This window comes from Salmo trutta, chromosome 1 (genome assembly GCF_901001165.1).
Source record: "Salmo trutta chromosome 1, fSalTru1.1, whole genome shotgun sequence".
In the NCBI taxonomy this organism is placed as follows: Eukaryota; Metazoa; Chordata; class Actinopteri; order Salmoniformes; family Salmonidae; genus Salmo; species Salmo trutta.
This window is the reverse complement of record NC_042957.1, coordinates 46,226,803-46,298,891: the sequence shown is the minus strand read 5'-3', so window position 1 is coordinate 46,298,891 and position 72,089 is coordinate 46,226,803. Positions and strand designations below refer to the sequence as shown.

At 42.9% G+C, this 72,089-nt stretch overlaps 1 protein-coding gene across 2 annotated transcripts; it reads right to left on the bottom strand.

The window, feature by feature from the left end:
* Positions 1-13,672: 13,672 nt before the first annotated feature.
* On the bottom strand, positions 13,673-54,395 carry LOC115197303 (G protein-activated inward rectifier potassium channel 1). Of its 2 annotated transcripts, XM_029758695.1 has the most exons (3): positions 53,389-54,395; positions 21,998-22,214; positions 13,673-14,868 (listed from the first exon to the last, which is right to left on the bottom strand). In XM_029758695.1, the coding sequence occupies exons 1-3, from the start codon at positions 54,055-54,057 to the stop codon at positions 14,222-14,224; spliced, it is 1,533 nt and encodes a 510-aa protein (XP_029614555.1). In that variant the 5' UTR covers positions 54,058-54,395; the 3' UTR covers positions 13,673-14,221. The 2 variants fall into 2 exon arrangements, with proteins under 2 accessions (XP_029614555.1, XP_029614561.1); XM_029758701.1 differs by lacking the exon at positions 21,998-22,214 and having other exon boundaries at positions 14,731-14,868.
* Positions 54,396-72,089: the final 17,694 nt, after the last annotated feature.

Sequence of the window (72,089 nt, the reverse complement as noted above, 5' to 3'; positions counted from 1 at the left end):
ATAGTAGTTTTATTGGTCTGTAGGATTTTGAGACTGATTTGTAGAGTATTGGGACTAGAGGTCAATTTGATGTATAAAGTATTTTGAAGCTGCCATATCTTTTTATGGCTACTGTTTGTCACAAGTACCTTGAGGGCATTATTCAAATGTAACATTTACCTTGCTGGGAGTCTGTTGTGATGTGTTTATGTGTTGTGTTTATCTGTGCATTTGTGTTTGCTTGTGCTTGTGCGTGTGCGTATGCATGTGTTATAAACAAAGACAGTGTGCCCTGCAATCGATGTGAGGTGATCTGAGGCCATGGTCAACTCTACCTGACTCACATAAAAATTCTGCCAGAATCACATACACCCCTACCCTTCTCCGGTGGTGTTTCGTGCCGGTCAGGGTTTGAGGTGCGTCAGTAAGACAGGTATTGATTGGCCAGTTCGATCTGTGTTCTGGTTACACTGAGTGGATCTGTACATCCCCAGAGACCTGTGTGATATAGACAGATTGCATCCCAAATGGCACCCTATTCCCTATATAGTGCACTACTTTTGACCAAAAATCCGGGACACTCACGTTAGTGGTATATGTCATGTTTGGTATGGTATGTATTGTATAATTTGTGGATGTCCATCATCCATTTTGTATGATATGTTACGAATTACAATTCACATGTTATTTTACGAATTGTAATAAGTACAATTTTGTTACGATTTTGCAATACGAATTATATGTTACAAACTACTTTATTTATTTATTTTATTTTTTATTTTATTTCACCTTTATTTAACCAGGTAGGCAAGTTGAGAACAAGTTCTCATTTACAATTGCGACCTGGCCAAGATAAAGCAAAGCAGTTCGACAACATACAAAAACACAGAGTTACACATGGAGTAAAACAACATACAATCAATGATGCAGTAGAAAAAAAACAAGACTATATACAATGTGAGCAAATGATGTGAGATAATGGAGGTAAAGGCAAAAAAATGCCATGGTGGCAAAGTAAATAAAGTATGGCAAGAAAAAAACACTGGAATGGTAGATTTGTAGTTTGAAGAAAGTTAAAAGTTAAAATATAAATAATATGGTGCAAAGGAGCAAAATAAATAAAATAAATAAATACAGTAGGGGAAAAGGTAGTAGTTTGGGCTCAATTAAAGATGGGCTATGTACAGGTGCAGAGATCTGTGAGTTGCTCTGACAGCTGGTGCTTAAAGCTAGTGAGGGAGATAAGTGTTTCCAGTTTTAGAGATTTTTGTAGTTCGTTCCAATCATTGGCAGCTGAGAACTGGAAGGAGAGACGACCAAAGGAGGAGTTGGCTTTAGGGGTGACCAGAGAGATATACCTGCTGGAGCGCGTGCTACAGGTGGGTGCTGCTATGGTGACCAGTGAGCGGAGATAAGGGGGGACTTTACCTAGCAGGGTCTTGTAGATGACCTGGAGCCAATGTGTTTGGCGACGATGATGAAGTGAAGGCCAGCCAACGAGAGCATACAGGTCGCAGTGGTGGGTTGTATATGGGGCTTTGGTGACAAAACGGATGGCACTGTGATAGACTGCATCCAGCTTGTTGAGTAGGGTATTGGAGGCTATTTTGTAAATGACATCGCCGAAGTCGAGGATTGGTAGGATGGTCAGTTTTACGAGGGTATGTTTGGCAGCATGAGTGAAGGATGCTTTGTTGCGAAATAGGAAGCCAATTCTAGATTTCACTTTGGATTGGAGATGATTGATGTGAGTCTGGAAGGAGAGTTTACAGTCTAACCAGACACCTAGGTATTTGTAGTTGTCCACAAATTCTAAGTTAGAACCGTCCAGAGAAGTTATGCTGGATGGGCGGGCAGGTGCAGGCAGCGATCGGTTGAAGAGCATGCATTTAGTTTTACTTGTGTTTAGGAGCAGTTGGAGACCACGGAAGGAGAGTTGAATGGCATTGAAGCTCGTCTGGAGGGTTGTTAACACAGTGTCCAAAGAAGGGCCAGAAGTATACAGAATGGTGTCGTCTGCGTAGAGGTGGATCAGAGATTCACCAGCAGCAAGAGCGACATCATTTATGTATACAGAGAAAAGAGTTGGCCCAAGAATTGAACCCTGTGGTACCCCCATAGAGACTGCCAGAGGTCCAGACAGTAGGCCCTCCGATTTGACACACTGAACTCTGTCAGAGAAGTAGTTGGTGAACCAGGCGACGCAATCGTTTGAGAAACCAAGGCTACTAAGTCTGCCGATGAGGATGTGGTGATTAACAGAGTCAAAAGCTTTGGCCAGGTCAATGAATACGGCAGCACAGTAATGTTTCTTATCGATGGCGGTTACGATGTCGTTTAGGACCTTGAGCGTGGCTGAGGTGCACCCATGACCAGCTCTGAAACCAGATTGCATAGCGGAGAGGGTGCGGTGGGATTCAAAATAGTCGGTAATCTGTTTGTTGACTTGGCTTTCGAAGACCTTAGAAAGGCAGGGTAGGATGGATATAGGTCTGTAGCAACTTGGGTCAAGAGTGTCACCTCCTTTGAAGAGGGGGATGACAGCAGCTGCTTTCCAATCTATGGGAATCTCAGACGACACGAAAGAGAGGTTGAACAGGCTAGTAATAGGGGTTGCAATAATTTCGGCAGATAATTTTAGAAAGAAAGGGTCCAGATTGTCAAGCCCAGCTGATTTGTAGGGGTCCAGATTTTGCAGCTCTTTCAGAACATCAGCTGGATGGATTTGGGAGAAGGAGAAATGGGGGAGGCTTGGGCGAGTAGCTGTGGGGGGTGCAGTGCTGTTGAATGCAGTAGGGGTAGTTAGGTGGAAAGCATGGCCAGCCGTAGAAAAATGCTTATTGAAATTCTCAATTATAGTGGGCTTATCGGTGGTGACAGAGTTTCCTATCCTCAGTGCAGTGGGCAGTTGGGAGGAGGTGTTCTTATTCTCCATGGACTTTACAATGTCCCAGAACTTTTTAGAGTTGGAGTTGCACGAAGCAAATTTCTGTTTGAAAAAGCTAGCCTTGGCGTTTCTAACTGCCTGTGTGTATTGGTTTCTAACTTCCCTAAAAAGTTGCATATCGCGGGGGCAGTTCGATGCTAATGCAGAACGCCACAGGATATTTTTGTGTTGGTTAAGGGCAGTCAGGTCTGGGGAGAACCAAGGGCTATATCTGTTCCTGGTTCTAAATTTCTTGAAAGGGGCATGCTTATTTAAGATGGAGAGGAAGGCATTTTTAAAAAATAACCAGGCATCCTCTACTGACGGGATGAGGTCAATATCCTTCCAGGATACCAGGGCCAGGTCGATTAGAAAGGCTTGCTCGTTGAAATGTTTCAGGGAGCGTTTGACAGTGATGAGTGGAGGTCGTTTGACCGCTGACCCATTACGGGTGCAGGCAATGAGGCAGTGATTGCTGAGATCTTGGTTGAAAACAGCAGAGGTGTAATTAGAGGGCACATTGGTTAGGATGATATCTATGAGGGTGCCAGTGTTTGCGGCTTTGGGGTTGTACCTGGTGGGTTCATTAATAATTTGTGTGAGATTGAGGGCATCAAGCTTGGATTGTAGAATGGCTGGGGTGTTAAGCATGTCCCAGTTTAGGTCGCCTAGTAGCACGAGCTCTGAAGATAGATGGGGGGCAATCAGTTCACATATGGTGTCCAGAGCACAGCTAGGGGCCGAGGGGGGTCTATAGCAGGCGGCAACGGTGAGAGACTTGTTTTTGGAGAGGTGGATTTTTAAAAGTAGAAGTTCAAATTGTTTGGGTACAGACCTGGATAGCAGGACAGAACTCTGCAAGCTATCTCTGCAGTAGATTGCAACACCGCCCCCTTTGGTCGTTCTATCTTGTCTGAAAACGTTGTAGTTAGGGATGAAGATTTCACAGTTTTTGGTGGACTTCCTAAGCCAAGATTCAGACACAGCTAGGACATCCGGGTTGGCAGAGTGTGCTAAAGCGGTGAATAAAACAAACTTAGGGAGGAGGCTTCTAATGTTAACATGCATGAAACCAAGGCTATTACGGTTACAGAAGTCATCAAAAGAGAGCGCCTGGGGAGTAGGTGTGGAGCCAGGCACTGAAGGGCCTGGATTCACCTCTACATCCCCAGCGGAGCAGAGAAGGATAAGTATGAGGGTACGGCTAAAAGCTATAAGAATTGGTCGTCTGTGACGTCCAGAATAGAGAGAAAAAGGAGCAGGTATCTGGGGGCGATAAAATAGCTTCAAGGTATAATGTACAGACAAAGGTATGGTGGGATGTGAGTACAGAGGAGGTAAACCTAGGCATTTAGTGATTATGAGAGAGATATTGTCTCTAGAAATATCATTGAAACCAGAAGATGTCATAGCATGTGTGGGTGGAGGAACTGAGAGGTTGGATAAGGTATAATGAGCAGGGCTAGAGGCTCTACAGTGAAATAAGCCAATAAACACTAACCAGAACAGCAATGGACAAGGCATATTGACATTAAGGAGAGGCATGCTTAGCCGAGTGATCAGAGGGTCCAGTGAGAATCAGACAGCTAGCCGGGCCATAGGTAGCAAGCTGGTGGAAGATGGGAGGGAGGTCTGTTTTTAGCCGCCTCGTGCGTTTCCGTCTGTGGGTTAGTGGGGTTCCGTGTGGAAGGGGGGACCTGTCCAAGTTGGTAAAATAGTTAGTTATAGTGGCCCAAGAAAAGTGTCCGACAGACCTATTCAGATCGCAGCCGAAAAGACAGCTAACGATTAGCTGGCCGCAGATGGGCGATCAGGTTACGTCGCGACGGAGGGGCCAGTTGGACAACTCCCTCGGGCAGATAACGTCGGTGATCCAGTCGTGAAGACCCAATGGGGCTCCGCATCGGCAGTAAAACGGGTCAGGATAGGTGAGTTGTAGCCCAGGAGACACTTCAGCTGGCTAGCTCAGGAGTAGCCCACGAGTGGCTGACGGAATTCTTCAGCTGGCTAGCTAGCTAGCGCCGTAATAGTGTGTGTTAATTCCGAGACCGACGTTGCCAATAGTCACTCAGGTAGCAGCTAGTTAGCTGCAAGATCCAGGTGTAAATGTCCAGAGCCTGCGGTAGAAATCGAGGAAAGGAGAGAGAATAGGTCCGATATGCTCTGGTCTGAGTCGCGCTGTACAAAAACTGGCGATAGCTTTTCGAGCTAATGGATAGCTGAGGACAGCTAACCGTAGCTAGCTGAACTTCAACGTTAGCCAGTGAAAATGGCTAACCTCTGGCTAGCTTCTGTCGTGGAATTCAGATGAGGTAAATAATACTTTCTTTTTTTTTTAAATTGATGAGGCGGGTTGCAGGAGAGTGCTTTGAGGTTGAGTATTTAGAATAAAAAAATGTAAAAAGATAAGTGAAGAAAAAATATGTAAATATATATATATATATATACACGGGACACGACAGGACGTCTGAACTGCTACGCCATCTTGGACTACAATCTGTTGTGGCTAACGTTGGCTAGGTGGCAAACACTAACGTTAGCTAAGTGGCTAACATTAGCTAGGCTAGGGGTTAAGGTTAGGGTTAAGGTTAGTGTTAGGAGTTAGGTTAAAGGGTTAAAGTTAGGGTTAGGGGAAGGGTTAGCTAACATGCTAAGTAGTCGCAAAGTAGATTAAAAGTAATAAGTAGAGTAGTTGCAAAGTTTCTAATGAGCTAAAATGCTAAAGGTGTCCGTGGTAAGACTCAAACACGCAACCTTTGGGTTTCTAGACGTTAGCGTTTCTAGACGTTAGCATTATACAGCTACCCATTCACCTCGATCAACCACCCTCCTTTCATTTTTGCCTTAAGTAACCTTCTGTCTTATGTAACCATACCAAACGTAACATATTATGCTAATTAGAGTCTCCCAGATTTTCATTGACTATGTTACGCCTAATCAATGAGACCAGTAATGCTGTACTACTTTCTCTGTAAGAGTAGATTTGCATTGATCTGCTTTATGTGGGTTTTTTGTGATAATTTCTTGGCTGTTTCCATTGGGTTTGTTTTAACTTTAGGTTCTTCATCTAGCCCTAATCAGAGATGTATGGGAGGTTCAGTCACGTTCAAGCTCCAATTTAGAGGAGCAAGGGAAAGAAACTATCTTTACAACCATCCAGTCAATATGTTTGACCATGACAGTTTGCAATCTACCAAGTAATTTAGTCACCTCAACTTGTTCAACAGCCACACATTCATTACCAGATTCAGCTGAGGTCAGGAACTTAGGGAATGATTTGAACCAAATATGATGCTCTTAGTTTTAGAGATGTTCAGGACCAGTTTATTACTGGCCACCCATTCTAAAACTGACTGCAAAATTAGGGATAAGCCTCCATCACTGCAGGGAAGACATGCTCCCAGATTGCCGTGGTGACTGTCATGTTGTTGGAGGGAAGCTGTCGTTTCGTTTGTGTCCGCTTGAGGAATGTTGCAGCTAGAATTGTTGTGGTGAAGGTTGACATAATTGGCCCTATGTGTGCCTGCGTGTGTGTTTGTGTGTTTGTGTGTGTGTGTGTGTGTGTGTGTGTGAGAGAGAGAGAGAGAGAGAGAGAGGGAGAGAGGGAGAGAGAGAGAGAGGGAGAGAGAGAGAGGGAGAGAGAGAGAGAGAGAGACACTCAAAGAGAGAGCTCTTTTCCTTCCTACCCCCATATGGTGTGTGTGAAGTACTGGAGGTCGGTGCCATTTATGAGGGAGGATGATACATCTTATTTCTATTACAGCATATTGGATGACTGCCATTCATATTCCACTGACCCAGCTCAATGTAACGTTGATAGGTTTAGGCTACTACATGATACTCAAATGTTCGTGTATCCATCATGAGGTTACTACAACCTAGCCTATGAATGAGAGTTTACAACGTATGTGAACGGGGCGAGAGAATTTTGAGTAATCAAGGTGACAGACTGTGACACATTCAATACCGCCTTGCACAGTCTTGCCTGCATCTAGCTGATCTAGCGTGTAATCATTAGTCCAACAATTGCAAATGTGAGTTTGTATTGGATAAATTCAGGTATCTTTATCCCTGTTTCTTTCCGTTTGCTTCAGTTTAAGAAACGTTTTCAACAGAATCGGCGGAATGAATACACCCCTCATCAAACACAAACACAGTTCCCTTTCAAAGCAGCCACATAAAAACAGCAGGATCACTTTGCTCATTGTATATATAATTCCTTCTTGCAACTATCTACGTGCTCTCCTCCCCTCACATTTTCCCTTTGCTTGTGGACTTCAGTGCACAACACATCAGCTGTCTGTGACCACACCTTCATATCATGACCACTAACCGCTACACACAGCCTATATTGTTGTCATGTCAACATAGCTAGTAGGGCTAATGCGTTAGTAAACCCGCTACAATCATGCAGTACAGTGTACAGTCAGCAAGCAGTTTAGCAGTTGGTCCAGGTGGCAATAAATTAATAAAGCCTTGACATGGGAGAGTTCCAGTGTTGGATAGCCATAGCCAGCTAGCTAACATTGCATCCCTCTCTGTTTGAGCCGGGTGTTTGAGTAGGCAAAACTAGCTAGCTGTATTCGCTAGCTAAGTGAAAATGAAAGTTTAAAAAAATACAACCAACTATAGCCATCTCTCTCTCTCTCTCTCTCTCACTTCTCCTTAATTTTGGATGAAATTAATTTTGTCTTTCTCTCTCTCTTTGCGTCAACTACTCACCACATGTTATGCACTGCAGTGCTAGAGAGCTGTAGCTTATGCTTTCAGTACTAGATTCATTCTCTGAATGAGTGAACTCTGATAATTTGGAGTATCTCCTCTGGAAGTCTATGGAAGGGGGAGAACCATGAGCCACCTAGGTTTTGTATTGAAGTCAATGTACCCAGAGGAAGGCAGAAGCTAGCTGTACTCCGGCTACACCATGGTGCTACCCTACAGAGTGCAAGCTGAGGCTACTGCAGACCTTCATAGAAAAACAGTGTGTTTTTTATCAATGATTTGGTGACATTAATATATTTAGTATAGTTGTACCTTAGTATAGTTTTACCTTAACTTTTTTTACACTGAGGAGGATGGTCCTCCCCTTCCTCCTCTGAGAAGCCTCCGCTAGTGTGAAGTGTTTATGAGTGACATCTCTCCCTTCCTCCCACTTCTTCACACTCGTGATTCATTCAGACTCACACTGACAGGCTGTACACTTCAGCAAGCAATTGTTTAAAAAGGAACTAAACCGGAAAACCAAAAGCCTAGTTGAATACGGCCTATGCGGCATTGGTAGGGGTCAATTCTATTCTAGTCCCAAAATGTACTGAAAAGTGTAAATAGGATAACTTTGGTCATAAAGTGAGTATTTTACAATACGAGAATGTCTGAGATTTAGGGGATCGATGATGTCTCTGCTTTCCTTGGCATATTTGAGGGTTGGATTTGATTTCAAGTAATTCCCACTAACACGTGGGTGTTAGTTCGTAAATTCTCTCTCGGAACGCACACTGACCGTGGTAAAGGTAGTTCGATGTTGGATATCTCTATGTGGCTAGTTAGTGACCATCAATAAATGATACAATGTACATACAGTACCAGTAAAAAGTTTGGACACACCTACTCATTCAAGTTTTTTTTTTTACTACTTTCTACATTGTAGAATAATAGTGAAGACATCAAAACTATGAAATAACACATATGGAATAATGCAGTAACCAAAAAAGTGTTGAAGAAATCAAAATATTCTACATTTTAAATTCTTCAAAGTAACCATCCTTTGACTTAATGACAGCTTTGCACAATCTTGGCATTATCTTAACCAGCTTCACCTGGAATGCTTTTCCAACAGTCTTGAAGGAGTTCCCACATATGCTGAGCACTTGTTGGCTGCTTTTCCTTCACTCTGTGGTCCAACTCATCCCAAACCATCTCAATGGGGTTGAGGTTGGGTGATTGTGGAGGCCAGGTCATCTGATGCAGCACTCCATCCCTCTCCTTCTTGGTCAAATAGCCCTTACACAGCCTGGAGGTGTATTGGGTCATTGTCCTGTTGAAAAACAAATGATAGCCCCACTAAGCACAAACCAGATGAGATGGCGTATTGCTGCAGAATGCTTTGGTAGCCGTGCTGGTTAAGCGTGCCTTGAATTCTAAATAAATCCCTGGCAGTGTCACCAGCAAAGCACCCCCACACACCTCCTCCTCCATGCTTCAGGGTGGGAACCACACATGCGAAGATCATCCGTTCACCTGCTCTGCATCTCACAAATACACAGCAGTTGGAACCAAAATCAAACATTTGGACTCGTCAGACCCAAGGACAGATTTCCACCGGTCTAATGTCCATTGCTCGTGTTTCTTGGCCCAAGCAAGTCTCTTCTTCTTCTTAGTGTCCTTTAGTAGTGGTTTCTTTGCAGCAATTCGACCATGAAGGCCTGATTCACGCAGTCTCCTCTGAACAGTTGATGTTGAAATGTGTCTGTTACTTGAACTTTGTGAGAAAAAAAATTTGGGCTGCAATCTGAGGTGCAGTTAACTCTAATGAACTTATCCTCTGCAGCAGAAGTAACTCTGGATCTTCCTTTCCTGTGGCGGTCTTCATGAAAGCCAGTTTCATCATAGCGCTTGATGGTTTTTGCGACTGCCCTTGAAGAAACTTTCAAAGTTCTTGACATTTTCTGGATTGACTGACCTTCATGTCTTAAAGTAATGATGGACTGTCATTTCTATTTGCTTATTTGAGCTGTTCTTGCCATAATATGGACTTGGTCCTTTACCAAATAGGGCTATCTTCTGTATACCACCCCTATCTTGTAACAACACAACTGATTGGGTTAAACGCATTAAGAAGGAAAGAAATTCCACAAATGAACTTTTAACAAGGCACACCTGTTAATTGAAATGCATTCCAGGTGACTACCTCATGAAGCTGTTTGGGAGAATTCCAAAAGTGAGCAAAGCTGTCATCAAGGCACAGGATGGCTCATTTGAAGAATCTCAAATATAAAATATTTTTGGGGTTTGTTTAGCACTTTTATGGTTACTACATGATTCCATATGTGTTATTTCGTAGTTTTGATGTCTTCACTATTATTCGACAATTTAGAAAATAGTAAAAATAAAGAAAAACCCTTGAATGAGTTTTTGTGTCTGAACTTTTGACTGGCACTGTACATGGGACAATATTTTGACATTTCAATAGCTCCAAATTTCCATGGCTTAAAAACCTGAAACCAATTGTAAAAATGTATATATAAAAAATACTGAAAGCATTTAATGAGAAAACTAATAGGTTGTTAACATGAAAATATTGTCCCCTATACATTGTTTAATTTATTGACGGTGCCTAAATCCCCATAGAGATATCCAATATCGAACTTACTTTACCACGGTCGCACACTCGCTGAAGCTAATTCGCAAAAGTTTTACTGCTTGCTAATTATTTCCAGCCACAAAGTTGTCTCAACCTGGTCTCAGAGAATATCTAATTATTCTGTACGTCAATCCGGGACACTCCATTTAGTATGATTTGTTAGGTTTAGTATGGTATGTATTAATTTGTGGATGTCCATCATCCATTTTGTATGATATGGTACGAATTAAAATTCGTATTATATGTTACAAATTTGCAAAACATAGAGGTCTTGTGTTTGTGGTTGCTCGGCCAGGCACATATCCCTTTGTAGAAACACTAATGTGATGGCTGGTCAATCTTCTTCTCTGTGTGACAGCAACACATCAATCTACAGGAGAAATGGAATAACTCAACTCCTTCCCACCTCCACCAAAGTTGGTGACATTACACAAAAAGATGTAAGTGTGTGTCTGTATGTGTGTGTGTGTGTGTGTGTGTGTGTGTGTGTGTGTGTGTGTGTGTGTGTGTGTGTGTGTGTGTTTCTGTCTGTCTGTCTGTGTTTAGTGTATGGATGTGTTCAGAAGATGTTTAATTAATTTTTTTACTTTTTTATAATAATTCTTGTGATTAAAGTACATACAGTGCCTAGAGAAAGTCTACACATCCCTTTGACATTCTTCCCATTTTGCTGCCTTAAAATGTTGTGTAAGGTTGGTAGAATCTTATTCAACATTATTCACAGCTGTAATGCCTGCCAAAGGTGCTTCCACCAAGTATTAACTCTGGGGTGTGAAGATATTCGCATCCAATACATCATAATTTTATATTTCTTAGTAAATTGAAACATTTTCTAGAATTTAGAATTTTTCTTTCACTGAAAATGTGGAGTAGGTTGCGTAAATCAGTAGGAAATAAATAAAATGTAATCTCTTTTTAGATTACATTTTAAGGCAGCAAAATGTGAAGACTGTTCAAGGGGTGTGTAGACTTTCACTAACAACTGTATTCTCTCCATTATCAAAGCCAAGGACTGAAGCTGTGGGAGGAAGACAGTGATATTGACAGTGAGCCAGACAAACAGATTCGGGGGCAGAACAGAACAGACAATCTAAAGGGAGACTGTTCTTTAATCTCACTGTGCTGTACTTCACCATGCCAACTAAGCGTCCCAAATGGCACCCTATTCCCTATGGGCCCTGGTCAAAAGTAGTTTACTAAATAGGGAATAGGGTGCCATTTGGTACGCAAACCAATTATTCATGCTCCTGGTATTTTTACCCAGTGGAGATGTTATCTCTGAGACAGATCTTTACCTAAATAACCTCTGACACTCCTGAATAAGACATCAAAATATGGAGCAGGAAATGATGGAGCACAGGAAAGGTCTTCAATATCCTTATTTTTAGCATGTTGCGAGTTCCCGACAGACCTTTAAATCGGTCTTTTGAGAACTGATAAGAATGAGTAATGTCCATAGGTCCAGAGTATCTTCTAGCCTGATTTCCAGTCTGCTCACGCTATCACTGCCAACTCCATGTCACTCATTGTCATGCCAACCATGTATCTTCAGTCAGAGCGTTTACATCAGTCTCTAATAGTGACATTGACTAAGTGGTGTACAGATGAAGGGTCTTAATTTGAGCCAGTTTGCTACAGCAGGATAATAATCCTGCATCAACAGGAAATGTGAATCACAGTATTATGTGGATTATAATTAATCAACATTTTTGTAAGGGTTGATCATTTTTTCATAATGGAAAATTAAGTCTGAAACTTCAAAGTGAGAATTATTTCAGAAACCTTTTTAAATCTCAAATACACTACAAGTTAAATGTTTTCTTCATTGCAGGAAAGTTCTCTGTATATGAGAGTAATACGCTCTTGTGTGGTGCATCAATTCGTTCACACAGTATGACATCTTTGTTAAGAGTATACGGTCTGTGACCATGATATTAGAATGTATTGTAGTCATCTTCTGAAGAGGTGTAGATTGAGCTCCGTCCCGGTCACTCATCCCTTTCCTCTTACTGTAATGAGGCTATTTATATTCATTGTTGTAGTGTGATTGGGCGACTTATCCTCTGTTGAGCCAGTGGAAGGAGTGTAGTGTTTAATACACACACACACACACACACACACACACACACACACACACACACACACACACACACACACACACACACACACACACACACACACACTCTTACGGACTCTTTATGCTGCTAAATGAAAAGGTTGGAGCGTTGGGATCAGGTTAGGATCTGAGTGGGCGAACGCAGTGAGGAATTCATTACCAGAGGCTAGAGATCGCTCCACACAGGTCGTTTCAGGCGTGCACCTCAAGTAGGGAATATCCAATTCCCCTGATCGATTCTCCTCCTTTTGTGGCATTGGTGGAGAAATTAGAGCTTGGTGGGTGGGTGGGTGGGTGGGTGTAACTATCATACATCCGTTGGTCTGAACCCTCTACTCATAGGAGTGCTAAATCCCACTGAGGCCTGTATTGTCTGCGTGCCAAATAGCACCCCATTCCACTTTATAGTGCAATATTTTTAAACAGAGCCCTATGGGCCATTTGGGATGCAACCATGGACTAATCATCCCAAAGCCTACGCTGCTCTCTGTCCCTGAGCTCAGGTGACCCTCTCCACTCTTTCTTTTCTCTCAGTCCTCCATTGCTCTCTCCCTCTCCACTTCTTCCTCTCCATTTGTTCGGATGAGTAAAAGGTTGTGTCCATTTCAAAGCTTCTGTCCTTAAAGTCTGCCGTTGGACTTTATCATGAGGACTTCATTGTGAGAGAAGTCTTGTGACTAATGTATGTCCTATTCTATATAATAATCATAATTCATTTCAGCTACAATGGGCTACAAGTCAATTGAAAGAGTGTGTGTCTGTATGTCTGTTTGTCTGTTTAGCCATGCTGCTTGTCTCTGCCCGTCTGAAGGGGGTGGACACTTCCTCCACTGTTTCACTCCCCATCCTCCACTCCTAAACACCAGCCAATCACCACCAAGGACAAGCCTCTGTCGGCGTCTCAAATGAGACCCTATTGCTTATGGGCCCTGGTAAAAAGTAGTGCACTCCACTATCTAGGGAATAGAGTGCCATTTGGGACGAAGACAGTGTTTTCTCTCTGGTATCAGAAAAGTCCATTATCCACTCACTCTGTTCAAAGGAGTTAAAGGAACTGTTATGGAAAGTGTTTTCTCGCCAGCAGCTAAGATTAGGCCATCAACAGCCTGTTGAATGTAAAAACAAAGGTATTATGTAAACTAATGAGTAACAGATTACTATAAAATACTGCCCCAATTATGAATAATAACAAAATAGTGTGATTGCATTTTAACTGTATTCTTAGCTAAGTAGATGTTCCCTTTGATGGAAACTAGAATATAGACAAAGGAAGTTGCAGGTACACCACATATTATCATCTTAAATATATTTTATTTGTTTAAAACTAAGAGAGGGGGTATGTAGTGCATTCAGATGGATTGATTGTATACATGCACAATTCTTTAGAGTGTGTGTGTGTGTGATGATGGAAAGATGAACGTGTGTGTGTGTGTGTGTGTGTGTGTGTGTGTGTGTGTGTGTGTGTGTGTGTGTGTGTGTGTGTGTGTGTGTGTTTGACCAGTTTGAACACTGTTGCTATAAAACACCCTAAAATCACAGTAATTCCAGTAAAGATTGTGTTTGAAAAAACAGAAATAGTGACACACCGTCCATCATAGTTTTTTCCCATTCCATATCATTGTCTTTCAGTATATTCAGTCACATTTCATTTTCTGTCTCCATAGTTTGATGTGTGGTCAAAGAGAAGTTAGACTCTGGGGATGCGTCCCAAATGACACCCTATTCCCTACATAGTGCATTACTTTTGACCAGAGCCCCCTATGGGCCCTGGTCTATTGTAGTGCACTATATAGGGAATAGGGTTCCATTGGGATGCATGCAAAGTCTGGTCATGATGACCTCAGCGGTCAGCATTCATCCTGCGTAATTTGGCCGGCAGGTTGTCCTCTGGTCGGCCTCCTCCTGAGGGCAGAGGGGTGTGGATGCGTGCGGGGACAGGGACTGGGGTGGGGGGCAGCTGCAGGTCTCCAGTGGACTGGGTCATGGGTTCAAAGCCCACCTTCAAGGCCTTGAGCTGCAGCCGATCTGCAACCTCTGGGCCGGGGGAGGAGCTGAGACGCTGCAGCTTGAGAGGCAGGTCTCCAGTACTGCAGGCCTTCTCAGAGTGCTGGGAGCTCAGCATCAGAACCTTCCTCTGTAGGTCCTCCTTCCCAGACGAGCTCATCCTCTGAAGCTTACTGGGCAGCCTGGACTGCCCCGCCCGCTCTTCCCGGTCCGTAGTGTTAATGCAGTCCACAGAGAAGACCCGGGCACGTCGGGCGGCACCGTGGCTCTCGCCCAGTGTGGGGGTGGAGAGGGGTGAAGGCAGGGAGGACTTCTCGTCGTGCTCCTTGACGCTGTACGGTGGGGTGTTGACCTCGAAAGTGCTGTGGAACTGGGAGTAGTCCACCCTGAAGAATCCCTCCTCCAGAGACATGACGGGCAGGAAGCGGTGGCCCCACAACACCTCATCCTCTGTGTACGACGTCCGCGCCTGACACGTCATACCTGAGAGAGAGGTAGAAAGAGAGAGAGAATTAAAAAGTGAAACTCAGCCTCTAGCATTGACTAGGCAGCACAAACACAGGTGTTAAATAGCCCTGTAATAACTGTCATTTTTGATAAATATGATGAAAATACTGTGGAGTTCAGTTACCATCAAACAATAAGACGTAAAAGAAGGAGAAAATGAAGCAGCAAACAACCCCCTCCTGCTTATCTAATCCTCTGCTTCCATCCCCCTTGTTCTTTCTCTTCCACTCTCATCATGTGTGGAAACAATTCAGGCTTTGAATTGTTGTCTGACAGCATGAGAAAAGAGCAATTTTCCTGACACAGACCTGCTTTGGCACAGACCTCCCTCACTCTAGCCATAAAGGGGAGATTTAAATACTGATGCGTCCGTAAAATCTAGCCGGAAGACGTTTGCCGTTCCTCTGACGGCTTGTAGAAATGGCCACGGCACTGTTACTCATCGAACCATTTCCACTAATAGGTTTGGCTGAGGCTGTCCCTGAGACAAAACAGCAGAGATATTTCACTCACTGTTTACCTCCCTCTGCCTCTGCAGAGTGTGGGGCCATTGGCTCAAATAAGCTTGATGGAAACAGCTGACTAAAGGACATATTGGCTGCAATACTTTTATTTTCTATTTTTATATCTAGCTCTGTCTCAATGAAACCTCATCCTACCAGATTCTACAGCTGTTCTTTTGTATCCATGGCAATCACTAGAGGCCAAAGGTGACTCATCCCTTTGATCAGTCTTGTAATGCATTTAATGATAATTACCTGTTGTTTATTTCTGCTCAGGCTAATAAGGAATCTCCTAACATCACCTTTACCAGATCCATACCTTGATGCTGCAGGAGACATGGGTCCTCGCCTAACATCACTCCTATCAATGGTACTAATAGCCTTATTCATATAAATTACTTGAATCTAGTCTACCAAAAACAAAACATGATAATCCTAAGTAAAGAGCAGTAACATTGGAACAGAAATTGCAGCATCCATGCAGCAATAAAAAGAAAACATGTAGCACCTGTAGCCGAGGAAAGCTTAGTCTGGTATTTCTGTTTGCATGATGTCCTATAGTCCTATATGAAAAGGTCCCTATACCAGTGGTTGGTTACATTACATCCTGGTCCTATTTAAAAATGTCTCTAGGAGTCAGTCAGATAATGACCGAATCATCATCCTGAGCACAGCCTTCTCTGGGTGCCTCATTAATAAATGCATTGGCGACATCGTCCCAAAAATGACTGTACGTACATATCCCAACCAGAAGCCATGGTTTACAGACAACATCTGCCTGGAGCTTCCGCTTTCAAGGAGCAGGACATTAACCCAGACTCTAATAAAAAATCCCATTACGCCCTCCGACAAACCATTCACCAGGCGAATTATCAATACAAGACTAAAATCGCATCCTATTACATCGGCTCTGACGCTTGACGGATGTGACAGGGCTTGCAAACTATCACAGATTACGAAGGGAAACTCAGCCACGAGCTGCCCAGTGACACGAGCATACCAGACGAGCTAAATGTCTTCTATGCTCACTTCGAGGCAAGCAACACTGAACCATGCGTGAGAGAACCAGCTGTTCTGGAGGACTGTGTGATCAAACTCTCCTTAGCCGATGTGAGAAAGACCTTTAAAGACGTTAACATTCACAGGGCCAGATAGATTACCAGGACGCATACTCCGAGCATGCGCTGACCAGCTGGCAAGTGTCTTCACTGACATTTTCAACCTCTCCCTGACTCAGTCTGGAATACCTACATGTTTCAAGTAGATAACCATAGTCCCTGTGCCCAAGAACACCCAGGTAAACTTTAGAAATGACTACCGACCCGTAGCACTCACATCTGTAGCCATGAAATGCTTTGAAAGGCTGGTCAGGGCTCACGTCAACATCATCATCCCAGACACCCTGAACCCACTCCAATTCACATACTGTCCCAACAGATCCACAGATGATGCAATCTCTATTAAACTCCACACCACCCTTTCCCACTTGGACAAAAGGAACACCTACAGTTGAAGTCCAAAGTTTATATACATTAAGGTTGGAGTCATTAAAACTCATTTTTCAACCACTCCACAAATTTCTTGTAAACAAACTATAGTTGTGGCAAGTCGGTTAGGACATCTACTGTGTGCATGACACAAGTCATTTTTCCAACAATTGTTTACAGACAGATTATTTCACTTATAATTCACTGTATCGCAATTCCAGTGGGTCAGAAGTTGACATAACTAAGTTGACTGTGCCTTTAAACAGCTTGGCAAATTCCAGAAAATTATGTCATGGCTTTAGAAGCTTCTGATAGGCCAATTGACATTATTTGAGTCAATTGGAGGTGTACCTGTGGATGTATTTCAAGGCCTACCTTCAAGCTCAGTGCCTCTTTGCTTGACATCATGGGAAAATCAAAAGAAATCGGCCAAGACCTCAGAAATTAAATTGTAAACCTCCACAAGTCTGGTTCATTCTTGGGAGCAATTCCCAAACACATGAAGGTACCACGTTCATCTGTACAAACAATAGTATGCAAGTTTAAACACCATGGGACCAGCCGTCATACCGCTCAGGAATGAGACGAGTTCTGTCTCCTAGAGATGAACGTACTTTGGTGCGAAAAGTGCAAATCAATCACAGAACAACAGCAAAGGACCTTGTGAAGATGCTGGAGGAAACATGTACAAAAGTATCTATAGCCACAGTAAAATGAGTCCTATATCAACATAACCTGAAAGGCCGCTCAGCAAGGAAGAAGTCACTGCTCCAAAACCTCCATAAAAAAGCCAGACTCCAATTTGCAACTGCATATGGGGATAAAGATCGTTATTTTTGGAGAAATGTCCTCTGGTCTGATGAAACAAAAATAGAACTCTTTGGCCATAATGACAATCGTTATGTTTGGAGGAAAAAGGGGGAGTCCTGCAAGCCAAAGAACACCATCCCAACTGTGAAGCATGGGGGTGGCAGAATCATGTTGTGGGGGTGCTTTGCTGCAGGAGGGACTGGTGCAGTTCACAAAATAGATGGCATCATAAGGCAGGAAAATTATGTGGATATATTGAAGCAACATCTCAAGACATCAGTCAGGAAGTTAAAGCTTGGTCGCAAATAGGTCTTCCAAATGGACAATGACCCCAAGCATACTTCCAAAGTTGTGGCAAAATGGCTTAAGGACAACAAAGTCAAGGTCTTGGAGTAGCCATCACAAAGCCCTGACCTGAATCCTATAGAAAATGTATGTGCAGAACTGAAAAAGTGTGTGCGAGCAAGGAGGCCTACAAACCTTATTCAAATACTAATTGAGTATATGTAAACTTCTGACCCACTGGGAATGCGATGAAAGAAATAAATGGGAGAAACTCCCCAAATTCAGGTGTGCTAAGCTTGTAGCGTCATACCCAGGAAGACTGCCAAAGATGCTTCAACAAAGTGCTGACTAAAGTGTCTGAATACTTATGTAAATGTGATATTAATAAATTAGAAAACATTTCTAAAAACGTGCTTTTTGTTTTGTCATTATGTGGTATTCTGTGTAGAACAATTTAATCAATTTTAGAATAAGGCTGTAACCAAGCAAAATGTAGAAAAAGTCAAGCGGTCTGAATACTTTCCCAAGGCACTGTACGTGTACAGGACATAGCTATTACCTTGTACCCTTGCACATCGACTCGGTACTGGTACTCCCTGATCTTATCTTTAACTCTGCATTGTTGGAAAAGGACCCGTAAGTAAGCATTTCACTGTTAGTCTACACCTGTTATCTACGAAGCATGTGACAAATACAATTGTATTCGATTTTTTGATTTGATTTGACAGGCCAGGTTTTTATTTGACCTCAGCTCTTGTAAAATTATTTCCTTGACAATTATATCTGTATCGAAGGCCCTCACTTATCAATAAGCACCTATGAGCCCTGTATTACTCTATTAAACAGAGCTGGCTGACTGCAGAAAGAGAAGCTGATCCTCTCCCTGACATTTGACTGACACAGTAATATCACCACCAAGGGGTTACCACAACCTAAGCCTAAGGTTATACCCAAACCCTTGACTATCCTCAACCCAAAGCTGAAATTAATTAAAGTTATTTTATAACCCTGCATATAGAATTTGGTGATAATTAGCTCTAATTTGCCCATTGATGGTGGTGCAACAGGAAATGATGTGGCGTCAGGGCCCAGCGTTCCTGCTGGTTCGCCCCATCATCATCCAAGTGTCCTGAGTTACACTAACAGTCTGTTTTGTGGGTCTTGAATGAAAATAAAAGCGGCTGAGCAAGTGAGCAAACAGCTGGTGGACAGAGAGAGGGACGCGTCCCTGGAGAGAGCTTTATGTAAAGCCTCCTCTGGCACTACTCAAGTGGTGCATTTCCATAATACAATGCCTCTTCTTCTCCTAGCCTCTTTTTAATCCTACTACTGGCTCTCTTCATCTAACACACACACACCTGTCAGAAAGCTGTGACAACTAGGCCGACATAACATACATCTCTATTGGAACAGGAGCTGATGCACAATCATAGTGGTAGTAGAGAGACCTCATAACCATCCAATCAAACACCAGAAAGATGCAAAGGCTGTCAGTTGGTGACAGAAGGTTTCTCAAATGGCAGGACAATGCTCTGTCTGTCTCTCAGTGGATGATATGGATTTATTTCTCTGGGGAGTAAGGGATGTCTGTACACTGTGCACGGAACCACACAGGTGACTCCAAGGCCAACTCATTCATACAGAGCAGACCCCCTCATCTGCCCCCTGCTTTGCTCCTCAGCTCAGAGAACCACAGTCCTGCTGAGAGAGAGAGAGAGAGAGAGAGAGAGAGAGAGAGAGAGAGAAGGGGCTAAAAGGGGCTAAACGGTTGGCTGCAGCCTGCCTTAATGACATTATCAACAGAGTACAGACTGTGCTGCCTGCCTGCTCATCCCTCCCTCCTCCTCTAAGCCTATTCAGCTTCATGCTTCTGCCCAGGACAATGAGAAGGGAGGAGAGGAGAAGAACAGAGGAGAGATGAAAGGAAAAAGAAAAGGGAGCAGAGAAATAAATAAATAAATGATGCCAGAGAAGACAAAGACTTTGTTTGTTATTTATGTATGAGTATTAGGATGAGGAATCGTATTGTTCGATGTAGAAGACAGAAAATCACTTTTGTTGCCGTAGGCAACCCAGCACACCTGCAGCCTGCCTGTAGCTGTTGTGTTCAGCGTCTCTTACTGTTTCAGAATTATCCCAGAAATAACCCTGCATTCTGCCCAGTGAGAAATATAGAAAAACTTCAGCTGAACCCCCAGCTTATTTATCTAAGTGACATTCGCATCTATGACCCTATCTATTATACAAGGGGTAGGGATAAAAACCATCCCGCAGTAATAAAATGTGGTTCATAATTCAATCAGGAAGCCATTCCCTGGTGCTGTCCTCAGTACCCAACGTCCACCTCTCCACTGTTTACCACTGAACGCTTACTAAGATCTGCTACATTCTTACAGGGCTTTGGAGATTCAGAGATATGTGTTAGTCTGACTCTATCTCCAGAATCTGGATGGAAATATTGCATGGGGATATGTGACAGGTTGAAATTAAGAAGTAAGACTGATAAGCATATAAGAATACAGTTTAATTTGAGTTCAGATAATGGAGGAGAGAGAGAGGAATAACATAATTGCAAGCTAAAGGGTGGAGATAGGGAAAGAGCAACCCACCGAATGGAAAGAGATAACAGTTGGGGTGGAGAAGAAAAGGACTAATTAAAGGCCTAGTGTAGTCAAAATTCTGTTTTTTCCTGTGTTTTATATCATATTGTACAACAGCTGATGAAACTACCACTGTAAATACGTAAAACATTTTTATCAGTGTTATTTCCTGATAGTTGCTGGTTAACCCTCCTGTTGTGTTCGTTTCATGTTAATGAATTCTGTGTTCCCGGTCCAAAATTACCGCCATTATAGCTGATTATAAATCCATAATAATACATATATTATCACCTAATGTTGTGTTAGATCTTTTTGTCAACTTAAGTTCTATTGAACATTACATGTTTTGAACTTCTATTTGCTATTTATGGCCTGTAGGCCTCATTGACCTGAGCTCATACAACTCGTTTTTGAGTAAAAAAAGCATAATGTTATCACAGACTACTTTGTGTCAAAGTTTAACAAAGACTCTCTCCTCCTCACCAGTATCATGATCAAAGATATGATCAAGAGCCTCACATACATATATCATTTGTTCATTGTGCTGCCACAGAATGAATTGTGAGCAAGGCCTCAAAAAAGCTTTATATACCAGAGCTGCGAGAAAAGTTCTATATATTATTGAAACAATGTTGCGATTGTTTGTGAGAAGGCCAACAGGTGTGGTTCCCATGGGGGAAAGATTCTATTGGAGAAAGGTTCCCGTGGGGGTTGCCATGGAAGCCAAGAAAGGGAGTGAGGTGTGCGTGTGTGTGTGCGCAAACCCACACGCATGTGGGGGTCTGGGAGAGGAAGTGTGTCCATCTGATAAATGGGTATGTGCCTGAACTCAATATTATACACTAATTGTAGTCTCATCCATTAATTTCTAATGACCGGTCATTTTTGACCGGGAACACCACAGGTGTACATAAGTTAAATAACATTTTATGAAAATCATCCAAATGTATTTTGTGTGTTCAGATGCCCTGTGTGGACAAAGTCATGGAACCTTATGACAATCAGATTAAATTAACTACATTTTTCAGAGAGAAAACTTGTAAATCGGTCCAATTCGACCGGAACACAGCAGGAGGGTTAAAATACAATCTACACAGGACCTTCTAATCAGCAGGTTTGAATGGGCAGGAGTTTTGGCTTTCCATCGTGAAACTTGCTTGAGAAACAGTTTTTTGCCCACATTTTTTTTGTTGCCAATTTGAATAGAAATCTATTACAGGAAGGTACTTTATTGTTACCCAGAAATAAAATGGCAGCATTGGGCCTTCGAAAATGAGCAGCCTCTTTAGGAAGAAGAGAGTAAGAGGTTAAAAGGAGGAGAAAGGGTAGTGAAAGAATAATCAATTAATAATGAGGAGAGAAGGGTAGGAAGAAGAGATTAAAAGGGTTAACAGGAGGAGAGTGGGTAGTGGTTCTTCACCTGTGGTCTCAACAATGCCCTCCAGGATGACAACAATCTCAAACTGCTCATTCATGAGGGAGCGCTGGGACAGGTCAAAGAAAGGGCTCTTAGGATTGATCTCGTGGCAGATGGTGAGAGGTGACACTAGGAAGAGCTGGTCCGCACCCGTCCCAAAACCCACATCCAGCTCACACTGGTCCAAGGGTAGGAACTCTCCCTCCGGGGTCTGACGAGACTGGGACAGAGGGAGGGAGGGAGAGAGAGGGAAGGGGAGGAGAGAAAGGAGAAATAGGGGGGAGAGAGAGAGAGTTTTTTTTTACTTTAAATTGTAGACTTGCATTTTTCCACTCTACTATGGCCTCTGTTGGAGTCACTCTGCAGTGCTACCAAGATGATTGTAGATAACAGTGTGACTGGAGCAGAGTAGCCTGGAGTCTATCAATCTTCTCTACACCACCACATGCTGTTTGTCTTGTTGTTCATTTCCTATTTTCTTCCCTTCAGGAGGTGGGTGAGTGGACTGCACATAAACCAAAGCAAAGTAGGCAGGCAAAAGTAATATAGGAACATTTCAGGACATGGGGGTCCATATATCGATATATATGATAGAACATTCATGTTTCAGGTGCCATGGCCTTCAGCACAATGTACCTATTTTCTCTTATCGCCCAGCATACCATCCCATCCCCCTTACCTTATCTACAACCCAGGGAACCACTACACATCTGTGCAAGATGGCAACCGGCAAGTTCGGCATTGTGGCAGCACTTTTACTTTATGTGTTTGTTTTAAATGTTACTGGAAATAATTGCATCCACTATTTAGATGAAAGAATAGTAAATTCTCAGCAACTTCTCAGTCATGCAAACACTTTTGATGGCATCCAGCACTTCGGATTTGGAAGGAAAGTTATATACCAAACTTTCATAGCACCTTGGCACAAACCAAAATGATCATCAAAATCCAGTCTGAAATCGCAAATTAATGGTGGAGATCTTATAAAACTCTATGCCTTCTCTTATCGGGTGATATCCATCAATACCCTGGACATCACTTTATCACGAACCCCATCAAACGGCCTATGCACCCATGCTCCACTTGCGAACGGGGGATAAAGAGTAACAGCAAAGCTTTGGTATGTTTGGAATGCGTGCAGTGGATTAATTTAAAATGCAGCGATTCTAGCTTTGGGCAAGGGGTCAATGAAGCTTACCGTTGCTGTCGGTGTGCTGTACCCGCGGGGTGTGTGAGCATTGAAGGTGGAGTGGGACCAGAGGACTTACCGAGGGTGGAGAGTGCACCGGAGGAGGAGGGGAGGTCCACAGCAGAGCGGAGGCAACCAGAGGCGAGTGACGGGGGACACAGTGGTGAGGACGATGGAGTAGCACCTGGGGAGGGGTGCTCCATGGCGACAGAGAGGCCACCGGAGGCAGGGCAGTGGGAAGATGGCAGCGCAGTGGGAGGTGAGTTACAAGTGGATCAGGAATTCAATGAGGCCTTTGGGAAGAAGGGCTTACATTTTGTGCACTTAAACGTCCGAAGCCTACTACCGAAGATCGATAAGATACGCCTGTTGGTTTGCAAATCAGAGGTGGGTGTCTTATGTTTTACTGAGACATGGTTGGATTCATCTGTTTGTGACTCAGAAATTGAGATAGGTAATTACTCTGTTGTCAGGAAGGATCGGAATCGGAACGGTGGGGGAATATGTGCGTTTGTAAGATCAGACATTGCTTTTAACGTCAGATCGGATTTATAAGCTGATCTGGAGATTGTCTGGCTGGATATCTGCCTTCCCAAAACCAATCTGATGTAGTTGGGGGTGTGTTATAGGCCACCCAAGCAGAATGCATTCTATGAAGGTCTTGAAATTGTGTTGTCAAACTGTAATGTTTCCCCGTTGAAGGAAATCATTTTGTTAGGGGATTTCAATACTGATGTCTGCAAAAAGAATAGCCCAACCCACAATGTATTTATGCACTTTTGTAGATCACTTGCTCTGACCCAAATGATAAAAGATCCCACCAGGATATGTGAAACAGTGCAAAGTACAATTGACTTAATATTGGTGTCTGATAAATCTAAAATATCGCAGAGTGGAGAAATAGCCTATGGAATCAGTGATCATTGTATTACATTTTGCACAAGGAGGATTATTAAAGATATATTTAAGTGTCACAAAACCGTTAGAATCAGAGGACTCAAAAAATACTGTGTAGAAAAGTTTAGGGAGGAAGTGGGTAAAATTGACTGGTCACCTGTGCTAGATAGTGTAGGGGTAGACAGTGCCTGGGAAGTCTTTAAATGTAGATTCCTTGATGTGGTCAATCTGATGGCTCCCATTAGACGGGTCAGGGTAAAGCAGAGATCTGGCCCTTGGTTTAATCATGAGATTCTAGAATCTATCCAAGCAAGGAATAAGGCCTTTAAAAAATTTAAGAACTCTCAAGAGCAGCATGATTTTGTCCTATATAAACGTCACAGAAATGAAGCACAGAGCAGGATGGATGAAGCTAAGAGGGGTCACTTCGCTGAAAAAATAATTGAAAACAAAATTTACCCTAAAAAGCTTTGGAAATCATTTAAGGAACTAGGCTGTAGTAGTACTACCAAAAACAAATTAAACAGTATTGGACTGAACATCAAAGGGGAGATGGTATATGAAAAAGCAGAGGTTGCCAATGAATTCTACTTTTTTTACTTCTGTTGCCAGCAAGCTGGTTAGCAAGCTGCCCACCAGTTCTGGTTTGTGTGGAAGCAACCAAGTCAAGAAGTATTATGCAGAGTTAGGGGTTCAGCCAAACTCTTTTTCTTTTGCAAAGGTAGCAACAGCCAAAATAGTCAGTATGCTGGCAGAGCTTAAATGCTCCAAAGCCACAGGCCTGGATAATATTCCTGCAAGGTTTCTAATAGATTCTGCTGAGCAAATTGGCCCTTGTATTACACATATCGTTAATCTCTCTCTTGAACAACGCACCTTTCCCACGGACATGAAACAAGCTAAAGTTATACCTCTGTATAAGGGGATAAAGTCTGACCCTGGGAATTATGGGCCTGTATCTATCCTCTGTGTAACTTCAAAGATCCTGGAGAGAATTGTACATGAGCAAATGTATGAATATGTTAACTTCTTTGGGATAGGGGGCGGTATTTTGACATCCGGATGAAAAGCGTGCCCAAGGTAAACTGCCTGCTACTCAGGCCCAGAAGCTAGAATATGCATATAATTGGTAGATTTGGATTGAAAACACTCTAAGGTTTCTAACACCGTTACAATAATGTCTGTGAGTATAACAGAACTGAAATGGCAGGCAAAACTCCGAGGACAAACCATCCCAAAAATAAATAAATTCATCCTACCACTGATTTCAATGGCTGGCACATTTATAATAGGATGAAATTGTGCCCGATTGCAGTTCCTAGGGCTTCCACTAGATGTCAACAGTCTTTAGAAAGAGTTTCAGGCTGGTTTTTGGAAATATGACCCAGATATTGTAGTTTTTCTAGGTGGCTCTTGTCTGTAGTGTTTCCAAGCGTGTGACTGAGAGCGCGTTCTTTGGTATTTTTCTCCGGTAAAGACAATAACGATTCTCCATCGTTTCTTTGCATATTAGGGCACCTAAGGATTTGCATATTAGGGTACCTAAGGATTGATTATAAACGTTGATTGACTTGTTTGGATAAGTTTATTGGTAATGTTTGGGATTTATTGGTAATGTTTGGGATTCATTTTGTATGCATTTTGAAGGAGGGAAACCGAGTGGATTATTGACTGAAGCGCGCAAGCTAAACTGAGTTTTTATGGATATAAAGAAGGACATTATCAAACAAAAGGACCATTTGTAATGTAACTGAGACCTTTTGGAGTGCCAACAGAAGAAATCTTCAAAGGTAAGGCATTTTTTATATCGCTATTTCTGACTTTCGTGTCGCAACTCCCTGGTTGAAAATAATTTGTTATGCATTTGTGTGCTGGGCGCTGTCCTCAGATAATCGCATGGTTTGCTTTTGCCGTAAAGCCTTTTTGAAATCTGGCACCTTGGCTGGATTAACAACAAGTTAAGCTTTATTTTGATGTATTGCACTTGTGATTTCATGAAAGTTTAATATTTATAGTAATTTCATTTGAATTTGGCGCTCTGCAATTTCACCGGAAATTGTCGGTAGCGTCCCACTAATCCGCAAGAAGTTAACAAACAGGATCTAATGAATGATTTTCAGTTGGGTTTTAGAAAAACATACTCCACTGATTCATGTCTATTTTACTTGACTGACTTCATCAGGAAATGCTTGACCTACAGAAGGCCTTTGATACAGTTAACCACTGTCTCCTAATCTCCAAACTGGAGGCACTGGGGTTAAGCAGTATCCCTCTAGGCTGTGTAAAGTCCTATTTATCAGGAAGGGAGCAAGTAGTAGAGGTTAATGGTTCACTGTCTCAGGCAAAACCAATGAGTTGTGCCGTTCCGCAGGGGAGCGTGCTTGGGCCTCTGCTGTTTTTATTGTATATTAACGATATGAAAGATGCTTGTTCTTGCCGTCTAAGCATACTTAGCACAGAGCTTACTAACATTAGAAAATGGCTTGGAGATAATAAGCTATCTCTGCACTTAGGGAAAACTGAAGCAATTATTTTTGGATCCAGACCTAAATTGTGTAGGTCGTCTGAAATCAGAGTGGAGTTAGGGGGTGAGGTGCTGACTACTAAAACCTCTGTTAGCTACTTGGGATGTATCCTTGATGGAAGCTTGAGAGGTGTGAGCATGGCCAATAAGGTGCTAGGGAAGGTTAATGCCAGGACTAAGTTTTTGGCTAGAAAGTCCAAGCTGCTTGATAAGGACTCCATGAAAGTGCTAGCTACTGCCCTCATTCAGTGCCATTTTGACTATGCTAGTACTTCCTGGTTTGGGGGCTTATCTAAACTTATGAAGGGGAAGCTCCAGATAGCCCAGAATAAGCTGATCAGGGTAGTATTGAAGGTGAGTCCACGTACTCACATAGGCAGGAGCTGCTTTCAGGAACTAAACTGGCTGCCTGTTGAGGCTAGGGTGTCCCAGATTAGACTAGGTTTGGTTTACAGGTGTATTTATGGTCCTGTGCACAGATATCTGAGTGATTACTTTCCTCGTGTTAGGGATGCACACAATCACAGCACCAGATCAGGTGTTGCTGATGTGTGCTTATACAGGAGTAATGTTGTTGTTCAGGAGTAATGCTGGGAAAGGTACTTTCTTGTATACTGGAGCCTCAGAATGGAATGAGTTGCCTCTGCCTATAAAAACAACGTCCTCTCTGGACAGCTTTAAAAATAAAGTAAAAATATTTTTGATGTCCTCTGTGCCCATATGAATAACCCCTATGATGTAACTTGAATGATGAGATAGATGTTCTTCTTCTCTGTTTTTGTTTTATTACTTCACCGCCATACGTTTTTTGATCTTATCTAGCCATCTTGTCTCATGAGGACCACAATGGAAATAAGTCCCAGACTTTATTGTGTGTTATCCTCAATGATTTTATTCATGTGCATGTATGGCTTTTAAGTTTTATGTGTGCTTGTTTTTTAAAATGGTCGAATTGATAAACTAAACTAAACAAGGAAACAGCCACCGCTCTCCAAGGTGAGACACACACACACATACACACACACACACACATGCACACACTCTGTCTCTCTCTCTCCTGCCCCGTACCACGTGGGAATGCCTTACGTGGGAACGCCAGAAGGCATTCCTTCATCTGAATATTCAAGGCTGAAGGTCGAGAGAGGCAAAGGTCGAGTTATGCGTCCTTCCGAAACATGACCCGCCAAACTCCGCTTCTTAACACCCGCCCACTTAACCCACAAGCCAGCTGCACCAATGTGTCAGAGGAAACACCGTTCAAATGACAACCAAAGTCAGCCTGCAGGCGCCTGGCCCGCCACAAGGAGTTGCTAGAGCACGATGAGTCAAGTAAAGCCCCCCCGGGCCAAACCCTCCCCTAACCCGGACAACGCTGGGCCAGTTGTGCGCCGCCCTATGGGACTCCCAGTCACGGCTGGCTGTGACACAGCCTGAGATAGAACCCGGGTCGGTAGCAAGCCTAGTCCGTCATATTCATTTGCAGTGGGCCTGTCGAGGGTTAGATGAGGAGGTGGTGAGAAAACCCTGTTTAGACAGACCCAGCCTACGGCTTGCTAACTGGTGCGGAAGCATTTCATTGCCCAGCTGGGTTCTCAGCTGTCTGAGCTAAGCTGAACTGGGCTCTTCTCTTTAACTCTCTCTGTCTCTTTCGTTCTCTCTCACTCGTTCTGAAACCCTCTCTAATAGTTCTCTCTCTGTGTCTCCCTCCGACCTTTCCTCTCTCTTTTCCTTATACTCCTCTCTGTATCTCTCTGTAAGTCTGTGCACAATGCACCTGCTGGGATTTTCCGTGAGGAAAATAAGAGGGTTAATGAACATGAATGGGCCAATCAGCAGAAACAATAACAAAGCCGGCTCCCCACCACCGTTTCTGTAAAAACTGAGGGATTGGGCTAGATTCACTGTCAAATTCATAGACAGAGCAATTGATGCAGGGACTGACCATCCATGATATTAAAATTATAGTTCAAGGGAATATATAATTAATTTATGTCCAAAAATGGATGTAGCAACTGCTGATTGGCCATTTAAGACAGGCTTTTTGTCAGAAATGGAGGTTTTGTGGTTCAAATTGAAGGACAACTGAGTGTGGAGTTGCAGAATTGTTTTTATTCCCACTGTTTTGGAGTGTTGAAGAACACAATCTTCATTTTCTTTTATGTTTTTCATTTTTTTAAACTTTTTTTCTCTCTCTGTACAGTAAGTCTCCAAAACGGAGGGAAAGATTCTTACTGCAGTTTTCTCATCTCTGTTTCTTATCTCTTCCTGATAATTGGGATGATGTGTCAGCCTCACCGCCTACACACACCTCACCTCTAACTCTTTTTTACCGCACACACACACACACACACACACACACACACACACACACACACACACACACACACACACACACACACACACAGAGTCCCACTCCTCCACTCAATACACTGCTGTTGCTGTTTTAGGATCCTCTTATCCTGCCTCCTACCTGCTATATGAAACTCAAGAGCATTTCCAGTACTTCCAGACCAAACCATAGAACCTGTAGTGGGCAGTAATATTTGACATGTACAGTATATTATATATACCTCACTTCTAGTCCTTGGGCTCATGACATCAGGAGTGTCTTACATGGGAGCATTGACAATGTGCTTTGACATGCCAATATCCCTAAGTACAAATTCATTCAACTAAGCTCAATAAAACATAATTATTTGTTAATGGCAGAAAGATTAGCAGTGGGTTAACTGCCTGTTCAGGGGCAGAACGACAGATTTGTACCTTGTCAGCTCAGGGACTTGAACTTACAAGCTTGCGGTTACTAGTCAAACACTCTAACCACTAGGCTACCCTGCCGCCCATTGACAGGCTACCCCGGCCAAACCCTAACCCGGACGACGCTGGACCAATCGTGCGCCAGCCTATGGGACTCTCAATCACGGCCGGTTGTGATACAGCCTGGAATCAAACCAGGATCTGAAATGATGCCTCTAGCACTGAGATGCAGTGCCTTAGACCACTGTGCCACTCGGGAGCCCCAATCAGTTCTCAACATTTGATGAAACATTAATACAGTCAAGAGTTACTAGTCACATTTTGGCTTTGCATGTTGTCAGATTGGTTGGTCTGGTCAATGGTATCCTCGAAGTTTATCAAGCATGAATCAGATGGATATAAAAAGGAATGAAAGGCCATTAAATGCATACAGTGCATTTGGAAAGTATTCAGACCCCTTGACCATTTCCCCATTTTGTTATGTTACAGGCTTATTTTAAAATGCATTAAATAACATTTTTACTCATGAATCTCCCAACAATACCCCACAATTACATAACGAAAACAGGTTTTTAGAATTCCCCAAGAACACAGTGGCCTCCATCATTCTTAAATGGAAGAAGTTTGGAACCACCAAGCCTTTTCCTAGAGCTGGCCGCCCTTCCAAACTGAGTAATTGGGGGAGAAGGGCCTTGATCAGGGAGGTGACCAAGAACCTGATGGTCACTTTGACAGAGCTCCAGTGTTCTTCTGTGGAGATGAGAGAACCTTCCAGAAGGACCTCCATCTCTGCAGCATTCCACCAATCAGGCCTTTATGCTAGAGTGGCCAGATGGAAGCCACTCTTCAGTAAAAGGCACATGACAGCCCACTTGGAGTTTGCGAAAGGGCACCTAAAGGACTCTCAGACCATGAGAAACAAGATTCTCTGATCTGATGAAACCAAGATTGAACTTTTTGGCCTTAATGCCAAGTGTCACGTCTGGAGGAAACATGGCACCATCCCTACGGTGGAGCATGGTGGTGGCAGCATCATGCTGTGGGGATGTTTTTCAGCGGCAGGGAGAGGGAGACTAGTCAGGATCGAGGGAAAGATTAATGGAGCAAAGTACAGAGAGATCCTTGATGAAAACCTTCTTTAGAGCAGTCAGGACCTCAGATTTGGGCAAAGGTTTACCTTCCAACAGGACAACGACCCTAAGCAAACAGCCAAGACAACGCAGGAGTGGCTTCGGGACAAGTCTCTGAATGTCCTTGAGTGGCCCAGCCAGAGCCCAGACTTGAAACCGATCCAGACGTGACTCTCAGTGTTTTATTTTTTATACATTTGCAACATTTCTAAAAACCTGTTTTTGCTTTGTCATTATGGGGTATTGTGTGTAGATTGATGAGGGGGAAAAATATTTAATCCTTTAGAATATGGCTGTAACGTAACAAAATGTGGAAAGAGTCAATGGGTCTGAGTACTTTCCGAATGCACTGTAATTAAAGTTACACTATTATAAGTGTCAAATTGTACTTTTCTTTGAGAAAGACAGAACAATCAATTGAAAAAGCTTCTCCCCCGGACCTCCCGCTGCGGTCTAAGGCATTGCATCGCAGTGCTTGAGGCGTCACTACCGACCCGGGTTCTATCCCAAGCTGTGTCACAACCGGCCGTGACTGGGAGTCCCATAGGGCGGCGCACAATTAGCCCAGTGTCATCCGGGTTAGGGGAGGGTTTGGCAGGGGGGGCTTTACTTGGCTCATCGCACTCTAGCGACTCCTTGTGGCAGGCTGGGCGCCTGCAGGCTGACTTCGGTTGTCAGTTGAACGGTGTTTACTCCGACATATTGGTGCAGCTGGCTTGTGGGTTAAGAAGCGGAGTGTTTCATGTTTTCGGAGGATGCATGACTCGATCTTTGCCACTCCCGAGCCCGTTGGGGAGATGCAGCGATGAGACAAGATCGTAATTGTTTTTGGCGAAATTGGGGAGAAAAAGGGCGGTTAAAATAAATAAAAAACTCTCCCCTCTTGGAGGAAGTTTGCCATAAAAATATGAAAACCATTTACCTGCATCTTTAAACATTGATTAAATGGTATGTGACTAACTTAGTGTTCTGTCTCTGGAGACAGAGCTGTCGTATGTAACAAAATGTATTTCCTATCTGACAAAATCACATTCAAATATTAATTTAAAAACTATGCTATCTTTAGCAAGTCACCTATCAAGTCACCTATCAAATTCAAAATACAACTTGGGAGATCCAAAGCTCACCCACTGCTTGTGCAAATCAAATATGAATAATTTTATTTGTAAACCCAATCTTGAACGGTCAACAGGAAGATTTGACCATGCGCCTACATCAACATTAATCTGATCCCTTGCAAAACCACATAAACCATTTTGTCTTGCATTATGTGTGACAACAAAGGGAGAACAGTTAAATGTAATGTGGTCACCACACAAGGTTCGAATTGTTTCAGGATAACCTAAAACAAGACATGTTAGCTGGGTGTTAGTAAGCCTGTCAGTATAATTCTTGAGCAAAACATTGGGTTATTCTCCAGACAGGACAGAAACAGTAAGACATGGAACATACACGGAACATACAGTTGAAGTCAGAAGTTTACATACACTTAGGTAGCAGTCATTAAAACTCGTTTTTCAACCACTCCACAAATTTCTTGTTAATAAACTATAGTTTTGGCAAGTCGGTTAGGACATCTACTGTGTGCATGACACAAGTAATTTTCCAACAATTGTTTACAGAGAGATTATTTCACTTATAATTCACTGTATCACAATTCCAGTGGGTCAGAAGTGTACATACACTAAGTTGACTGTGCCTTTTAACAGCTTGGAAAATTCCAGAAAATTATGTCATGGCTTTAGAAGATTCTGATAGGCTAATTGACATCATTTGAGTCCATTGGAGGTGTACATGTGGATGTATTTCAAGGCCTACCTTCAAACTCAGTGCCTCTTTGCTTGACATCATGGGAAAATCAAAAGAAATCAGCCAAAAAATGTTTAGACAAGCCTGGTTCATCCTTGGGAGCAATTTCCAAATGCCTGAAGGTGCCATGTTCATCTGTACCAACAATAGTACGCAAATAGAAACACCATGGGACCACGCAGCCGTCATACCGCTCAGGAATGAGACGCATTCTGTCTCCTAGAGATGAACGTACTTTGGTGAGAAAAGTGCAAATCAATCCCAGAACCACAGCAAAGGACCTTGTGAAGATGCTGGAGGAAACAGGTTCAAAAGTATCTATATCCACAGTAAAACGAGTCCTATATTAACATAACCTGAAAGGCCTCTCAGCAAGGATGAAGCCACTGCTCCAAAATCGCCATAAAAAAGCCAGACCACGGTTTGCAACTGCACATGGGGATAAAGATCGTACTTTTTGGAGAAATGTCCTCTGGTCTGATGAAACAAAAATAGAACTGTTTGGCCATAATGACCATCGTTATGTTTGGAGGAAAAAGGGGGATGCTTGCAAGCCGAAGAACACCATCCCAACCGTGAAGCACGAGGGTGGCAGCATCATGTTGTGGGGGTGCTTTGCTGCAGGAGGGACTGGTGCACTTCACAAAATAGATGGCATCGTGAAGGAGGAAAATTATGTGGATATATTGAAGCAACATCTCAAGACACAAGTCAGGAAGTTAAAGCTTGGTCGCAAATGGGTCTTCCAAATGGACAATGACCCCAAGCATACTTCCAAAGTTGTGGCAAAATGGCTTAAGGACAACAAAGTCAAGGTATTGGAGTGGCCATCACAAAGCCCTGACCTCAATCCTATAGAAAATGTGTGTGCAGAACTGGAAAAGCGTGTGCGAGCAAGGAGGCCTACAAACCTGACTCAGTTACACCAGCTCTGTCAGGAGGAATGGGCCAAAATTCACCCAACATATTGTGGGAAGCTTGTGGAAGGCTACCCGAAACGTTTGACCCAAGTTAAACAATGTAAAGGCAATGCTACCAAATACTAATTGAGTGTATGTAAACTTCTGACCCACTGGGAATGTGATGAAAGAAATAAAAGCTGAAATAAATAATTCTCTCTACTATTATTCTTTCATTTCACATTCTTAAAATAAAGTGGTGATCCTAACTGACCTAAACCAGGGAATTTTTACTAGGATTAAATGTCAGGAATTGTGGAAAACTGAGTTTAAATGTATTTGGCTAAGGATTATGTAAACTTCCGACTTCAACTGTATAATGTAGACAAACGTAGGCCTATATGGAACAAAGTGAAGGAGTCGCCTGGGCCAAGGACTATCAGAGTCAGTTAAAAAGTGGGATAATCATAATCTGCCATTAAAAATGCAATAAAATCCACTGTTTCACATTGAGAGCTGAGTATGTTATGGAAAACCAACCAGCCGAACGTGATTCCCTTTTATCGTGCACATAAAAGGGACGTCGAGCCGAAGCTAAGAAATTCATCCAAGTAATCAGCTTTCCATAATGTCAGTGATTAGCTAAAATGATAGAAAAAGAATCAACATCCACATAATCATAAAAAATTCAAATCTGAAATCTAATCAGTCGGACATGTTGTATTTACTGTGTAAGGGGAAAGAGTCAATCATCATTGTAACACGCAGATAATGTAAACATAGGAAACATAGGAAACTCCTATCCAATACCTTAGACCATCCTGTGTAGCCTATCAGCAAACAACCACCCAGCCAGCCACTGGCTATTGGAGGGGTGGGACAAACTCATCGTCACATATCAGATGGACTTGGCCATATGCACAATACACATATGAATAGAAATCCCACTCAGAACTGACTACCATACAAGATTTAAAGGGTTAAATACTATAAACATATGTTTGAGACTACATTGTAGCAGTCTACCGGCTATGTTAGAATTACAGTTAGTCTGAGCATCTGAGCTCCAGGCAACTGCATTTTGAGTTTAAAACGTTGGGGTAGAGTCTGCAGCCGTTTCTCAAACAAGTCAGGATATTTATAAAAGAGGGTTTGCTGAATAATTTGCTCTATAATTACATGCTCACACCATACATTGAGAGAATGTCTATACCTTGTAATTTACTAAAGTTGAAACCTGTCCTATGCGCAACCAAGACAATCGCACCATAATAAACTTCCACGTTTCCAAAAAACACTGCGGTCTGTCCAATGATCAGGTTGTTGGTTAAAACGTGCTATTCATGTTCAAAAACAAGGAACGTTTAACGAATTAGAGTTTCAATTAATCGGAAAAATGTCTGAGCTCTGTAGCTTGACCTGTCTGGTTGTTTTAGAGAGGCTGGGATTTGGCCACCACTAGGTAGGCTACAGACAAGTGCTATTCAAGTCTGAAACATTTGCTCTGTGTCTAGTTTAAGCCGCATAAAGAAAGGGGGATTCCCAATTCCAAGGTTCCAACACCTCGATGCTAGATAACCCATCCTATACCTTGGTTGAAATGCCTGGGGGGATCCCTCCCCAGATCCCAACAAGTTTTCACAACATCTCCTGTTAGTATGCTGTTTATATATAACATAGTTAGATGCAACGGAACATGCCTGGTTAGGACATCCTGTCCTAGATTAAATATTAGTGGCCCATGTAATAATTCCCCCCCCCCTAATGCTTGACTCAGGTGAGTTGCATGTTAGCATTGTCCGTAGTATGTCATTTTCACATGATGGGGTTTCATGGCCAGAATATATATATATTTTTTCACCTTTATTTAACCAGGTAGGCTAGTTGAGAACAAGTTCTCATTTGCAACTGCGACCTGGCCAAGATAAAGCAAAGCAGTTCGACACAAACAACAACACAGAGTTACACATGGAATAAACAAACATACAATCAATAATACAGTACAAAAATCTATATACAGCATGTGCAAATGAGATAGGATAAGAGAGGCAAGGCAATAAATAGGCCGTGGTGGCATAGTAATTAGCAATTAAACACTGGAATGCTCTACTGGGGTGCAAAGGAGCAAGATAAATAAATAAATACAGTATGGGGATGAGGTAGATTGGATGGGCTATTTACAGATGAGCTATGTACAGGTACAGTGATCTGTGAGCTGCTCTGACAGCTGGTGCTTAAAGCTAGTGAGGGAGGTAAGAGTCTCCAGCTTTAGTGATTTTTGCAGTTCATTCCAGTCATTGGCAGCAGAGAACTGGAAGGAGAGGCGGCCAAAGGAAGAATTGGCTTTGGGAGTGACCAGCGAGATATACCTGCTGGAGCGCGTGCTACGGGTGGGTGCTGCTATGGTGACCAGTGAGCTGAGATAAGGCGGGGCTTTACCTAGCAGAGACTTGAAGATGATCTGGAGCCAGTGGGTTTGGCGACGAGTATGAAGCGAGGGCCAGCCAATGAGAGCGTACAGGTCGCAGTGGTGGGTAGTATATGGGGCTTTGGTGACAAAACGGATGGCACTGTGGTAGACTGCATCCAATTTGTTGAGTAGAGTGTTGGAGGCTATTTTGTAAATGACATCGCCAAAGTCGAGGATCGGTAGTCAGTTTTACGAGGGTATGTTTGGCAGCATGAGTGAAGGATGCTTTGTTGCGGAATAGGAAGCCGATTCTAGATTTAATTTTGGATTGGAGATGTTTGATGTGAGTCTGGAAGGAGAGTTTACAGTCTAACCAGACACCTAGGTATTTGTAGTTGTCCACATATTCTAAGTCAGAACCGTCCAGAGTAGTGATGGTGGATGGGTGGTCGGGTGCAGGCAGTGATCGGTTGAAGAGCATGCATTTAGTTTTACTTGCATTTAAGAGCAGTTGGAGGCCACAGAAGGAGAGTTGTATGGCATTGAAGCTCATCTGGAGCTTAGTTAACACAGTGTCCAAGGAAGGGCCAGGGGTATACAGAATGGTGTCTATATGAATAGACAATATGAATAGAAATGTTTCCACAGTCGCGCTGCATACTGTTCAAAAGGTTATCTTGTGCCCTGCCTACAAGCCATGAACCTAGTCCAGTTTGCATGAGATGGACCCCGAAGAGCGAGCAAGTTTGCTTTTCACTTGGAGTTGAGAGCAAAAGTAATTGCCATACATCGCACATTTCAAGAATATACGTGTTTTACTGAGTCTTCACCCGTTCTCACCATGGTGGGAATGGTCCAATATCGTTTAAGTGAGAGATGGCCTCACTGCATGTTAACCTGCACAAAATGACACTATGCGTCTGCATTGTTTGTAAATGTCCTAATGACTGAAATATGAGCTGCTACTGCCTTAAATGGACTTGCTAGTCTATGAGGAGAGCGCCATCAGCTAGGAGTTTGAATATGCCGGCAGTATAACGTGCGTTTTGGAGTGTGGCTGCACTCTCCACAGTCATCGGTAAAGCCAACACCACTATCGGTATCTGAAACGTCACAAGTGCCTGAATGCTCCAGTGTCTTGACACTCTTTTTCTAGCACTTTACATTTCGGCTTCAAACGCATCAGCTCTCACTCTAACTAATGTTTTTACGCATCTCGTCGAAAAATTATTCCAAAATGCCTATTTTTCAATTCAATTTCCTATTTTGGTGTTTGCTAAGCAAATGCTCACTAACTTCTAGAATTAGGCTGCTTTTTTATGCATGCCAATTGCTTGCCAATCATCAAGTATTTAATCGCTTGTCAAAATAACATTAAGATGATTCTTATCTTTCTTGATCAGCTTTCGAGCCAACTCATGAATACGAGATTCCCTTAACTCAAAAAGGTCTATAGCTTGCACTTTATCCATTGCGTAGGCTACGTGTTCATAATATACTGAACAAAAATATAAACTCAACATGTAAAGTGTTGGTCCCATGCTGAAATAAAAGATCCCAGAAATGTTCCATACTCACAAAAAGCATATTTCTCTCAAATTGTGTGCACAAATTTGTTTACAGCCCTGTTAGTGAGCATTTCTACTTTGCCAAGATAATCCATCCACCTGACAGGTGTGGCATATAAAGAAGCGGATTAAACAGAATGATCATTCCACAGGTGCACCTTTGCTGGGGACAATAAAAGACCACTCTAAAAAGTTACAGTTTTGTCACACAACACAATGCCACAGATGTCTCATGTTTTGAGGGAGCTTCCAATTGGCATGCTGACAGCAGGAATGTCTAACAGAGCTGTTGTCTGAGAAGATCAAGACCATATTATGGCAAGAACAGCTCAAATAAATCAAGAGTAATGACAGTCCATCATTACTTTCTATCATTACAGTCCATCATTACTTTAAGACAACAAGTGCTCAGTCAATCCGGGAAAATTTCAAGAACTTTCAAAGTTTCTACAAGTGCTGTCACAAAAACCATCGAGCGCTCTCATGAGGACCGCCACAGGAAAGGAAGACCCAGAGTTACATCTGCTGCAGATGATAAGTTCATTAGAGTTACCATTCTCAGAAATTGCAGCCCAAATAAATGCTTCACAGAGTTCAAGTAACAGACACATCTCAACATCAACTGTTCAGAGGAGACTGCGTGAATCAAGCCTTCATGGTCAAATTTCTGCAAAGAAACCACTACTAAAGGACAGCAATAAGAAGAAGAGACTTGCTTGGGCCAAGAAACACGAGCAATGGACATTAGACTGGTGGAAATCTGTCCCTTCGTCTAATGAGTGCAAATTTGAGATTTTTGGTTCCAACCGCTGTGTCTTTGTGAGACGCAGAGTAGGTGAATGGATGATCTCTGCATGTGTGAGAGGCACACTTAACCAGCATGGCTACCAAAGCATTCTGCAGCGATACGCCATCCCATCTGATTTGCACTTAGTGGGACTGTCATTTGTTTTTCAACAGGACAATGACGCAACACACCTCCAGACTGTGTTAGGGCTATTTGACCAAGAATGAGAGTGATGGAGTGCTGCATCAGATGACCTAACACCCACAATCATCCGACCTCAACTGAATTGAGATGGTTTGGGATGAGTTGGACCGCAGAGTGAAGGAAAAGCAGCCAACAAGTGCTCAGCATATGTGGGAACTCCTGCAAGACTGTTAGAAAAGCATTCCAGGTGAAGCTGGTTGAGAGAATTCCAAAAGTGTGCAAAGCTGTCATCAAGGTAAAGGGTTTGAAGAATCTCAAATATGAAATATATTTTGGATTTGTTTAACCATTTTTTGGTTACTACATGATTATATATGTGTTATTTCTTTATTTTGATGTCTTCACTATTATTCTACAATGTAGAATAATAGTAAAAATAAAGAAAAACCCAAAATGAGTGGGTGTGTCCAAACTTCTGACTGGTACTGCATGAACAAAGATATGCCCATTAGGCCAGATACCTAAAAACCTAGGAAATGAGAATTGATCATACAATCCTTCCTCCATGGACGGGATAGAGGATAAGAGAAGAAAGGCATTTAATTCCATTTATAACATCTGAAGATGTAACCTTCTCAACCCAAAACCAAGCACCATTGGCCAATGAAACGATACCAAGTTAGCCATGTAATCTGACCACTAAGTACCAATCTCCACAGGATGTCACAGCAGCTTGTGTGGGGGGTGAGACCAATGTAAGTAAGACAGAATTCATGAGAAGACCAAAAAATTCCCTTTGCATAAGAGTAATTCAGGGTTCACCCTGTACAGATACAAGAATCCACAAAGATCATACATCCATATAGATAGAGGAGGCTTCTCAATCCTGTGTGTAAAGGTAGCCTAGCGATTAAGGGCGTTGGACCAGTAACCAAGAGGTCGTTGGCTCGAAACCCAGAGCCGATTAAATAACAAAAATCTGTTGATGTGCCCTTGAGCAAGGCACTTAACCCTAATTTCTCCTGTAAGTTGCTCTGTATAAGACTGTCTGCTAAATGACAAAAATGCCAAGCCTGGTCTGATACTGACCTCCCCATGACATTGGCCTGTGGTCTAGTCCTCTGAGGTGCCAAACAGGGAATGATGCATCAGTTAACATCCTCTGGGATGCCAGGAAATATCACCACTGTCTTACTACACACTGAATCTCAATGAGCGGCACAGTGGGGTTTGTGTTATGATAAACTCATCTCTCTCTGTGTTTAGAGGGGATATTGTTCATGTCTATTGTTAGGTGTTTACAGCCCAGTGAATACAGGACATGTGTTGGCCATTGTCCTTCTGTGTGTGGTTTAGCCCAAATTGGTTCTGGGCACTACTGCTTTTACTTGCTGTCTGTGTCGGTTAACATTAAAAAGACGGATGACTGTATCGCAAACGTTGACAAGCAAATCTTCCTGTGCCTGTGGCACTCTCCTCCACTCTCTTTGTAAAGTGGAAGAATCAGAGATAGCTGTTGGTGCACAGTCTTTCTCTCTACATCTCTGTCTCTGTTCAAACAAACACGCTAACCTTCCCACTGACATAACCAGACAGACAGGTCATTTTAACTTATCAATTCTAGATGCTTTTGAGAAGAAGGCAGCACCAAACTGCTGGTATGATACATAACGTTCTGAGAACCATATGTTTCGTAGAGCTTGGTGAGGGCCTGGTTGTCCTAGAGTGTATGGTTATTTTGCATACAACTTTCCCCCAACTTTCTGGGAATGGTGCACGATAGTTGTTTGGCTTGGAACATTCTCAGCACATTTAAAGAACTTGACCAAAAAACATTATTTTCTTGGTATTTCATTACTTTAATAGAACGTTTCCTAAAAGTTCAAACATGGTTACATTTCATTTCAATTTTGAAATGTTATAGCATTGTTCTTCAACTGGTTTAACATTGGACATGTTCTCAAATAGTTCAGATAACATTAAGGAAAAACATTCTTCTGTGGGAATTTCAGTACTTCAGTATAATGTTTCCTACATGTTTCCTCGTGGTTCTATTTAAAGTCATGTTCTCAAATTATTCCGAGAATGTTAAGAAAGAGGGAGCACCCCTCTATCCACATCAACGAAACAGTAGTGGAAAGGTGGAAAGTTTTAAGTTCCTCGGTGCACACATCACAGACAAACTGAAATGGTCCACCCACACAGACAGCGTGGTGAAGAAGGCGCCACAGCGCCTCTTCAACCTCAAGAGGCTGAAGAAATTTGGCTTGTCACCGAAAACACTCACAATCTTTTACAGATACACAATCGAGAGCATCCTGTCGGGCTGTATCACCGCCTGGTATGGCAACTGCTCCGCCCACAACCGTAAGGCTCTGCAGAGGGTAGTGAGGTCTGCACAACGCATCACCGGGGGCAAACTACCTGCCCTCCAGGACACCTACACCACCTGATGTCACAGGATGGCCAAATTGATCATCAAGGACAACAACCACCCGAGCCACTGCCTGTTCACCCTGTTATCATCCAGAAGGCGAGGTCAGTACAGGTGCATCAAAGCTGGGACCGAGAGACAGCTTCTATCTCTTGGCCATCAGACTGTTAAACAGCCATCACTAACATTGAGTGGCTGCTGCCAACATACTGACTCAAATTTCTAGCCACTTTAATAATTAAAAATTAGATGTAATAAATGTATCACTAGTCACTTTAAACAATGCCATTTTATATAACGTTTACATACCCTACATTACTCTTCTCACATGTACAGTGAGGGAAAAAAGTATTTGATCCCCTGCTGATTTTGTACGTTTGCCCACTGACAAAGAAATGATCAGTCTATAATTTTAACGGTAGGTTTATTTGAACAGTGAGAGACAGAATAACAACAAAAAAAAACAGAAAAACGCATGTCAAAAATTGTATAAATTGATTTGCATTTTAATGAGGGAAATAAGTATTTGACCCCCTCTCAATCAGAAAGATTTCTGGCTCCCAGGTGTCTTTTATACAGGTAACGAGCTGAGATTAGGAACACACTCTTAAAGGGAGTGCTCCTAATCTCAGCTTGTTACCTGTATAAAAGACACCTGTCCACAGAAGCAATCAATCAATCAGATTCCAAACTCTCCACCATGGCCAAGAACAAAGAGCTCAAGGTTGTCAGGGACAAGATTGTAGACCTACACAAGGCTGTAATGGGCTACAAGACCATCGGCAAGCAGCTTGGTGAGAAGATGACAACAGTTGGTGCGATTATTCGCAAATGGAAGAAACACAAAAGAACTGTCAATCTCCCTCGGCCTGGGGCTCCATGCAAGATCTCACCTCGTGGAGTTGCAATGATCATGAGAAAGGTGAGGAATCAGCCCAGAACTACACGGGAGGATCTTGTCAATGATCTCAAGGCAGCTGAGACCATAGTCACCAAGAAAACAATTGGTAACACACTACGCCGTGAAGGACTGAAATCCTGCAGCACCCGCAAGGTCCCCCTGCTCAAGAAAGCACATATACATGCCCATCTGAAGTTTGGTAATGAACATCTGAACGATTCAGAGGACAACTGGGTGAAAGTGTTGTGGTCAGATGATACCAAAATGGAGCTCTTTGGCATCATTCCTCCGCCATGTTTGGAGGCGGAGGAATGCTGCCTATGACCCCAAGAACAACATCCCCACCATCAAACATGGAGGTGGAAACATTATGCTTTGGGGGTGTTTTTCTGCTAAGGGGACAGGACAACTTCACCGCATCAAAGGGACGATGGACGGGGCCATGTACCGTCAAATCTTGGGTGAGAACCTCCTTCCCTCAGCCAGGGTATTGAAAATGGGTAATGGATGGGTATTCCAGCATGAAAATTACCCAAAACACATGGCCAAGGCAACAAAGGAGTGGTTCAAGAAGATGCACATTAAGGTCCTGGAGTGGCCTAGCCAGTCTCCAGACCTTAATCCCATAGAAAATCTGTGGAGGGAGCTGAAGGTTCGAGTTGCCAAACGTCAGCCTCGAAACCTTAATGACTTGGAGAAGATCTGCAAAGAGGAGTGGGACAAAATCCCTCCTGAGATGTGTGCAAACCTGGTGGCCAACTACAAGAAACGTTTGACCTCTGTGATTGCCAACAAGGGTTTTGGCACCAAGTACTAAGTCATGTTTTGCAGAGGGGTCAAATACTTATTTCCCTCATTAAAATGCAAATCATTTTACAACATTTTTGACATGCGTTTTTCTGGATTTTTTTTGTTTGCTATTCTGTCTCTCACTGTTCAAATAAACCTACCATTAAAATTATAGACTGATAATTTCTTTGTCAGTGGGCAAACGTACAAAATCAGCAGGGGTTGAAATACTTTTTCCCCTCACTGTATATACTGTACTCTATACCATCTACTGCATCTTGCCTATGCCGCACGGCCATCGCTCATCCATATATTTATATGTACATATTCTTATTCATTCCTTTACACTTGTGTGTATAAGCTAGTTCTTTTGAAATTGTTAGATTACTTGTTAGATATTACTGCACGGTCGGAACTAGAAGCACAAGCATTTCGCTAGACTCGCATTAGCATCTGCTAACCATGTGTATGTGACCAATAAAATTTGATTTGAATTGATTTAGAGAGTTTTCATCTGTATTTTTCGTAGCTGTCTACATACCACCACAGACCGATTCTGGCACTAAGACCACACTCAATGAGCTGTATAAAGCCATAAGCAAACAGGAAAAAGCTCATCCAGAGGCGACGCTCCTAGTGGCCGGGGACTCTAATGCAGGGAAACTTAAATCAGTTTTACCTCAATTTTATCAGCATGATAAATGTGCAACCAGAGGCAAAAAATATATAGAACACCTTTACTCCACACACAGAGACGTGTACAAAGCTCTCGCTCGCCCTCCATTTGGCAAATCTAACCATAATTCTATCCTCCTGATTCCTGCTTACAAGCCAAAATTAAAGCAGGAAGCACCAGTGACTCAGTCAATAAAAAAGTGGTCAGATGAAGCAGTTTTGCTAGCACAGACTGGAATATGTTCCGGGATTCTTCCGATGGCATTGATGAGTACACCACATCAGTCACTGGCTTCATCAATAAGTGTGTCAATGACGTCGTCCCCACAGTGACTGTACATACATGTACATACATACTCCAACCAGAAGCCATGGATTACAGGCAACATCCGCACTGAGCTAAAGGGTAGAGCTGCCGCTTTCAAGGAGCAGGACTCTAACCTGGAAGCTTATAAGAAATCCGAACCATCAAACAGGCAACGTGTCAATACGCGTGGCAGGGCTTGTAAACTATTACAGACTACAAAGGGAAGCACAGCCGCGAGCTGCCCAGTGACACGAGCCTACTAGATGAGCTAAATTACTTCTATGCTCGTTTCGAGGCAAGTAACACTGAAACATGCATGAGAGCACCAGCTGTTCCGGAAGACTGTGTGATCACGCTCTCCACAGCCGATATGAGTAAGACCTTTAAACAGGTCATCATTCACAAGGGCGCAGGGCCAGACGGACAACCAGGACGTGTACACCCGAGCATGCACTGACCAACTGGCAAGTGTCTTCACTGACATATTCAACCTCTCCCTGTCTGAGTCTGTAATACCAACATGTTTCAAGACCACCATAGTCCCTGTGCCCAAGAACACTAAAGTAACCTGCGTAAATGACTACTAACTCGTAGCACTGACGTCTGTAGCCATGAAGTGCTTTGAAAGGCTGGTCATGGCTCACATCAACACCATTATGCCAGAAACCCTAGACCCACTCCCATTTGTATACCACCCAACAGATCCACAGATGATGCAATCTATATTGCACTCCACACTGCCCTTTCACACCTGGACAAAAGGAAACACCTATGTGAGAATGCTATTAATTTACTACAGCTCAGTGTTTAACACCATAGTGCCCTCAAAGCTCATCACACCCCAGGTGGTAAGGGTAGGGAACAACAGATCCGCCACACTAATCCTCAACATGGGGGCCCCTCAGGGGTGCGTGCTCAGTCCCCTCCTGTACTCCCTGTTCACTCATGACTGCACGGCCAGGCACGACTCCAACACCATCATTAAGTTTGCTGATGACACAACACTGGCAGGCCTGATCACCAACAACGACAAGAAAGCCTATAGTGAGGAGGTCAGAGACCTGACCGTGTGGTGCAAGGACAACAACCTCTCCCTCAACGTGATCAACACAAAGGAGAAGATTGTGGACTACAGGAAAAGGAGGACCGAGCACACCACCAATCTCATCGACGGGGCTGTAGTGGAGCAGGTTGAGAGCTTCAAGTTCCTTGGCGTCCACATCACCAACAAACTAACATGGTCCAAGCACACCAAGAAAGTTGTGAAGAGGGCACTTCAAAACCTATTCCCCCTCAGGAGACTGAAAAGATTTGGCATGGGTCCTCAGATCCTCAAAAGGTTCTACAGCTGCACCATCGAGAGCATCCTGACGGGTTGCATCACTGCCTGGTATGGCAACTGCTCGGCCTCCGACTACAAGGCACTACAGTGAGTAGTGCGTATGGCCCAGTTCATCACTGGGGCCAAGCTTCCTGCCATCCAGGACATCTATACCAGGCGGTGTCAGAGGAAGGCCCTGAAAATTGTCAATGACTCCAGCCACCCTAGTCATAGACTGTTCTTTCTTCTACTGCGGCAAGCGATACTGGAGTGCCAAGTCTAGGTCCAAGAGGCTTCTAAACAGCTTCTATCCCCAAGCCATAAGATTCCTGAACATCTAATCAAATGGCTACCCAGACTATTTGCATTACCCCCCCCTTCTACGCTGCTGCTACTCTCTGTTATTATCTATGCATAGTCACTTTAATAACTCTACCAACATGTACATATTACCTCAATTACCTCGACTAACCAGTGCCCCCGCACATTGACTCTGTACCGGTACCCCCTGTATATAGCCTCGCTATTGTTATTTTACTGCTGCTCTTTCATTATTTGTTACTTTTATTTCTGACTTTTTTAGGTATTTTCTTAAAACTGCATTGTTGGTTAAGGGCTGGTAAGTAAGCATTTCACTGTAAGGTCTACACCTGTTGTATTCGGCGCATGTGACAAATACAATTTAATTTAGTTTGATTTGATTTTGCCGATCCGCACAAGGAAAAAGGCTATTTTAAGTGTAGTGTTTAGGTTTAGGGTAACAATTAGGGTTACAATTAGGGTTAGAGGTTAGGTTTAGCATTAGGGTTAGGGGTTAGGTTAAGGGGTTAGAGGTTAGGTTAAGGGGTTAAGGTTAGTGTTAGGTTAAGAGTAAGAGTTAAGGAAAATAGGATTTTGAATGGGAATCAATTGTTTGGTTCCGAAAAGGACAGTAAAACAAACGTGAGTGTGTGTGCGTATGTATGTTTTTCCCGTAACTACTCTAAACAACCACCCATTTATAAACATTTCAAACAGCCTTTCAGTCCTTTTTTGTCCACCCAGAGATTTTCCTCTTTGGAGCCATGTGTTCTGAGTCTTATCTCTGTAGTGAGTGACTCATGGCTGAGGACAGGCACTACATGAAATTGATTGGGCCTAAAGAGGCCTGGTCATCCGAGGCATCTCCACACTCCATGCCTGGGCCTCTCCAAAGCCCTCATTAATCAGGGGCAGGCCGAACGGCAGGCAGGCGATGGTGAATGTGTTGTGGTCCCTAGTTCACTGGCTGCTGAGGAAATTAAAGAGGTTGGTTGGAAGCGCTTCACACAAGGAGGAGACGTAGGGGAAATGGAAATCACTGTTTTCTTGGAAATTCAAATAGGCTGTTCTGTAATGCTAAACTGGAGGTTAGTTAGCTCTCTCTGACTCTTGTCTTTAACCGTGTTTTAATGTGCAGTGTAATGCTCATAGATTGTCACAGGAGCGGTTGAAAACGACTCCGGTCACAACTTCCATGGCCAAAATAGGGCTTAATGTAACAGCCCACCCACTAGTTCAATTTAAAACCTGAGAGGGATTCATATTGGAGCACCAGGAATAAGATCCTAGTCTAATGTGGCTCTGTGAGTACACTGTACTATAACCAACAGTTGTTGAGTAACATAATGGTTTACAGTCAAATGCTCTTGCTTTATTTTTGTCTCCAGGGTATGTCCGCCGACAAACCGTGTCCATCTGCGTTCCGCGTTCCACATTCCACTTATATATCACTCACGGGTCACATGGTCTCTGGCAGTGATATAAGAAATAAAACATACTCCGCCACACACCTCAAACATACACTTCACGCGTGGCTTCCTTTATTGCCTCGGATAATGTGGGATGAGAGGCCAGGTGGTAGTGTTAACCCTTCCACTGCCTTGGATCGGATGATTTGGTTGTGTGTGTGTGTGTGTGTGTGTGTGTGTGTGTGTGTGTGTGTGTGTGTGTGTGTGTGTGTGTGTCTGCGCACCCACATAAATATGTACTCTCCAGAGCCCCAGCAACCCTGAAGAAGCTAACAAGTATTATTAAATGGCGCCGGAGAAGAAGGCTGACTTTTAAGTGTTCCTGTCCAATTGTGTTTTTTTGTTCGTTTATTTGCGTTATTTGTAACTTATTTTTGTACTTATTTTGTACATAATGTTGCTGCTACCCTCTCTTATGACCGAAAATAACTTCTGGACATCAGAACTGCGATTACCCACCACAAACTGCCAGAATCCTTTTTTTGCTTTAACGAGTCTGACGAGCCCGACGTGAAAGACAAACTGCTTTCCCGGGAACAGGCCCAGATCCCCATCATTTGCGTCATTTGCGTGAAGAGAAGGCAGAGAAAAAGGGTCTGGAGGGCGGGCTGCCTTCTGAGAATGAGTAGGCGATCGAATAAACCCCCACTGCCTTCCATTCTGCTAGCAAACATGCAATCTTTGGAAAATAAAATTGATGACCTACGAGGAATATTAAACTACCAACGGGACATTTAAAACTGTAATATCTTATGCGTCACAGAGTCTAGGCTGAACATTACCAACATACAGCTGGCTGGTTATACGCTGTATCGGCAGGATAGAACAGCGGCGTCTGGTAAGACAAGGGGAGGCGGACTATGTATTTTTGTAAATAACAGCTGGTGCACGATATCTAAGGAAGTCTCAAGGTTTTGCTCGCCTGAGGTAGAGTATCTCATGATAAGCTGTAGACCACACTATCTACCTAGAGAGTTTTCATCTGTATTTTTCGTAGCTGTCTACATACCACCACAGACTGATGCTGGCATTAAGACCGCACTCAATGAGCTGTATTTCGCCATAAGCAAACAGGAAAACGCTCACCCAAAGGCAGCGCTCCTAGTGGCTGGAGACTTTAATGCAGGGAAACATAAATCGGTCTTACCAAACTTCTATCAGCATGTTCAATGTGCAACCAGAGGGGAAAAAAACTCTGAACCACCTTTACTCCACACACAGAGACGCATACAAAGCTCTCGCTCGCCCTCCATTTGGCAAATCTGACCATAATTCTATCATCCTGATTCCTGCTTAAAAGCAAAAATGAAAGCAGGAAGCACCAGTGACTCGATCTATAAAAAAGTGGTCAGATGAAGCAGATGCTAAGCTACAGGACTGTTTTGCTAGCACAGACTGGAAAATGTTCCGGGATTCCTCCGATGGCATTGAGGAGTACATCATATCAGTCACTGGCTTCATCAATAAGTGCATCGATGATGTCGTCCCCACAGTGACCGTACATCCGGTTTACCAGAACGTGTACTGCGAGCATGCACTGACCAACTGGCAAGTGTCTTCAATGACATTTTAAACCTCTCCCTGTCTGAGTCTGTAATAACAACATGCTTTAAGCAGACCACCATAGTCCCTGTGCTCAAGAACACTAAGGTAACCTGCCTAAATGAATTCCGACCCGTAGCACCGACGTCTGTAGCCATGAAGTGCTTTGAAAGGCTGTTTATGGCTCACATCAACACCATTATCCCAGAAACCCTAGACGCACTCCAATTTGAAAACCGCACCAACTGATCCACAGATGATGCAAGCTCTATTGCACTCCACACTGCCCTTTCCCACCTGGACAAAAGGAACACCTATGTGAGAATGTTATTCATTGACTACAGCTCAGCGTTCAACACCATAGTGCCCTCAAAGCTCATCACTAGGCTAAGGACCCTGGGACTAAATACATGTCTCTGCAACTGATACCTGGACTTCCTGACGGGCCGCCCCCAGGTGGTAAGGGTAGGTAACAACACATCCGCCACCTGATCCTGAACACAGGGGCCCCTCAGGGGTGCGTGCTCAGTCCCCTCCTGTACTCCCTGTTCACTCATGACTGCACGGCCAGGCACGACTCCAACACCATCATTACGTTTGCCTATGACACAACAGTGGTAGGCCTGATCACCGACAACGATGAGGCAGCCTATAGGGAGGAGGTCAGAGACCTGGCCGTGTGGTGCCAGGACAACAACCTTTCCCTCAACGTGATCAACACAAAAGAGATGATTGCGGACCACAGGAAAACGAAGACCGAGCACGTCCCCATTCTCATCGACGGGCCTGTAGTGGAGCAGGTTGAGAGCTTCAAGTTCCTTGGTGTCCACATCACCAACAGACTAACATGGTCCAAGCACACCAAGACAGTCGTGAAGAGGGCGCGACGAAACCGACGAAACCTAACCTACCTCAGATCCTCAAAAGGTTCTACAGCTGCACCATCGAGAGCATCCTGACTGGTTGCATCACTGCCTGGTATGGCAATTTCTCAGCCTCCGACCACAAGGCACTACAGTGAGTAGTGCGTATTTCCCAGTACATCACTGGGGCAAAGCTTCCTGCCATCCAGGACCTCTATACCAGGCGGTGTCAGAGAAAGGCCTAAAAATTGTCAAAGGCTCCAGCCACCCTAGTCATAGACTGTTCTCTCTGCTACCGCAGCAAGCTGTACCGGAACGCAAAGTCTAGGTCCAAGAGGCTTCTGAACAGCTTCTACCCCCAAGCCATAAGACTCCTGAATATCTAATCAAATGGCTACCCAGACTATTTGTATTGCCCCCCCCCCCTCTTTTTCACCGCGTTTACTCTCTGTTGTTATCATCTGTGCATAGTCACTTTAATAACTCCACCTACATATGCATATTACCTCAATTACCTCGACTAACCAGTGCCCCCGCACTTTAACTCTGTACCGGTACCCAATTGTATGTAGTCTCGCTATTGTTATTTTACTGCTGCTCTTTAATTACTTGTTACTTTCTTTCTTATTCTTATTTGTTTTTTTGTTTTTTTTACTGCATTGTTGGTTAGGGGCTTGTAAGTAAAATGGAAATCAATCCCAGTGCTAGTAGCTGCCTGCCTGTCTAGTCTATACCACATCTCCCACCTTGAAACAGTTTGCTACAACAGGAACATTATGCTGCAGCAACAAGAAATGTGGATTATGATGTGGATTATGATGTGGATTATAATTCATGGACATTTTTGTATCATTTCTTTGTAAAAGAAAATAAATTCTGAAATATCAAAGTGGAAATTACAAATGCCTTTTTAAACCTCAAATACACTACAAATGAAGATCCTACATCTGTATACCTGTCACCCTCTCTCTCTCTCTCTCTCTCTCTCTCTCTCTCTCTCTCTCTCTCTCTCTCTCTCTCTCTCTCTCTCTCTCTCTCTCTCTCTCTCTCTCTCTCTCTCTCTCTCTCTCTCTCTCTCTCTCTCTCTCTCTCTCTCTCTCTCTCTCTCTCTCTCTCTCTCTCTCTCTCTCTCTCTCTCTCTCTCTCGCTCTGTCTGTATTTTCTATTACAGACTTTTCTCTTCTCTTTCTCCATTCTGCTGCGCCTCTCTCATATTTTGGTGTGAGAGTGAGGAGCGTTCCAGCAAGATGCACTCAGAGGCTTACTGAGTCTGCCTGGCCCTGCCAACACCAGCTCTGGGTTTGGACGGCTGTCGGCCCTGATTAGTCTGTTTCTGTGCCCTGCGAGATGGAGCTGGGCCCTTCTGCTGTCTGCTCCCCTCTAGTAATCAGCCACGCCACTTCAGCAGTGCTGCATTACGCGAGGCTACACCAAGCTAGCCAACACAACACTTTCCCCCAAACAACAAACAAGCAGCCAAGCTACCAGCAATCAGGCCCGCATTCGACAAGGACTGGACTGTCGCTTGGCTCAGCCAGCTCACAGTGCCAGTCAAATCTTCCAGCAAATGTCTTATGAAAGAAATCTTTGCATAGATCTATATTCACGGTTACTGCCTGCAGAATTGGCCCCGCTGCTTTTTGGATGTGGGTTCTGTGGTTGGCTGTGCAATTGGTGGGTTTGATTGAAGTGAGCGGTCCTGGCTAGAATGAGATGTGGACTGTGACTGACAGACATGGTCACAAGGAGCAGATGCCTTAACTACACCTTGTTGTAAACCCAAACAGGTGTCATGCCAATACTGCCTTCCCATCCTCTCCTCTGTCTTTTATGAGCCTCTGAATGAGCAGCTGTCACTGCCACACACACTCACATATGTACACGCATTCTGTACAGTCATACAGTATGTATGTATGTATGTATGTATGTATGTATGTATGTATGTATGTATGTATGTATGTATGTATGTATGTATGTATGTATGTATGTATGTATGTATGTATGTATGTATGTATGTATGTATGTATGTATGAATGATGGGACTTAACTGAAGAATGAATACAGGAGTTCATCAGGACTTTGCTTTTCTCCAACCGATATGTTCTCTATTTGTTTGATTGGTGTTAAGTGGTTCTAGCACATTATGAAATATGCCAGGTCATGTTACAGTGTATATTTATGAACATATGGCAAGTCAATACCTAAATGGAAGGTGGAGAGGACTATTTAAAAACCTGTACAGATTTGTGAGTAACAGTGGGTCTTGGGGGAACAGGTGGAAGAGGGGTATGATTCAACAGCACCACCATCATCCCTCTACCAGTACTGCACTGACAAAATATACACATTCATTTACAAAATAGCATGATTCCTGTGAAGAAATGTTTAATTTTTCATGACTATAATTCATGTTAACTTTTACAACTGTTTTAATATGGTTCATCTCTGAGTAATTTGTTTTCAGATATGTTTTCCCGACACTAGGAGGCATGTTAGTACATTTTTTTGTGCCGGCTAAAGGGTCTTTGAAGTGAAAGTAGCACAGGGCTGTGCTGTGAAGCCTGTCAGCAGAGCAACAATACTAAAGACCCCAGAGCACAGTGTGGGTTGTATGAACGGTACCTCAAAGAGAGAAAGAGAGAGCAGGAGAGGAGGGGGATGATATTTCTTCTTTCCTTTTTTCCCCACCCCTTTGTAGTCCGAGAGAAAAGGTGAGTGTGGGTTTCTTGCTTGTGCTCAAAGTGCCTGCCTGCGCTTCACATATTTCATGACGCAAACTCTGTGAGTGCCACTCATAGCCTACCCACTGGGCACACACTAGGCACACACTGGTTGAATCAAAGTTGTTTCCACGTCATTCCACTGGGCACGGACGTTGAGTGGACGTCTGTGCCCAGTGGGTACTTTCTTTCTCTCCCATCCTCTTTTTTCCTCTCAAAATACACCCACTCTAGGGGAGCTTTATATTGTGAAGGCGCCTGGGTCTGTGCTTGAGCCCTATTCAATTATTGCACAGGATAAATCAATCAACAGACCAGCCCTCTAGTAAATGTCCAGCCATTTGGAGCACCGTGCACCCTGTCAAAGGTGTGCTGCAACCCTCCAGCTGCTGTAATGGTCTGCCTGGGAGGCTGAGCGAGAGGATGGGGTTCATCCCAGAGAAACACCCTGCTTGGGGCTATCTATTGTGGCTGTTCTGACTGTGTGCCTAGGAGGCTGTTCTCTTTGGAGACTGCCTGGCTATGACTGAGGGGTGGGGTTCTCCCTTTCTCTTTCTCTCTCCCAGCCACACTGGGTGTACAGTATGTGTTATTAAGTTGACCCACGCTATGTTCAATGTGCTGTGCTGATGTGTTCACAGTGGTGGAACACATACTTAAACAAGCTCAAAGCACCTCACTGGGGGTGTGTGTGTGTGTGTGTGTGTGTGTGTGTGTGTGTGTGTGTGTGTGTGTGTGTGTGTGTGTGTGTGTGTGTGTGTGTGTGTGTGTGTGTATTCTCAGAAACCAATGTTTTTGCCTCTCTTTGGTTTCATATCGGAGTGTATCTACAAAGTCCTATTCAAACATCACATTGTGATGTAAACCAGACCTTACAACATGAGAGTGAAGATGAAAAGTGTATCCACATGCACTATAAATATGATTTTTTCCTTTACTCCAGGGCCACTTCTGACCTGACATCATGCTTGATCGGGGTGAGCAGCATGTATACTGATGATGATTTGATTCTGTGTGTTTCATTGCTGGAGTTTTAACTGTCAAGCCCCAGCCTGAGAGCCCAGGTCTCTGTCAGAGCAGCTCACTGATACACTACCGTGTCCCGCAGTTAAACCACCTGCTCTTCTAAATGTCAGTGGTTGAAGGGTGACTGATTTTGGACACGCCGTGGCTGCGCCACCAAAGAACTCTCTCTCAGCTCCCCTTCTCTCTCTCTCTCAGCTCCCCCTCCTCTCTCTCTCAACCCCTCTCTTTCTCTCTCGCTCTCTGCTCCTCCCAGCTACCCTCTATTTCAGCCCCCCCTCTCTCTCTCTCTTTTCCTCTCTCTTTCTCTCTCTCTCTCAACCCCTCTCTCTCGCTCTCTCCAGACCCTGTCTTGGAAACGTCTGCAACTCAGCCAAAATACAATCTCACTACTAAGGATTATGCTAATACAATTTTAAGCCTTTTTTGTTTAACAAGGCGCACACTGTGGACTAAGACCTGCTTATAATTAAGCTTAGAAAAAAATATATATGCAAAAATATAAAAAAATATATATATATCTGATATGCAACTGCTATCATAGTGCAGCTAGACTCCTGTAGGTTTACCCTATTCAATGTGATTACATTTATTACATTTTCTTGTGCTGTCTGTTTGCCACTTTCAGGTTTCATTTATTGTTTGCCACCGCATTTTAGGACCCAAAATGCAGACGGGGTGATGGAGAAACACATACTGTATATGTGAAATAATGAATGCGAATATAACACGTGATAATTAGTTACGCACATTAAATATGACATTAGCACACAACATCTTATGCTTAAATATGACATTAGCACACAACATTTTATGCTCGAGAGTTTACACATCCCTGAAGGCTTTTAGTAGAGAATTATCACCGTGGGTCATTTTATGATTAGTTGCCTAAATAACCCTGTGGTGCAGAGCGCATCTGATGCTTGTTTACCTTACCTTTATGAGTTTGCACCTGATCTGCGCGGACACCATATGGCTGTTTCGCAGGTTGCCCACGCGGAACATGAGGCACAGTTTACCGTCGCGCTGTGAGATCACTGAGTCCTGGCTAAACATAAGCGTCTCTGCGCGCTTCTTAGGCTGGGACATTTTAATGAACATGCAGCCGATCAGAAAGGCGTCCACGATGGACCCCAGCAGCGACTGGAACAAGAAGAGAATGATGCCCTCTGGACATTTCTCCGTTATGTAGCGGTAGCCGTAGCCGATGGTGGCCTCGGTCTCTATGAAGAATAGGAAAGCGGAGGGGAAGTTGTAAACGTTGGCAACGCAAGGGGTGTAGGACGAGTCGTGGCCATGGTTTATGTCCCCTCTGATGTAGGCGATGATCCACCACATAGAAGCCATGACCAGCCATGCTACTGTATAGGTCAGAACAAAGATAAGTAAGTTCCATCGCCACTTGAGGTCCACCAAGGTGGTGAAGAGGTCGGAGATGTATCGGCTGGTCTCCCCGCCGAGATTTCCGTGCTGCACGTTGCAACGACCGTTCTTCTCCACGAACCGCTGGCGTTTCTTTTTCACAGGTGCTGAAAAAGCGGTGGTGTCTCGGTTTGTATTCACTACCTGATAGTCCTCCCCAAATTTCCTCCGTAGCGCGGCCATAACTTTACCAGAGTGTGAAAAAAATCACTTGCAGTTTTGATCCATTACTTTGTTTTATTTGTTTCACAAAGACTTGTTATCTGCAGTGCGTAAAGAACTCCATGGCCAATAACGCGCTGCGCAAGGATCTGGGTATACTCCCCAAAACAGTGCACTCTTTACAAAAGCTTTTATCCTACTCTCACCGGCTTTAGTTGAACATTTTCCACAAAAAAATATATGATGGGTTGATGTGCCATAAGGAGGGGGTGGTTGTTCGCTCGCTGTCCCTCCGCTCAAGTGAGAGTCCGCTCCGAGAAGACAGTCTCCTGAACAGACATGCCCACACTGAGAGCTAGCGAGAGACTGTGTATGTGTGTATGTGTGTGTGTGTGTGTGTGTGTGTGTGTGTGTGTGTGTGTATATATATATGTGTGTGTGTGCAAGAGAGAGAGGGGGTGTTATTCAATATAATTTATCAGCAGATTTTTTTTAATATTAAAATAAATACAAAATATATATGTCATTCAAAAACAGTATTCCTTGAGGAGAGGTAGGCCTGCGGATAGGATCATTACAAAAAACAACCACTTGACAAGGCTACTGTCGCCTAATGAAACTCGGGACGGTTGTACCCCATGCAACCCTCGCTAACCGCTCTCAAGTCAGACAATGCCACCTTGCGGACAGAAAACGCACGTACAGTCGTATGAGAGTAGCGCAGCTGTCAGTGATTTAGTGAGCCTATACTTTTCTTTGAGGTCCTCTATTAAAACAGTCAAATAAAAACAGTGTTTATTAATTTACTCCAATTTGCTTTGCAGCAACTTTCCCGTCCATTCTATTCCTACCGCTCCAAATTCAACCCCCTAATGTAGTAGCTCTCCTCTAGTTTCCTGTTATTGATTCAAACATACTCCAAGCCCTTTTCAGACATGTCCCCGAGGACATCTTCAAAACGGTGGGTAGGTTCAACCTTGGCACTTACTGCTAATCAGCCCAGCACAAAAGAGTGTATTGTAGCTGTAGAAGATGGCTGAATCCCCTGCATAGGTATGCTATAATGTTAATTCCCGTTAGTCCGATTCTGCACTGATTGAACTTCATAACCATCTGTATGTCATGGTTATGTCATTTTATCTACACTGAGTGTACAAAACACCCATGACATAGACCAGGTATTCACAAACTGGGGTACGCAATGCCGTCGGGTTACACCAGATTAAAATGTGATTCACATGTTGTTGTTTTTTTATAACCATAAAAAATGTAATATCCCCCAAAAAATCTTCACATTTTCAAACAGTCCATTTATATTTTCCAAAGGGGCTATACAATGGGGTGATTTTTTTTCTCGCCTGAGTAGCCTCGTTTCAGTGCCAAAAATTTAATGAAACCATCTCGTGTTGAGAGAATTAACAACACAATGTCAAATACAGGTAGCCTAGTCAAATAATTAACATCCAATCACATTAACGTTTACTTTCTCGCAGGAATTCCACTAACGGTCCGTATGTAGCCAAACGTAGCTGCTGCTCACTCCGTTTGCTCGAAAATTGATAAATGGTTAAAGTAGTAAGGCCCGCGTCCATAGACACATATCAGCTCTACTGGTAGTACTGCTACTAGTACTGCTACTACCAGCAGTACTACACCTGCACCTGTTGACGACACAAGTTGTTCTGCTTCCACGAGCACGTCCAATGCTAGCATCAGTAATTCTACATTTGTTGTTAGCCCAGCTAGCATGGACACTGACATGTGAATCTGATGCAGACAGGGACGTTGGACCATCTAGGAGGCGCAAATATGATGAGCACTACATTGATTTGGGGTTCACTTATATTGGGAGTGGTGTCTTTCCTCAGCCACAGTGTGTTATATGTGCAAAAGTACTATCTCACAACTCGATGAAACCTTCACTCTTACGCAGACATTTAGAAACAAAACATGCCAATTTTTTAAATATGCTGCAGGAGTTTTTTGAGCAAGAATTAAGATGACTGTCAAGTAGTAAGACATGTATAAAATCAACAGATACCATTAATAAGAAGGGTCTAGAAGACTCTTATATAGTGAGCTACCGAGTGGCTAGGACAGGCAAGCCCCAAACTATTGTGGATATGACTGGGACAATGCTGGGGGAAAAGGCCCAATAAACTATCCAGACAATGCCTTCATCAAACAACACTGTTTCACGACTCATCAGTGACATGGCAGGAGATGTTTTGAATCAATTACTGCTTCTCATACTAGCCAGTGAATTCTATGCGTTACAGATGGATGAGTCAACAGACGTGGCGGGCCTGGCGCAGCTCCTGGTATATGTCCATTACGTTTATGGGGGGTCAATTAAGGAAGACATCCTCTTCTGCAAACCACTGGAAACCAGGACAACAGGAGAGGATATTTTTTAAATACTGGACAGCTTTGTGACATCAAATGGACTTTAGTGGTCAAGATGTGTTGGTATCTGTACTGATGGCGCAAAAGCCATGACAGGGAGACATAGTGGAGCAAAGCCCCTGAACTCTTGTGTATTTTCTGCACTATGCAATGATATGGGCAGCGACCATGTAACGCTTTTACAACATACATAAGTGTGCTGGTCATCAAGGGGTAAAGTATTGACAGGTTGTTTTTAATTGAGAGATGAGCTTAAAGTTTTCTTTACTGACCATAATTTTCACTAGTCTGACTGCTTGCATGATGAGTTTCTCACACGACTGGCCTATCTGGGTGATGTTTTTTCTCGCCTGAATGATCTGAATCTAGGATTACAGGGTCTCTCCGCAACTATGTTCAATGTGTGGGACAAAATTGATGCTATGATTAAGAAGTTGGAGCTCTTCTCTGTCTGCATTAACAAGGACAACACACAGGTCATCATTGTATGTTTTTTGTGTGCAAATGAACGAAGCACCTGAGTGAGTTGGTTGCCCAATTACGCAGGTACTTTCCAGAAATGGATGACACAAACAACTGGATTCGTTATCCCTTTCATGCCCTGCCTCCAGTCCACTTACCGATATCTGAACAAGAGAGCCTCATCGAAATTGCAACAAGCGGTTCTGTGAAAATTGAATTTAATCAGAAGCCGATGCCAGATTTCTGGATTGAGCTGCGCTCAGAGTATCCTGCTTTGGCAAATTGCGCTAAGACACTTTGCTGTTGAGACGCTAATGCCCTTTGCAACCACATACCTATGTGATAGTGGATTCTCGGCCCTCACTAGCATGAAAACTAACTACAGGCACAGACTGTGTGTGGAAAATTATTTAAGACAGACTCTCCAATATAACCCAACATTGCAGAGTTATGTGCATCCTTTCGAGTACACCCTTCTCATTAACCTGTGGTGAGTTATTCACAATTTTCGATGAACAAATAAAGTTTTATATGTAAGATGGCTAAATAAAGAGCAAAATGATTGATTATTATTATTTGTTCCCTGGTCCTATAAGAGCTCTTTGTCACTTCTCACGAGCTGGGTTGTGACAAAAACTCACACTCATTCCTATGTATCGTATTGTCACGTCCTGACCAGTATAAGGGGTTATTGGTTATTGTAGTTTGGTCAGGACGTGGCAGGGGGTGTTTGTTTTATGTGGTTCGGGGTTTATTGGGATATGTTCTTATGTAAGAGGGGTGTTTGTTTTATTTGTTCAGGGGTTTGGGGTATTGCTCTAGGTTTTTGTATTTCTATGGTTTTTCTATGTTGTGTATTTCTTTGTTGGCCTGGTATGGCTCTCAATCAGGAACAGCTGTACATCGTTGTTGCTGATTGGGAGTCAAACTTAGGTAGCCCGTTTTTCACCTGTCTTTTGTGGGAAGTGTTTTTTTGCATAGCTGTGTTTAGCCTGCAAGACTGTTTGTCGTTCGTTCGTTTTCTTGTTTTCTTTATGTGTTCAATAAAAGTAAATATGAGCACTCAACCCGCTGCGCGAGGGTCTACTCCATATGACGGCCGTTACACGTATAGTGTGTGTGCAGTAGGCTTACAATGATGGCAAAAAACATTTGACAGAACACTGCCCCTAGAGGGGGTATGCAGCTGGAGGTTGAATGTTTGAAGGGGTACAGGACTATAAAAAGTTTGGGAACCACTGACATAGACTGACGAGGTGAATCCAGGTGAAAGTTATGATCGCTTAAATCCACTTCAGTCAGTATAGATGAAGGGGAGGAGACAGGTTCAAGAAGGATTGTTAAGCCTTGTGACATGTATTGTGTATGTGTGCCATTCAGAAGGTGAATGGGCAAGACAAAAGGTTGACATTAAGTGCCTTTGAATTGGGTAAGATAATAGGTGCCAGGCGCACCAGTTGGTGTGAACTGCAATGCTACCGGGTTATTCATACTCAACAATTTCCCCTGTATATCAAAAATGGTCCACGACCCAAAGGACATTCAGCCAATTTGACACAACTGTGGGACGAATTGGAGTCAACATGAGACAGCATCCCTGTGGAACGCTTTCGACACCCTGTAGCGTCCATGCCTCGACAAATGAAAGCTGTTCTGAGGGGCAAAAGGGAGGGGGGGTCTTAATGTTTTGTACAATCAGTGTATACCAAAACAATTCTACACTGTATCACACATGGGGGTTTGTCATAGCTTTGTTTAGGCTAATTATAGGCCCAACTTATTCTGGCAGTACCTTGTGTTTATAGAGACAGAAAGAGAGTAGTGTGGTGTGGCTGATGACATACAGTAGGTGTGTTCAGCAGGGCAGTAGGATCAAATTCATTTTCTGTTGCAAGAATACAATTGTCTGTTACTGCCATTAACAGGCCCACAAGGAGATAACCAGCTGTTTCACTGTGATTAGTCACTTAGTGATAGATTCCCAGTAATCTAACAGACAGACAATGAATGGGTGTCCTGTTGTGTTCAAATGAAATGAGAATGGGTCCCCAGAGGTTAGACACTCAACAGATCTTTTCGGGACACTTTTTTTTAACCACCTATAGTGCCAGTGAAATGTTTGGACACACCTACTCATTCAAGGGTTATTCTTTATTTTTACTATTTTCTTCATTGTAGAATAATAGTGAAGTCATCAAAACTAAGAAATAACACATAGGGAATTATGTAGTAAGCAAAAAAATTATTCAAAGTTGCCATTCTTTGCCTTCATGACAGCTTTGCATTGGCAAAGCTGTCTTGGCATTCTCTCAACCAGCTTCACCTGGAATGTTTTTCCAACAGTCTTGAAGGAGTTCTCACATATGCTGAGCACTTGTTGGCTGCTTTTCCTTTACTCTGAGGTCCAACTCATCCCAAACCATCTCAATTGGGTTGAGGTCGGGTAATTGTGGAGGCCAGGTCATTTGATGCAGCACTCCATCACTCTCCTTCTTGGTCAAATAGCCCTTACACAGCCTGAAGGTATGTTTTGGGTCATTGTCCTGTTGAAAAACAAATGATAGTGGGACTAAGCGCAAACCAGATGGAATGGCGTATCGCTGCATAATGCTGTGGTAGCCATCTGGTTAAGTGTGCCTTGAATTTTAAATAAATCACTGACAGTGTCACCAGCAAAGCATCCCCAGTCCATCACACCTCCTCCTCCATGCTTCAGGGTGGGGACCACACATGCGGAGATCATCCATTCACCTACTCTGCATCTCACAAAGACCTGCCAGTTGAAACCAAAAATCAAAAATTTGGACTCATCAGACCAAAGGACATATTTCCACCGGTCTAATGTCCACTCGTGTTTCTTGGTCCAAGCAAGTCTCTTCTTCTTATTGGTGTCCTTTAGTAGTGGTTTCTTTGCAGCAATTCCACCACGAAGGCCTGATTCAAGCAGTCTCCTCTGAACAGTTGATGTTGAGATGTGTGTTACTTGAACTCTGTGAAGCATTTATTTGGGCTGCAATCTGAGGTGCAGTTAACTCTAATGAACTTATCCTCTGCAGTAGAGGTAACTCTGGGTCTTCCTTTCCTCTCCTCAGGAGAGCCAGTTTCATCATAGCGCTTGATGATTTTTGTGACTGCACTTGAAGAAACATTCAAATTTCTTGAAATGTTCCAGATTGACTGACCTTCATGTCTTAAAGTCATTTGCTTACTCTTTGCTTACTTAAGCTGTTCTTGCCATAATATGGACTTGGTCTTTTACCAAATCTTCTGTATACAACCCTACCTTGTCACAACACAACTGATTGGCTCAAACACTTTAAGAAGGAAAAAATTCCACAAATTAACTTTTAACAAGGCACACCTGTTAATTCAAATCAACGTTTATTTGTCACGTGCGCCGAATACAACAGGTGTAGTGAACAGTGAAATGCTTACTTACATGCTCTAACCAATAGTGCAAAAAAGGTATTAAATAAAAACAACAGTAAAAAGACAGGCTATATACAGTAGCGAGGCTATAAAAGTAGCGAGGCTACATACAGACACCGGTTAGTCAGGCTGATTGAGGTAGTATGTACATGTAGATATGGTTAAAGTGACTATGCATATATGATGAACAGAGAGTAGCAGTAGCGTAAAAGAGGGGTTGGTGGGTGGGACACAATGCAGATAGCCCGGTTAGCCAATGTGCGGGAGCACTGATTGGTCGGCCCAATTGAGGTAGTATGTACATGAATATATAGCTAAAGTGACTATGCATATATGATAAACAGAGAGTAGCAGCAGCGCAAAAAGTGGGGTTGGGGGGTTCACAATGCAAATAGTCCGGGTAGCCATTTGATTACCTGTTCAGGAGTCTTATGGCTTGGGGGTAAAAACTGTTGAGAAGCCTTTTTGTCCTAGACTTGGCTCTCCGGTACTGCTTGCCATCTCAGGACCCATGCCAAATCTTTTTAGTTTCCTGAGGGGGAATAGGCTTTGTCGTGCCCTCTTCATGACTGTCTTGGTGTGTTTGGACCATTCCAGTTTGTTGTTGATGTGGACACCAAGGAACTTGAAGCTCTCAACCTGCTCTGCTACAGCCCCGTCGATGAGAATGGGGGCGTGCTCGGTCCTCCTTCTCCTGTAGTCCACAATCATCTCCTTAGTCTTGGTTAGGTTGAGGGATAGATTGTTGTTCTGGCACCACCCGGCCAGGTCTCTGACCTCCTCCTATAGGCTGTCTCGTTGTTGTCGGTGATCAGGCCTACCACTGTTGTGTCGTCTGCAAACTTAATGATTGTGTTGGAGTCGTGCCTGGCCATGCAGTCGTGGGTGAACAGGGAGTACAGGAGGGGACTGAGCACGCACCCCTGGGGAGCTTCAGTGTTGAGGATCAGCGTGGCAGATGTGTTGCTACCTACCCTCACCACCTGGGGGCGGCTCGTCAGGAAGTCCAGGATCCAGTTGCAGAGAGAGGTGTTTAGTCCAAGGATTCTTAGCTTAGTGATGAGCTTTGAGGGTACTATGGTGTTGAACGCTGAGCTGTAGTCAATGAATAGCATTCTCACGTAAGTGTTCCTTTTGTCCAGGTGGGAAAGGGCAGTGTGGAGTGCAATAGAGATTGCATCATCTGTGGATCTGTTTGGGCAATATGCAAATTGGAGTGGGTCTAAGGTTTCTGGGACAATGGTGTTGATGTGAGCCATTATCAACCTTTCAAAGCACTTCATGGCTACGGACGTGAGTGCTACGGGTCTGTAGTCATTTAGGCAGGTTGCCTTTCTGTTCTTGGGCACAGGGACTATGGTGGTCTGCTTGAAACATGTTGGTATTACAGACTCAATCAGGGACATGTTGAAAATGTCAGTGAAGACACCTGCCAGTTGGTCAGCACATGCCCGGAGCACACATCCTGGTAATCCATCTGGCCCCGCAGCCTTGTGTATGTTGACCTGTTTAAAGGTCTTACTCACGTCGGCATGATCACACAGTTGTCCGGAACAGCTGATGCTCTCATGCATGCCTCAGAGTTGCTTGCCTCAGAGTTGCTTGCCTCGAAGCGAGCATAGAAGTGATTTAGCTCGTCTGGTAGGCTCGTGTCACTGGGCAGCTCGCGGCTGTGCTTCCCTTTGTAGTCTGTAATAGTTTGCAAGCCCTGCCACATAAGACAAGCGTCGGAGCCAGTGTAGTATGATTCAATCTTAGCCCTGTATTGACGCTTTGCCTGTTTGATGGTTCATCGCAGGGCATAGCAGGATTTCTTGTAAGCTTCCGGGTTAGAGTCCCGCACCTTGAAAGCGGCAGCTCTACTCTTTAGCTCAGTGCGAATGTTGACTGTAATCCATGGCTTCTGGTTGGGGTATGTACGTACAGTCACTGTAGGGACGACGTCCTCGATGCACTTATTGATAAAGCCAGTGACTGATGTGGTGTACTCCTCAATGCCATCGGAAGAATCCCAGAACATGTTCCAGTCTGTGATAGCGAAACAGTCCTGTAGTTTAGCATCTGCTTCATCTGACCACTTTTTTTATAGACCGAGTCACTGGTGCTTCCTGCTTTAATTTTTGCTTGTAAGCAGGAATCAGGAGGATAGAGTTGTGGTCGGATTTACCAAATGGAGGGCGAGGGAGAGCTTTGTATGCATCTCTGTGTGTGGAGTACATGTGATCTATAATTGTTTTCCCTCTGGTTGCACATTTAACATGTTGATGGAAATTTGGTAGAGCTGATTTAAGTGTCCCTGCATTAAAGTCTCCGGCCACTAGGAGTGCTGCCTCTGGGTGAGTTGTTTCCTGTTTGCTTATTTCCTTATACAGCTGTCTGAGTGCGGTCTTAGTGCCAGCATCTGTCTGTGGTGGTAAATATGCAGCCACGAAAGTATAGCTGAAAACTCTCCAGGCAAGTAGTGTTGCCTTCAATTTATCACAATATAACCTACTTCAGGCGAGCAAAATATAGAGACTTCCTTAGATTTCGTGCACCAGCTGTTGTTTTACCGGGGTGTGCTGTTCTATCTTGCCGGTGCAACGTATATCCCGCTAGCTGAATATCCATGTCGTCATTCAGCCACGATTCCGTGAAACATAGGATATTACAGTTTTTGACGTCTCATTGGTAGGATATTCGTGATCGTACCTCATCTAGTTTATTGTCCAATGATTGCACGTTGGCGAGTAGATATGACGTATTGACGCTTTCCCACTGGCCTTTTCCGGGTCCTGACCAGGCATCCGGCTCTTTGTCCTCTGTACCTGCGTCGCCTCCTCTTGCAAATAACGGGGATGATGGCACTGTCGGGTGTTTGCAGAATGTCTTGTGCGTCTTGCTTGTTGAAGAAAAAATCTTTGTCTAATCCGAGGTGAGTGATCATTGTCCTGATATCCAGAAGCTATTTTTTGCCGTAAGATACGGTTGCAGAAACATTATGTACAAAATAAGTTACAAATAACACGAAAAAACCCCACATAAAAGCACAATTGGTTGGGCGACCGTAAAACTGTTGCAATTTCTTCTGCCGCCATTTGTAATTCCAGGTGACTACCTCATGATGCTGGCTGAGAGAATGCCAAGAGTGTGCAAAGCTGTAATCAAGGCAAAGGGTGGCTTCTTTGAAGAATCTAAAATATATTTTGATTTGTTTACCACTTTTTTGGTTACTACATGATTACATATGTGTTATTTCATAGTTTCGATGTCTTCACTATTATTCTACATTGTAGAAAATAGTAAAACAAAGAAAAACCCTAGAATGAGTGGCTGTGTCCAAACTTTTGACTGGTACTGTATGTTGAAATAAGAGTATTGAGTCATTGTCAAATATACTGTATCAGCAACTAGCAGGAAATACAGTTTAAAATTAATGAGTTGGACCTTATTAGATTCAATGTTTATTACTTTCCTCTGAAACAGAGTATCGCAAGATTGACTGGTGTAATTTTCTTTCTTGCTCTAAATTATAGTGAGGGAAGTATCAAATAAAGAAATTATATGGAATCTTTGCAGATGTATTGTTTTCATTGATAGGCCTGTTGAAAACTGTATTAAAAGCATCCATCAGAAGTTATATAGCAGATGAATATAATGGGACATTTTGCTTCCACCGGCTCCCAGTGTGTGTGTGTGTGTGTGTGTGTGTGTGTGTGTGTGTGTGTGTGTGTGTGTGTGTGTGTGTGTGTGTGTGTCATGAAAATTGAACTGAACTGAACCAGCCTTTATAGCCCCCTAGAGTGACGTCATTTTGAATATTGTATACAGTGGCAAGAAAAAGTATGTGAACCCTTTGGAATTACCTGGATTTCTGCATAAATTGGTCATAAAATTTGATCTGATCTTCATCTAAGTCACAACAATAGACAAACACAGTCTGTTTAAACTAATAACACACAAACAATTATACGTTTTCATGTCTCTTGAACACACCGTGTAAACATTCACAGTGCAGGTTGGCAAAAGTATGTGAACCCTTGGATTTAATAACTGGTTGACCCTCCTTTGGCAGCAATAACCTCAACCAAACGTTTTCTGTAGTTGCGGATCAGACCTGCACAACTGTCAGGAAGAATTTTGGACCATTCCTCTTTACAAAACTGTTTCAGTTCAGCAATATTCTTGGGATGTCTGGTATGAACCGCTCTCTTGGTCATGCCACAGCATCTCAATTGGGTTGAGGTGAGGACTCTGACTGGGCCACTCCAGAAGGCGTATTTTCCTCTGTTGAATGCATTCTGTTGTTGATTTACTTCAGTGTTTTGGGTCGTTGTCCTGTTGCATCACCCAACTTCTGTTGAGCTTCAATTGGCAGACAGATAGCCTTACATTCTCCTGAAAAATGTCTTGATGAACTTGGGAATTTGTTTTTCTGTCGATGATAGCAAGCTGTCCAGGTCCTAAACCATGATGCTCCCTCCACCATACTTTACAGTTGGCATACGTTTTTGGTGTTGGTGTGCTGTGCCTTTTTTTCTCCACACATAGTGTTGTGTGTTCCTTGCAAACAACTCAACTGTAGTTTCATCTGTCCACAGAATATTTTGCCAGTAGTGCTGTGGAAAATCCAGGTGCACTTTTGCAAACTTCAGACGTGCAGCAATGTTTTTTTTGGACAACAGTGGCTTCTTCCGTGGTGTCCTCCCATGAACACCATTCTTGTTTAGTGTTTTACGGCTTTATGCAAGTCAACAATTCGTAATCTTAAGTCTTCTGAGATCTCTTTTGTTCGAGGCGTGGTTCTCATCAGGCAATGCTTCTTGTGAATAGCAAACTCAAACTTTGTGAGTGTTTCTTTATAGGGCTAGGCAGCTCTAACCAACATCTCCAATCTCGTCTCCTGACTCCAATTAGCTTTTGGAGAAGTCATTAGCCTAGGGGTGCACATACATTTTCTGGCCTACACTGTGAATGTTTAAATGATGTATTCAATATAGGCAAGAAAAATACAAGAATTTGTGTGTTATTCGTTTAAGCACACTGTGTTTATCTGTTGTTGTGACTTAGATGAAGATCAGATCAAATTTTATGACCAATTTATGCAGAAATCCTGGTAATTCCAAAGGGTTCACATACTTTTTCTTGCCACTGTAGCTACCGGTGTGTTTATGCTAGATAGAAACTTAACGTCTTGTAGTGGCTACAGTGCAATTCCCTCTTTCTGCTGTCAGCCGAGATATAAAGTTTGCGCCCATTCCATAACATGGGGCTTGTGAAAGCAGCCTTTTTTTTTACACATGAAAGGATTCGGACAAGAAAATCATAATGAAATTGGCTGTAAAACCCAAACCGTGTGAGCTACAAATTAATATTTCGAAGAGGTCTTCTCACAAAACAGATTGTCCAGACCAAACTTTTGGAGCTACAAACATATGTCACCAATATCAAAAGGAGACTCTCACGAACATGAAGGTTTTGCTCTACTACACACACAATCTTCAGGGGAGTCATCTGAAGTTAACCCAGTACTGGGCTGGAGAAATGACAAAAAGTGCATAGAGGGTCAAATGTGCCAAAAATAACGTGACCAAACATTAAATCTTTTCTTATATCTCTCAGATATAGGACAGCCACTTCAAAACCTTCTTGCTTATTATTTATTTTTTATTTTGTGTTTTGCCTTTTATGAATGTGTTATTCAATGTGTTTATATGGCCAAATTCAATGTTTCATCAAATCATTTTTTTAGATGTATTTGTTTATACCTACAGGGGTCCTAAAATTCCAAATCAAATGCTTAAATGCAAGCAAAGCATTTCCTTACACTCATAATAACATCTGCTAACCATGTGTATGTGACCAATAAATTTGATTTGATTTTTGTGGCCATCTTAAAACAATTCCATGTTAGCCTCTCTAGGGTATGTGGGACGAATCGTCCCACCTACTCAACAGCCAGTGGAATCCCGTGGCGCGATATTCAAATACCTTAGAAATGCTATTACTTCAATTTCTCAAACATATGACTATTTTACACCATTTTAAAGACAAGACTCTCGTTAATCTAACCACACTGTCCGATTTCAAAAAGGCTTTACAACGAAAGCAAAACATTAGATTATGTCAGCAGAGTACCCAGCCAGAAATAATCAGACACCCATTTTTCAAGCTAGCATATAATGTCACATAAACCCAAACCACAGCTAAATGCAGCACTAACCTTTGATGATCTTCATCAGATGACACTCCTAGGACATTATGTTATACAATACATGCATGTTTTGTTCAATCAAGTTCATATTTATATCAAAAACCAGCTTTTTACATTAGCATGTGACGTTCAGAACTAGCATACCCACCGCAAACTTCCGGTGAATTTACTAAATTACTCACGATAAACGTTCACAAAAAACATAACAATTATTTTAAGAATTATAGATACAGAACTCCTTTATGCAATCGCTATGTCCGATTTTAAAATAGCTTTTCGGCAAAAGCACATTTTGCAATATTCTGAGTAGATAGCTCGCCATCACGGGCTAGCTATTTTGACACCCACCAAGTTTGGCCCTCACCAAACTCAGATTTACTATAAGAAAAATTGGATTACCTTTGCTGTTCTTCGTCAGAATGCACTCCCAGGACTTCTACTTCAATAACAAATGTTGGTTTGGTTCAAAATAATCCATAGTTATGTTCAAATATCCTCTGTTTTGTTCGTGCGTTCAAGACACTATCCAAAGGGTGACGAAGGGTGACGCGCCCGACGCGTTTCGTGACAAAAAAATTCTAAATATTCCATTACCGTACTTCGAAGCATGTCAACCGCTGTTTAAAATCAATTTTTATGCGATTTTTCTCGTAAAAAAGCGATAATATTCCGACCGGGAAACCCTGTTTTCGTTCAAAGACGAAAAAATAAAAACATGGTGTCGGCTCGTGCATACGCCCCCAGTCTCATTGTTCTCTGATCGACCACTATCCAAATGCGCTACTGTTTTTCAGCCATGGCCTGCAAAGTCATCATTCAACGTTTTGCCGCCTTCTGAGAGCCTATGGGAGCCGTAGGAAGTGTCACATTACAGCAGAGATCCTCAGTTTTCAATAAAGAGAGTGTAGAAGGCCAAGAAATGGTCAGAGAGTGCACTTCCTGTAAGGAATCTTCTCAGGTTTTTGCCTGCCATATGAGTTATGTTATACTCACAGACACCATTCAAACAGTTTTAGAAACTTTAGGGTGTTTTCTATCCAAATCAAACAATTATATGCATATTCTAGTTTCTGGGCAGTAGTAATAACCAGATTAAATCGGGTACGTTTTTTATCCGGCCGTGCAAATACTGCCCCCTACCCTAGAGAGGTTAGCTTAGTAGATAATGCGATCTAGAGAGAGAGAGAGAGAATATCCTCTGTGTACAACGTAAAATACCAAATAAGGCATGAATTTGGCCGATACCTGCTAATTATCAAAATCCAGAAAAGAGATGTTAAATTCTACAACCACCTAAATGGAAGCAATTCCCAAACCTTCCATAACAAAGCCATCTCCTACAGAGAAATAAACCTGGAGAACAGCCCCCTAAGCAAGCTGGTCCTGGGGCTCCGTTCACAAACACAAACAGACCCCACAGAGCCCCAGGACAGCAACACAATTAGACCCAACCAAATCATGAGAAAACAAAAATATAATTACTTGACACATTGGAAAGAATTGACAAAAAACCCCAAATCAAACCAAAATGCTATTTGGCCAAAAACAGAGAGTACACAGTGGCAGAATACCTGACCACTGTGACTGACCCAAAATAAGGAAATATTTGACTATGTACACTCAGTGAGCATAGCCTTGCTATTGAGAAGGAAAAAAATCACAAAATGGGACAAACACCAAATTGAGACTCTGCAAACAGAATTCTGAAAAAAATATCCTCTGTGTACAACGTAAAACACCAAATAATGAATGAGTTCTATAATTGATTCAAGTATTTTTTGCCAGATCCTAATTTGTATGTCTAATTTTATATTCCTTTTGATGGCATAAATTGAAATTGAATTGAGAGAGAGAGAAAGAAAGAAAGAAAGAAAGAGAGAGAGAGAGAGAGAGAGAGAGAGTTGTAAAAACATTAGCCAGAAGTAGTCAGCCAGAGAGCAGGAGACAGTCCACCGGGCTACCAGCCAAGATCTTCTGTCTGGAGGGAGAGAGGCTAAATTCAATACAATATAATTAGAATCAAGTAGAACAAAATGCACAAACAGAGATGGAATTAGTGGATGCATTTGGAATATTTGAGATGGTGTATACGTGTCCCAGTAACATACTCTTATCAGAGATTTAGTGGTAAAATATTAGGTGGGTGAAATCTGAAAAGTAAAGCTTCCTATATCTTTCAATGCATTTTTCCACAAAGGTTGGGTAAACTGTTGAACATAAAAAAAGGTGGGTAAACTGCATTTACACGTGGTTATCCTCCATTAGACCACTGCTCTTAATCCCAATATAATATTATATTGTAGAAGAAGAGCTACCGCAGTACCACAGTAATGTAGACACACAACTAAAATGGTTAATGATAGAATACTTCAAAATATTATTACTTTTAAATCGTCAACGCAATCATAATTTCTGAAATATCAAGACAAAAATATCAAAGCCTTTCAAAATGTCTTAGCAGCCATGTTGAGATTTCCTATACTGTTGTTTGACTGGCAGGAGTTTCCCTCAATGAGGGAAACTCAGTGCCTCTTTGCTTGACATCATGGGAAAATCAAAAGAAATCAGCAAAGACCTCAGAAAAACAATTGTAGACTTCCACAAGTCTGGTTCATCCTTGGGAGCAAATTCCAAACGCCTGAAGGTACCACGTTCATCTGTACCAACAATAGTACGCAAGTATAAATACCATGGGACCACGCAGCCGTCATACCGCTCAGGAAGGAGACGCGTTCTGTCTCCTAGAGATGAACATACTTTGGTGCGAAAAGTGCAAATCAATCCCAGAACAACAGCAAAGGACCTTGTGAAGATGCTGGAGGAAATAGGTTCAAAAGTATCTATATCCCCAGTAAAACGAGTCCTATATTAACATAACCTGAAAGGCCGCTCAGCAAGGAAGAAACCACTGCTCCAAAACCGCCATAAAAAAGGCAGACCACGGTTTGCAACTGCACATGGGGACAAAGATCGTACTTTTTGGAGAACTGTCCTCTGGTCTGATGAAACAAAAATAGAATTGTTTGGCCATAATGACCATTGTTATGTTTGGAGGAAAAAGGGGGATGCTTGCAAGCCAAAGAACACCATCCCAACCGTGCACGGGGGTGGCAGCATCATGTTGTGGGGGTGCTTTGCTGCAGGAGGGACTGGTGCAGTTCACAAAATAGATGGCATCATGAGGAAGGAAAATTATGTGGATATATTGAAGCAACATCTCAAGACATCAGTCAGGAAGTTAAAGCTTGGTCGCAAATAGGTCTTCCAAATGGACAATGACCCCAAGCATACTTCCAAAATTGTGGAAAAATGGCTTAAGGACAACAAAGTCAAGGTATTGGAGTGGCCATCACAAAGCCCTGACCTCAATCCTATAGAAAATGTGTGTGCAGAACTGAAAAAGTGTGTGCGAGCAAGGAGTCCTACAAACCTAACTCAGTTACACCAGCTCTGTCAGGAGGAATGGGCCAAAATTCACCCAACTTATTGTGGGAAGCTTGTGGAAGGCCACCTGAAACGTTTGACCCAAGTTAAACAATTTAAAGGCAATGCTACCAAATACTAATTGAGTGTATGTAAACTTCTGGCCCACTGGGAATGTGATGAAAAAAATAAAAGCTGAAATAAATCATTCTCTCTACTATTATTCTGACATTTCACATTCTTAAAATAAAGTGGTTATCCTAACTGACCTAAAACAGGGAATTTTTACTAGGATTAAATGTCAGGAATTGTGAAAAACTGAGTTTAAATGTATTTGGCTAAGGTGTATGTAAACTTCCGACTTCAACTGTGTATATGTAAGTGATAGAACTGTGTAATTTGTATGTTAACAAAGTCTATTAAACTGAATATCTGACTCCATAAAGATGAATTTGCAATGTACAAGAGACTATTGATGAGTTACAGTAATAGAAAGGTCAAGAAAGGTCTGAGAATGGAATTCTAAAGGCAAATAGATTTAATATCATTGTAAAATGAACGATACATTATACAATGCATAATGCTTAATTAAGTTACAAAGCATTAACAACCATTACAAGGCATTATTCTAGGCATGATCAGAGAGGGGGAGAGAGAGCGAGAGAGAGAGAGAAGTCATTGCCTGAAAGGCCATGCCCCCAAGAGTCCTTGGGGAGGAAAGAAAGAAGAGTGTATCTCAAAAGCGCAGATCAGGAACAAAGAAAAGGAGACAATGAATCCAAGATCCCTTTATAACATCTGAGTTGTTTGGATTCAAAATCTGAGTTGTTGACTAACAGTATTACTGTAAAGTTGACCTCCAATCAGCTATTAGATCTACAGAATATAAAGACAACTGAACCTCTGCTTCATAGAGGTGTGACAGAATGGGGGATGTCAAGAGCAACACGAAGGAAATCTAAGACAACACAAAGGAAATCCTTGCATACAGTGTAAAGAGTCACTTGGGGGGGCTAGGCCACCTTACAGACTTGTTCATCCTTGGTAGTCAAGAACAGCTTGCAATGTACAGACTAGCTCTCTCCTCAGTCTCCTCTGCACAGAGAGAGGATTGGTTTACCTGGGGGTGCAGTGGTGGTGAAGCCTCTGACGCCTTTCTGTCCCATCCACAACCTTAACTTAACCGCTGGGCTGGAAGGAGACAGTGATGGAAAGCTGATCTTTATCTACACTCAAACTGACAATACAATGATAAAATCCCTGCAACTAAACTATTCGAAAAGAAGGTGCTATCTAGAACCTGAAAGGGTTCTTTGCCTGTCCCCATATAAGAACCCTTTGAAGAAACCGTTTTGGTTCCAGGTATAACCTTCAGTAGTGGAAAAAGTACAGAATTGTCATACTTGAGTAAAAGTAAAGATACCTCTTTAGAAAATTACTCAAGTAAAAAAATGCTACCTGAGTTTAAGTCTAAAAGTATTTAGTTTAAAATATACTTAAGAATCAAAAGTAAATGTAATTACTAAAATATACTTAAGTATCAAAAGTAAAAGTATAAATAATTTCTAATTCCTTATATTAAGCAAACCAGACAGCAAAATGTTTTTGTTTTTTAAATTTAAGGATAGCCAGAGGCACACTCCAACATTCAGACATAATTTACAAATGAAATGTGTGTTTAGTGAGCCCACCAGATCAGAGGCAGTAGGGATGACCATGGATGTTCTGTTGACAAGTGCGTGAAGTGGACCATATTTCTGTCCTGCTAAGCATTCAAAATGTAACGAGTACTTTTGGGTGTCAAGGAAAATGTATGGAATAACAAGTACAATAAAAAGTTGTCAAAAATATGAATAGTAAAGTAAAGTACATATACCCCAAAAAACTACTTAAGTAGTAGTTTAAAGTATTTTTACTTAATTACTTTACACCACTGATAACCCTTTTGGGTTCCATGTAGAACCCTTTCCACAGAGGGTTCTACCTGGAGCCAAAAAGGGTTCCCATATGGGGACAGCCAAAGGACCCTTTTGGAACCCTTTTTTCAAAGATTGTGTGTGCATGTGCGTGTGAGAGAGAGTGTGTTGGTCCCAGAGTGTGTCTATCAGTATGTGGTAGTAGCGTATGGTAGTACTGTTAA

Excerpts from the sequence above, each read along its gene's own strand:
- LOC115197303 (XM_029758695.1), bottom strand. The coding sequence starts at position 54,057 with ATGGCCGCGCTACGGAGGAAATTTGGGGAGGACTATCAGGTAGTGAAT. Across the intron at positions 22,215-53,388 it reads TCAGGTGCAAACTCATAAAG|TCTCGTCAGACCCCGGAGGG; the intron begins GTAAGGTAAACA and ends CCTCTGTCCCAG. Across the intron at positions 14,869-21,997 it reads GGGCATTGTTGAGACCACAG|GTATGACGTGTCAGGCGCGG; the intron begins GTGAAGAACCAC and ends CCTCTCTCTCAG.